The sequence below is a fragment of the Anastrepha obliqua genome, chromosome 3, assembly GCF_027943255.1.
Source record: "Anastrepha obliqua isolate idAnaObli1 chromosome 3, idAnaObli1_1.0, whole genome shotgun sequence".
Lineage (NCBI taxonomy): Eukaryota > Metazoa > Arthropoda > Insecta > Diptera > Tephritidae > Anastrepha > Anastrepha obliqua.
Window position 1 is genome coordinate 127,305,065 of NC_072894.1, and position 71,436 is coordinate 127,376,500.

General features: G+C 36.8%; 7 protein-coding genes across 9 annotated transcripts in view; 4 read left to right on the forward strand and 3 right to left on the reverse strand.

The window, feature by feature from the left end:
• Positions 1-2,653, forward strand: part of LOC129242213 (trypsin) — an 8,666-nt gene extending 6,013 nt beyond the window's left edge. The window contains exons 2-4 of the mRNA XM_054878766.1: positions 1,713-2,054; positions 2,118-2,416; positions 2,492-2,653. Coding sequence (XP_054734741.1) covers positions 1,713-2,054; positions 2,118-2,416; positions 2,492-2,653 — 803 coding nt within the window. The remainder of the gene's footprint in view (positions 1-1,712; positions 2,055-2,117; positions 2,417-2,491) is intronic.
• A 10,881-nt stretch (positions 2,654-13,534) lies between these two features.
• LOC129241458 (N-acetyltransferase eco) lies at positions 13,535-16,947 on the forward strand. 2 transcript variants are annotated; one of them, XM_054877788.1, is made up of 5 exons: positions 13,535-13,815; positions 13,888-14,991; positions 15,061-16,262; positions 16,335-16,459; positions 16,523-16,947. In XM_054877788.1, the coding sequence occupies exons 1-5, from the start codon at positions 13,629-13,631 to the stop codon at positions 16,722-16,724; spliced, it is 2,820 nt and encodes a 939-aa protein (XP_054733763.1). In that variant the 5' UTR covers positions 13,535-13,628; the 3' UTR covers positions 16,725-16,947. The 2 variants fall into 2 exon arrangements, with proteins under 2 accessions (XP_054733763.1, XP_054733762.1); XM_054877787.1 differs by having other exon boundaries at positions 13,535-14,991.
• A 1,137-nt stretch (positions 16,948-18,084) lies between these two features.
• Positions 18,085-23,013, reverse strand: LOC129240864 (RNA-binding protein lark). The gene is made up of 4 exons (XM_054876898.1): positions 22,850-23,013; positions 21,575-22,473; positions 18,674-18,909; positions 18,085-18,616 (listed from the first exon to the last, which is right to left on the reverse strand). Exons 2-4 carry the CDS (start codon positions 22,253-22,255, stop codon positions 18,517-18,519), a joined length of 1,017 nt encoding a protein of 338 aa, XP_054732873.1. The 5' UTR covers positions 22,256-22,473; positions 22,850-23,013; the 3' UTR covers positions 18,085-18,516.
• A 7,215-nt stretch (positions 23,014-30,228) lies between these two features.
• LOC129242884 (uncharacterized) lies at positions 30,229-33,548 on the forward strand. The gene is made up of 3 exons (XM_054879785.1): positions 30,229-30,451; positions 30,508-30,612; positions 33,297-33,548. Exons 1-3 carry the CDS (start codon positions 30,299-30,301, stop codon positions 33,390-33,392), a joined length of 354 nt encoding a protein of 117 aa, XP_054735760.1. The 5' UTR covers positions 30,229-30,298; the 3' UTR covers positions 33,393-33,548.
• LOC129242883 (UDP-glucose:glycoprotein glucosyltransferase) lies at positions 33,517-38,571 on the reverse strand. The gene is made up of 2 exons (XM_054879784.1): positions 38,128-38,571; positions 33,517-38,068 (listed from the first exon to the last, which is right to left on the reverse strand). Exons 1-2 carry the CDS (start codon positions 38,378-38,380, stop codon positions 33,666-33,668), a joined length of 4,656 nt encoding a protein of 1,551 aa, XP_054735759.1. The 5' UTR covers positions 38,381-38,571; the 3' UTR covers positions 33,517-33,665.
• Positions 38,572-44,335: 5,764 nt separating this feature from the next.
• Positions 44,336-47,547, forward strand: LOC129242885 (cell cycle checkpoint control protein RAD9A). The gene is made up of 6 exons (XM_054879786.1): positions 44,336-44,567; positions 44,620-44,846; positions 46,069-46,220; positions 46,281-46,442; positions 46,514-46,648; positions 46,710-47,547. Exons 1-6 carry the CDS (start codon positions 44,534-44,536, stop codon positions 47,335-47,337), a joined length of 1,338 nt encoding a protein of 445 aa, XP_054735761.1. The 5' UTR covers positions 44,336-44,533; the 3' UTR covers positions 47,338-47,547.
• On the reverse strand, positions 47,345-49,837 carry LOC129242886 (biogenesis of lysosome-related organelles complex 1 subunit 3). 2 transcript variants are annotated; one of them, XM_054879788.1, is made up of 5 exons: positions 49,434-49,837; positions 49,309-49,363; positions 49,163-49,252; positions 48,994-49,103; positions 47,345-47,506 (listed from the first exon to the last, which is right to left on the reverse strand). In XM_054879788.1, the coding sequence occupies exons 1-5, from the start codon at positions 49,530-49,532 to the stop codon at positions 47,390-47,392; spliced, it is 471 nt and encodes a 156-aa protein (XP_054735763.1). In that variant the 5' UTR covers positions 49,533-49,837; the 3' UTR covers positions 47,345-47,389. The 2 variants fall into 2 exon arrangements, with proteins under 2 accessions (XP_054735763.1, XP_054735762.1); XM_054879787.1 differs by having other exon boundaries at positions 49,428-49,832.
• Between the last annotated feature and the right edge of the window lie 21,599 nt (positions 49,838-71,436).

Here is a 71,436-nt window from a genome sequence, read left to right on the forward strand (position 1 = left end):
CCAAAGCTAAAATTCTATGCCTAGCGACTACAAGAACAAAATGCATTAATAGGCGCAGGCGTAGCGGCCATCATCCTAGTTGCCATAGCGCTGAACAGTCGCGGCGGCGCCGAACAGTTTCAACTATTGTACTGTGCAACAAAACTCATCATCAAAAAATTGATTTATAAATTCGAGCTCATAGTTCTAAGAGCAAGTACTTTCATTCATAAAACGAGCCGCCCATATGCTAATTTTCTCGACAATTCGAAAATAGTCAATATTGGAATATTTCGCGTAGAATTATTTGCCAATATTCAATTTTTGTCAAGTCGAGTGCCCGCGGCTCCGTAAATATGTTTGCACCCTTATATGTATGTAAATATATGTTTCTAAATGCTCGACAATCGCAGCTGCCTGTTCAAGGTTACTGTACATTAGGCCGGGTCGATTTGTGGGAAGGCAAAAAAATCGCCCATTGCTCTGTGAAAATCATATTCTAGGGATCAGAATAAGAAATTTTGCCGAAGGAACCATACCTCTAAAACGATTTCTGATGTCCCCCAATATGGGTCGAACTTTTTAGTTTCTTTTCTATAACTCACATTCATTCATTTACATATGTTCTGACTAAATAAATTTCTTAAGAGAAAAAATAGATAATATTATAAATAAATAAAAATAAAGAAAAAACATAGCCATTTAGCTGATTTTTTCATGTAAAGGCCAAAAATGGTAATATTTTGAAATTGGGGGACATCAGAATTCGTTTTAGAGGTATGGTTCCTTCGGCAAAGTTTTTGTTATTTTGATCCCTAGAATACGATTTTCATAGAGCAATGAGCGATTTTTAAATCGACCCGCCCTACTGTACATGCAATGCTGTGCCTATGAATGCGCGCTGGATTTCTTGAGAAATTTTACCGTATGTTTTGCTGTGGCGAGGCACATATGTACATACACACAACATATATACATATATCCGCATATATACATACATATATAAATTCACAAATTTAAATTTGCTTATGCCATCCTTCTGTGTGCCTGGTAATGAAGCATTTTCTATACATACATATATATACGTATATCTCTTTTCTTCTTCTTTTTGGTGTCGCTTTTTCGTTTCACTTTTTCTCAAATCACTCCCAACGATTCTAAAGAAGTTTTCACTTCAAAAACGAACAATAAGGAAGGTTTCTTAACATTTTTTTATAAAATCGCTCTTTCAAAAGTTATTCGCAATTGTAGATGAAAAAAAAATTACATTATTGTTTTTTTCGTTGTTTAACCAATTTTTTATACTCAGTGGAGCAAATTGATATTTTATTTATTGTAATTAAAAATCATCATTCTATCAATGTTATCACTTCAAATATCTAAATTTTATAAGATATCCAAACCTATTTTCTGTTAATAGCTATTTATTATACGAAAACGTAATTTTACTATAAATAATAATAATCTCATCATCTCAAATCTTCACAATATTTTTTTTTATCACCTTGAACAAGATTTTCGATATAGTGAAGAAATAGTCGATTTTTTTGGCCCAGTCTATTATACATCTGCATACAAATATTTATATTTATATACTTAAATATATGTACACATATATACATATATCTGGACTTATGCATACACCCTATAATTTTCGGGGCTTAAGGAAATATTTAAATTATTTAACGAGTAATTAAATTAATTTATTTCTTGAAATTTTCCATTTTAAAAAGTTTCTTCAGTGCCTTGTAACCATCGCAGTCCGAAAATTGTTGGAGGTTCTGAAGCCGGGAAAAGTGAATTACCATTTATGGTAAGTCTAACAAGACGCGGAGGACACTTTTGCGGTGCTAGTATATTAAATGAACAATGGCTTGTGACGGCGGGACATTGCGTTTGCAATGGATTGAACAAGATATTTCAAACATCACAAATCCAAGGAGTTATTGGTCTTCATAGTATTTCGCAATATCTTAACGGTAACTCAGCGGAAAAATCTACTCCCATTCGAATTAACTTTAAAAACATAGTACCACATCCAAAATATGAATGTACGAACGTAAAAAATGATATTGGTATGGTAAAAATATGTTTTTGAAATTTTTATCATAGAATCATTAATATTCTAACTACTCTAGCCCTACTACAATTGGATGCACCTTTGGTATTTACGGAAAGAGTAAAGCCAATTTGCGTAACTGTTGAAAATCCTCTTATAGAGTATGAAAATCAGTTAGCAACGGTATCCGGTTGGGGATGGACAAATGAGAATCAAGAAGAAGGTCACAAAGCGGATGTTTTAAAAAAGGTAGCAGTCAAAATCTGGAACAACAATAGTTGCGAGAAGTCTTATAAATTAAATGGAAAACCTAACAGTTTGATCTCAGACACACAGTTATGTGCGGGATATAAAAATGGAGGAGCGGATTCGTGTTGGGCAAGTATTTGATACCTACTAATGCATTTATTTTTTTATGGTAAAATAAAACTAAAACATAAAAATTAACTTTAGGCTGATTCTGGAGGTCCACTGATTATGAAAAACCAAATATTAGTAGGCATTGTCTCTACGGGAATTGGTTGTGCCAGACCAGGACTTCCAGGAATATACACACGCGTCAGCAAGTATGTCAACTGGATTGAATCTGTTTTACGTAAAAACACTAATATATAAGAAATTCTGTGATATAAATTAGCATATAAGTGCAGCAGTATATTTCACAATTAGATTAAGTGAAAATATACGTAGTTTTTGTATTAAGGAACTGTACCTGAAAAATTTACATAGGAATTAGTAAAACAATTTGTAAAATTATAGACAAAAGGAAATTGTTATATAACGAAAATGTAACCTTTTTTCTTTTATAGTCACAATAGAAAATATTGTGAATTGCAATGATTTCGTGGGTTATGAAAGCTCGCGTTCCTGACAATGTTATTACAGACCAAAGCAGAGCAAAATAGGCAAAACTGTTAAAATAAGATGATTAAGAAGTCCATACGTCCGTTGTTTTCTGAATTGCTTTTTTTAATATAGTTGAATACAAACAGAAAGAAATAAGTTAGCTGTGCACCACAAGAGCTAATAAAGCAAATCTGCCTTTCCCCCGGTCCAAAGTTGTTAAGAAGGCTCAATATTTCTAAACCTTAAGCTTGATTTTCCTACAAGGGAGCAACGGAAAGATCCAAAAACTATCTTGGGAAACTCAGTAAGAGTTTTCTTCTACGACGGTTCCAAGACTGAAAATTGGCCCATCGATTACGGCCTTCAATCGGAAGTCTTTACAATAGTTAAAATAGCTGACTGGATAATAGGCCACAGGTGGCGAGGAATTAAAATCGTGGTTTTCAGTGACAGCCAAGTTGCTTCAAAAGTTATATAGTAATGTAAGTTGAGGCTTAACCCTGTTGCAATCATGGGCTTTTTACGTTAATTTTCCGTCAAGGTCTAACCCTGGGTACTTCAACCTATCAGACAGCACCAATGGGACGTGCCCCGTTAAACTTTGGGTATTTTATATCTCCTCGTGAACAAAACAATATTTATCTTAGGAAAATTCATCAACAAGCCGGAACCTGTTGCCCATTTGATAACATACAGAGTACCCAAAAAATTCCCTTTCGCCAAGGCAATCACCTTTTACCTGTCGGTGGAGTGAGGTGCCGCCCCAATGTTGCTGATTGTTGTTGAAAGGCCCCTCAATGCCAAGGAAAGCGCTTACTGTGAAGTATTTTTGGGGAATATACATCTCAATATCTTTAACAATAGTGTACAAGGCAGATGTTGGGCACATGGATCAATCGGCCTTTTAATGATCTTCAGCATGAACAATGAAGAACTGATTAACCTGAAATCTTTAGAGGATACATGTGATCTCGAATGTGGATGTAACCCTCACGCCCCTCCACGATCTGGGTATGTAACCCGTATCTACACATCTCGTAAAGATAAAGACCAGCCAACAACAAACGCCTTATCCAGCAAAACGCTACGGGTGCAAGAAAGGCTTGCTTCACTTTCCCAGTTGTAATTGATCGAATGCGACTTAGTCGGATAATGGGCGTCCTTGCCGCTTATAACCCCGGATTCGTCCCTCAGGTATCCTATGTGAGTGGAATTTCACGAAGGAATGCATCGGAACCTTGCGATCTCATGGCAATGTTCCACACTTTTACAGAAACCTCTACAAGACTTTCGCTTAGCTTTCTTAATTTCAGACCTGTAGACTCCTAGTCCTACTTTGTACACTTTCCATCCTAAGGGAAACTTAATGCTTCTTACTCTATTAAAAAACCGTTTAAACTGCCCCAAATTCAGAGAGTCCAGTTATCCACCAAGGTAACTGCTCTTTATTAGGGGCGGTCTTAATGAACAAGAGCTCTTGAGAGCCATGTTACACGCAGAGGTGTATATCTTCACCATTTCATTGATTGACCCTTCCTAAAGATCCAAATTTTCTCGTGTCTTTTCCGGGAGAAAATTCTAAAGATTTTTGTCATACAGAACTGTGACATGAAAGTGAACGAAAGTGAGCTTCTGAACTATGTTTAGAACAATCACATCTTTGCTAAGAACAAAATCAAATTTAATTCCTGTACTTCCCCAGCAGGCATGATGGGAGTTTGTGGCAGAACAATGATGACGTTGGTTTTCTGACACCTTACCTCAACTAGGGCATCCCTTAGAAGCATGGGTGATGACTTCACGTTATCGTCGTGTTTCATATAGGCTAACAGAGTAACAATGTCTTCCCCCTCCACTCGTTTGGGGCATCCATTTTTGCAACAACATCAAGGCGCACTCCATAAATTGGAGAAGAAACTCGACCAAGGAACCAACAAATGATCAAAGGGCCAATTATATAAATATATTGTATATATTGCTACGAATTTGCTACGTTTAAATTCAAAACAAACGTCTCACAATAATTCCTGGATTGCTAAATTAAAGTCACAAATTACTGGCAACGCAACTTGCCTGCTTTAGTGAATCACTTTATTGCTTTACTTTTCATTTACTTTTTCACACGTTTAACTTACGACGAATACCCTATGCGCATGCATCTCTGCTTATATATGTACATGTGCTTAATATATACTTATATACATATATAATTGTCGCGTACACCCTTCTTGGGTGTTTGGCCGAGCTCCTCCTCCTATTTGTGGTGTGCGTCTTGATGTTGTTCCACAAATGGAGAGACCTACAGTTTCAAGCCGACTCCGAACGGCAGATATTTTTTATGAGGATCTTTTTCATGGCAGAAATACACTCGGAGATTTGCCATTGCCTGCCGAGGGGCGACCGCTGTTAAAAAATAAACTTTTTCTTAATTTTGGTCTTTCACCGAGATTCGAACCTACGTTCTCTCTGAATTCCGAATGGTAGTCACGTACCAACCCATTCGGCTACGGCGGCCGCCATGTGCTTAATAACTTTCGTAATTTGTAGGCGCAACTCTTATCTTCTGGCGACTTCCGTCTCGCTATCTAGTGTCAAGGCAAATTCATGTTTTTGTTTCCGTATCTTATTCGCTTGGTTGTGTCGCAATTGCCAGTTGGTGCGTAAAATTTCATGTATTGTTACACGGCCTTCCGCTTAAGTCGGATAGTCCCGTTAGACCCAAATTCTTCTATCCAAATGAAGTCAATCTCTCCAGATGAACTACTTTGACCTTCCCCTGTCCAGTTTTGCATTGCTGTATAGATACACCACATCATTCAACCTTTTAATCACCTTGTATAAAACTTCCCTTCGGAATTCACAACACGATCAAATCTATCCTTCATCTTGTTACTGTTTCCTATGATGCATTGTTTTCCAATGACTACTTCGCCCAATGCAGGAGCGGCACCTCTTCCGAACGCTAAATCACCCGGAAGCCTTAAATCGTTTTCAAAAATGGTCCTTGCGGGGGACCGGCTAGTAGTTTCATGTAAAGCTAAAGATAGGCCAATAGGATCATTTCAACTACCATCGTGCAATTTGTTCTTCCGGATGCTTGAACTGAAGTAACCATCTCAAGGATGCATGGTCTGTTCTTAACTGGAATCGTTGACCGTATAAGTATTTTTCGAAGTGTTTTACGCACTCAGCGACAGCTAACAGTTCTCGTCTGGTCACGAAGTAAATCATTTCCGGCTTTTCGAGGACTCTTCTATAGTATGCGATCACTTTTTCTTGCCCATTGATGATCTGTGATAGCACTCCTCCTTTTCCGTATGCGCTGGTCTCAGTATCCACAACGAACTTTTTTCACGCAATCCAAAACGCTAATATAGGCGCAAAGAAGCTTTTTCAGCTGCTAGAACGCTTGCTCTTGTGCTTTGTGCCACTCAGGAGCGCAATTCTTCTTTGTAGGACTGTGAAGACTCCGAGCAACATTTGCGAAGCCTGAAACAAACGATGGTAATACGTCCTCAACTGTCTTGACGCACTCAGTTTTTACCTTATATCTAAGATACGTGACTGAAGGACTTCTTCCAAGTTTTTCAAATGGTAATTAAAATTTTTATCCATAATGATGGTGTCATCCAGATAGACCAAACACATTTTTCAGTGAAATCCCCTCAGCACATGCTCCATCAGGCGCTCAAAAGTTGTTGGCACGTTACATAATCCGAATAACATCACAGAAAACTGCCACAATACACCTCCTATGCTAAATGCTGTCTTCTCACTATCGCAATCCTCAATTTCCACCTGCCAGTAACCACTTTTTAAACGAAATGTGGAAAACTATGTCACACCGGATGAAGTGTTGAGAGTGTCGTCTAATCGTGGTAATGGGTAGCTGTCCTTTTTCGTTGACTTCATTCAGCTTTCTATAATCTACACAAAACCGGGTACTACCATCTTTCCTTTTAACCAGCACTACTGGTGAGCTGACGAGCTTATACACGACTCAATAACTCCACTTTGCTGCATATCTTGTCTAAAGAACGACTATTTTGTATCGGGAGCACCATTGTGAGTCTCAGCGCTTCGCTTCCTTCCATCAGAGTTCGGCTTAGGTTGGCTGTGTGGTATAATGCAACTGCGCGCCATATGTCCGGTTTTACCGCAGCTGTAACACATAAAATCTGAGCTTCTGAGTCGAGTTCAATGAGGAAAGGACTCCCTTATTACTTTGCTTCATCGAGGTAGGCTCTTTAACTTCAACTCGAAGGACGAAAAGGCACTGTCTCAGCAAACGTCCCATTCAGTGTGGAGTATGCTGCCCGTTTCGTGTCCGGATCTCGAGAACCTTTTATGAATGCTTGGCACTTCATCTTTTCCACGAAATTTGATTTTTCTTTGCATACGCCAAATGCACTAAACGCTCAATTTCTGTCGCGTATTCTTACAAGGTCTCATTTTTCCTCTGATAGCGATTCGTCAGTTCCGTCTGAAACATTTGCATATGCCCACTCCCATAAAGACTATCTGTTGCTGCCATCAGACTTTCATAGTTACTCCTGACGGATTCTAACTTCTGCGGCAGAACCCTTAAGCGAGACAACCAAAACAGCAACTTTGCCTGTAGTACTCTATTAATCAGTCACAAATTAATGGCAACACAATTTTCTTGCTTTAGTAAATCACTTTATTACTTTACTTTTCGTGTACTCTTTCACACGTTTAACTTACGACCTATGCGCATGCACCTTTGCTTATACACATGTGCCTAATAACTATCGAAATTTCTAGATTTGACAACTCTTATATTCTGACGACTTCTATCTCCCCATTTCGTACAAAGGCGAATTCATGTTTTTGTTTAGTATCTCATTCATCGGAATTGTGGCAATTGTTAGTCGGTTCGCGAAATTTCGTGTGTTGTGACAATATATAGATTTAAAGGCTTTTAGTTCCTTTCCAATAAGTATGCCGATTACTGGTTTGCCTGCATCTCTATGCACCATCAGTATATGACTTTTCTTCCCAATTCCGGAGATACTACTACTGCTTAGCCACGGCTCCTACATCTGTTCTATCTCAGCTCCAGCTTGTTCAAAGTGGAGTAGTAAATTGACGGGCACCGCCTTAGAGTGCTGAAGATTTATCTAAATGATAATCATCTTCAGCACCCCTCACTGTGCGAGGCCTGAAGTCTCTACTCCACCCTCCTGCTAACGAAGGTGCGCCGTCAGCACTGCCAACGTTCCACGTGACGAATTTCATGCCTGCAGGAGCTTCCTTTACCATGGGCCTATCTCCACCAAACTTCCCCCCTGTCCGCGTTTAGGTAGAACTTCAGATCTACCCTCTCGAAGCTATCGGTGATGACCCCTTTCGTATCAGCAAGAGACCCGAAAGAATCTGGATTTAGCACAATCAGCACTTGCCAAAACGGTTCCTCGGACTTTTCCACTTAATCACTTTCCAGTTGTGCGTTAGCAGTTTCGGGTCGCATTAGCGAGAGACTTCCTCCGTCTGCTATAGAGTATAAGGAGCCAGCAATACACCTCTCTTCCAGACCTCCCTTACAATGCCACTGCCACGCTATATATAGAAGCCAACTGTTTATCGGTGTAAAGTATTGAATTAATAGTATCAAAGCTGAATGAGCCGCTCCTTAGAAATGTTGTCATCTTCCCAAGGGTAATGTAGTGAAGTCGCTAAAAGATCCGTTATCAGTTTGGGTCTTTTGGCGAAAAAAACCTCCTCTTCTTGGTAGCATTGTCTCTTAACCCAATTCCTGTGACAGTACGTTCATATTCACAATCTTTCCTTTTCGAATATTACAGTTTTTAATCTAAACAAAATAACATAAATTAAATGACGCTCATTGAATCGTGAAAGCTCGAATAATAATAAAACCTTCGTAATACCACTCTGGTAAGCGTGTTGATTTCTACTAAGTGGACTTTTCGGCAATACCACTCGAATATATTTCTCCACCACTCGTTCTAGATTTTTCAACACGAACGATGTCAAACTGATTGGAATAAAACTTTTTGCTAGGGAATAGTCATCTTTTCGGAATAAATACTTCTCTTACGCGTAGCCATTGGGATGGTATATAACCAAATGCAAGACAGGCTGTGAAGATCCTTTTTAGGGCCTCAATCAGCCTGTCTCCTCCTTTTTTAAGCATTGCTGGATATATTCCGTCAGGTCCAAGGGACTTAAAGTTTTTAAAGGAAGGCAAGGAAACCCTTATCGATTCTTTTGTCACTATCCGACTAGCAATATACCAACTGTACCTAGAGGTTCCACCGTTGCTACGGTTATTGTTCATGGCACTCTCTAGATCAGAGAGAGTTCTACTACCTGGAAAATGGGTTTCGAGTAGAGCATTTAACGTTTCCGATTTGGCAATGGTGTACGAACCATCAGGTTTTCAAAAGGAATCCAGCCTTACTGAGCGGTCTAGATGAAGGACCTTACAAATCTCGCTGTTTCCTTCATTTTTTCGACGTTATTGCTGAAATTTCCATAGGATTCAAGTTTGGCTTTCCGTACTTTTTTCTTATATTCTCTATGTGTAAGTCGGTAATTAGACCAGTCCCCTTCTGTTTGGGTCTTTAAGGCCTTATTAAGAAGTTTTCTGGACGGTACACGAAGCTTCGACAATTCAGGGTTCCATCAAGGAACCGCTTTCCCCTGTCTCCTTTGCCTGAGTGGGCACAGTTCCTCAAAGCAATTGATTAAAGTACCTTCTAATTTCTTAGTAGCATCTTCATTACCAGTGTTTGTTACCAGTGTTTTGAATTACCAAATGGGATGGCAGGATAAAATCCAGTAACTTGAGACGTCTAGGGTTGCGTTTGTTGCTTCCTCAAACAATGTTGTGCGTATTTACATCACATCCCACTATTAGCCCCAGATTATTGGATTCTGCATACTTGACCACTTCTCTTAGCTCCCTCGTAGGAGGGAAACTATGATAGCTTCGGCACTGTTCCCACTCTTCAAGTACTTTATTTTTCCAACAACAACAACAACATCTCCGAAGCATGGCCCTTTTAACATCGTGTGTTCGATCAAATTCGGCATGATAACACATGCTCGCGGTCTCAAATTCCCTTCACAATGAGGAATTTGTCCCCACGACATAGCACCTAGACCACAGATATGCTTGTGACATACCCATGGTTCTTGTATTAGTATTATGTGTGGGTTTGTTTGCAGTTTTGCATGCCTACGGCACAGGAGAGCCGTAGACACTTTCCTATGCCGCACATTTATCTGTGTAAATATATCTCCACCTTAACCTGGACACGGAAATGGATTCGCTCCAGATAAAGGGAGGGCGGCACCCGTACTTCGACTTCAGCACCTTGAGCACCAAGATCGATACCCAGTACCAGGTGGGAACCCGCCTCCGAAGTGGTAGCGGATTTCTGCCTGGTGCACGAGTATACTCTCCAGAGAGTCGTGACAAGATCTTTGTTCTGAACACGGATGCGTGTGAGGAATTCTGCTGAACTACAGGAAGGACCCGGCATCCAGACACTCGCTCGTACCAGCCTTTCTTTGCTACTCTCAACTTGCAAATGAATGAATGAACTGGCTATTTTCGCAGGCTGAAATTTTTACTAACTCTTTTTCCAGCCATTCTCGGGAAAAATCATTGGAACAGTGCACCTTTACGATGCCGTCCACCACGCTTTTCCCCTCGAAAGTCGGAGCGTCTTTCAACTCACCGATAGCTTTCCTAAGATAGCTGTCAAGTCTTGTTGCCCTTTGGACAGTAGACCGTCTTGTTTGTCGGTATGTATCTCCAACGTCTCTCGACTTTCCTCTTCTTTGTCTTTCTTCTCTTCCCGGTAGTTGGCACAGACCCCGTTTCGTTTCCGGAAGAGTGCAACGTTACAGAGGAATACTCTGTTCTGCCACTCTTTCCCGTTTCCATTACAGGGGTCGAAGTTGACGCAGCTTCAGTAACTTACCTTAGCTAAAGCTTCGGCTTTCTTTGCCTTCTGATTTCTTCGTTTGATCTGCCTTGCGGATAGATCAACACCTGCGTTGAAATCTCCATTAACTTCAGTCTTTTTACCGGTACTTACCTGATTCGCACCAGGTTTGACAGTTGTCAAAGACTTACTCGGTACCAGAGATCCATCAGAGTCTACTGAGAGATTGTCCGCCATCTCCACATCCTCCACAACTTGTTCAGTTACTTCGGATCGTTTCGATGACGGTGTATCGCTCACACTCACTCGGCTCTCCATTGGCATAGCCAATGTGCCATGTTTCACCACTAGTAGTGCGCTTCCTCCGGAACCCTGGGTGACAGTTCCGGTCATAGGGGGGTGTGGGGCTCGGGCCTGCACATCCGATGCCCGAGCCGCCGATTGCTCGACGGGAGGATTTCCCGAAAGTGGGTTACCTCGTACAGAAATATCCTTTGTCAGCCTCCGCATTACGAAAAAGAAATGCATTTTATACCTACTGCCAGGTTGTCGGTACGGTACTCTCCACATAGTAATACCACCAATTCCGCCATTCTGCGGATGGGTGGATACCCAATTCATATACGGAGCTACCCTCTTAGTACGTGGTAAATTAATCTCCATAATATGGGGTTAAATCAACACTTAAGCCTCCCCACGCGGCAAGGAGACCGACATGACAGGGACAAAAAGCAGTTGCTTTACTCTGACGTCAACTCCTTTCGCAATACAAAACAAAAAAGGTAGGAGAAATTCCATGCTTGTGAAAGGTTAGTAAATGGCTTGGTAATATTGTGATTTGTTAGATTTAAACTAAACAAACGAATGGAAACAAAGTTCCGCGAGTTTTTTCCGTTTTTATGCGGAACACGCCGTGGCTAAAAAGTGTATGTGTGTGCGTATAATTCCTTGTGTTTGTTTTTTTCTTTTGCTTTCACCTACACTTACTCTTCAAACAAGTAATCCTCCATACTTTTGTTTATTTATTGAAAGACTCTTACGACACGGCGAAATCGGAAGGCGCAATCTCTTTCTCTACCATTCTTGATAATATGCATAATTAGCAATAACAAAATTAATCTACCCGTTCTCATATGGCAGAATACCGGCAAAATCGACAATCAGCTGTCAATACTGCTTTGAAAGGTTTTTCTTCATAGAAAATGCTTTGGTGGAATATTTTGGAGTTTTTAATTATTATTAACGATATGAAGAAAAGACAAGGAGAAGGAATACCTAATTTGTTTATTTTTTATTTATTAAAAGAGTAACAATTATAAATGGCTACTATGGCCGTCGGCTAATTTAATTGCGCAACAATTGGCTACTTAATACCCAGTTGAAGGAAATCCGTAAACGACGCTTACTGAGGTTTCAAAAAACTATGGCAACAATACGCAACATTAAGTAATAAGAGGACAATGCGTTTATGGACACAGGACTTTCCTGTTACATGAATGCATAGTTAATATTACCTCACAAAAATGTTATTAGAATTATGTCTATAAACCTGTTTTCTTTGACGACATCCATTTTATTTAGTTTTTACTCTGACGTTTCTCTTTACATTCGTAAAAATAATGATCTATTACACAGAAAACACAAAAAGTATGGTTATTATCTAGGATAATGTTATAATCTCAGATTTCGGAAGAGCAGTTTTGTATGGGTAATCTCGTTTTTTAATTCCAGATTGGGAGTTAAGCCCGAAAAAGTATATAATCTACTTATATGTGAACGTATTATAACACATATAGACTCGCCTTGAATACTACCTTATTAATACTCAAGGTGGATTTATTAAGGTGACAGCATTCACCCAGCTGAATTTTTCGCCGTAGGTATGGCTTACGTCAAAATGATATGCTTTGTTTGTATGTATTGGTATGTTTACATTCGTATGTTTACATTTGACTACTGATTTTGACGTGATGCTTGCACCAAACGCAACAACAAATACATGTAGGGTTTTACTTATATGTGTTTGCTGTCACCTGTAATAAATTCGCCTTGTTAATACTCGTACATTTTAAGCTACGGCGACACGCTCATGCATTTACTGTCCAGCAGCTTATATGTGTGCGTGTCGGGTGACACACGTACTTGTTTCGTGTCACACATACTTGTTGTCGGCTTTTGCATGTTGAAAATAAAAAATTTTAGATTTTTTCGCGGGCAAGCGTCATGCACCCGAGGGGCACACATATAAGCTGCTGGACAGCAAATGCATGAGCGTGTCGTAGCTTTAGAATATTATCATTACAACAAAAGAATATTATAGGAGAGAATTGCGCTCTGGGCTTTCCATTATCTCCGTTGGTTTGAGTTTGACGAGCAGCAGCTCTAGTCGAAACGTCAGAAACAATGATGGATAAGTACATAAATGTTTGTTTTATTCTTTTATACCACAGTTTTTCGACTATTTCTTTTGGCTGTAGGTTTTTCATATTAACAAAAGATGGTAATTATAAACTAAAATGTATAGTTTGCTTTACATCTTCACATAAATGTTTACGTGTTTCTTTAAGATTTGTATACGATTTTGACATTTCGTCCCTTTTTATCATTCTTGGTAACACCATGAAATAAAGGAATGAACATGTCTCGTTAGGTACGCATGTAATGAAAAGCCAGTAACTTCTGAGCAACCCTGTTGTTATTGTTTTTAAGATAATATACGCACGTCAGTTTCCAATTGGCGCGTCTTTGGATATTAATATTACTAATATTTAGTGAATATTCACATGTTTTCCGAATAATTTTTTTAAATGGAGACTCCGAAAAGTGTAAGAAAACCAAAACTTACTCGCAACCCAACACCTCGACTATCAGAACGAAAGAAAAGCTTATTCTCTGATAGAGAGACCAAAGAGGCGGGAAATGATATGTTGGAGGGAATCAAATTGCTGGAGTCATCCGATACTAATACGGAAAGAAAATCCTTCATGACAGGGAGTAGGCGCAGTATTGAGGGCCTATTGGAATCAAATTGTTCACGTGCCATTAGTTTTCTTAATGATGTTTCAGGAGATGTGAAGAACGCCGAATGTGCGACACCTCTACGAAGAAGTCCTCGTAACAAAGGAACCAAGAAGCTATTTCAGAATTGCCCTTTAAAATCCGTTAGTGGTAAAGAAAATACCCTAAACTCAGATGCTGATGAGCAATTACAAAAAATGTTCAGCAACTCAATGAGGATAACGTCAAATAATGGCCAAAATACAAAAAGTGAGTTACAAAAACGACACCATGGTGAAATAGGAGAAACCACAGGACTAAGTCCAAATAAAAAACACCCGAGATATATTTTAAATGATGATGTGCTTTCTACGATTTCAACAAAAAAATTTTATTCTGCATCGCGTTCAAGTCCTGAAATACAGAAAGTTTGCTCTAGCATTTGGAAGGAAACTAGTACTGCAACAACGAATAATAAAAATATATCGCCAAAAAGTCGTGGTCGCCTTGAACGTCGGGGTATTCGACGAGTAAATATTAACAAAGGCGTGAAGCATAAAATTCGACGACCTCCTAGACAAAATGTGTCTAAAGGAAATAATTACATAGATACACTTTCTTCTGTAAACATAGATCTGATATTAAAGAATGTGCGTAATGAAAACTTGAAAAATCGTATTGCATTGAAACGAGAACAGCGCCAAAACATAGAAAAGATACATAACATTTTTCGCTCATGTAAAAATCCTATAGAAATGGCCCGACCACTCACTGTTTTATCAGGCACAGATGACACGAACAATAACACATCGGATTATGTTTTGCCTTCGAGTGCAAATAATCATGATTTTAAAATTGTTGAGATTGATACAGATTTTTCGGATATAGAAAGTAATTTCGATGAATATGAAGAACTATCAAATGCAGAGGAAGTCATACCAATAATTTCTCATCAACCTACTACTATTGAAGCAACAATAACTGAAAGTGAAACTGAATCACGAGCAGCCACCTCTCCAATCAAGCGAAAATTTTTCAAATCTGGTCGTTCTAATCATACCCCAAAAGAAGTTCGTATTACAGATAATATAAAAGCTTCCATGTGTAATGGGAAATTATCATTGATACAAGAAGAAAAGAAGATAAAGAAAAAATTAAAACGACGACCCTCAAGTAAGTGCCAATGTGATATAGGTATAATCCTATAATTATAATTATAAATACTGAATATTACAATTTCAGCTACCTACGATATCACAGATGAACAAGCTACTGTTGAGGCGATTTTGAAAAATTTGGACGATACTGCATATGGTGATGTGGTAGAAGGCGATAATGAAAGCGGAGCCATCAATCAATCTAATTCTGAACAAGGCAAACAAAATCAGCCTGTAGAATCGCTTAGCATTCAACTTGAATCTGAGATCGACTATTCGCATTTTCGTAAACGATTACCGTACAATACGACTGATCCCTCAGTTATAGAACAGCAACATTTATTGCTTGACTTCCTAATCAACAATAACATGTGCACAGAAGAAAACTTCACTATATTCATAGCAGATCCCGACAATCATAAGGAGGAGGCTGCAAGAATCGTTGATCAGGTATTTGTGTTGGTCAAAGAGCAAGATTGCTTCCGACAACGGATACCGTATAACACGAGCGATCCAGAAATCGAGATGCAGCAACATCGAAAGCTTGACTTTCTTATTGAGCACAATATATGTACGGAAGAAAATTTTGATATTTTCATTGCAAACTACAACCAAAGACGTAAGGAGGCAGATGAAATAACTGCTGCTATTCGCAATCAAGGTGATGAATTAGCATCCTTAACCAGTTTGCAAGATGTGAGTGAACCCCCCACGATTCAGGACAGTGTCATTGATAATAATAACGGTTATAAAAATACGAGCAGCTTTGGAAATTCACAAATACTAGAGAAAGTAATTGAACCTACCAGACGTATTACAGACGAAACTTCACTGCCTTTGGCAACAGCTTATTCTGCTGCTGAGACTAGAGAAAAACTTTTCCCTATATTTTATAACCAATGGTGCAAACCTTTACAATTGAAATCTAAGCGAAACATACCCCGAACATGGAATTTAGGTCGGGGAAGTAATCAATACCAAATCGATGCAGGGCAAAAAAATTTTGGTGCCCATCAGTGTAAACAGTGCGGACTTGTTTACAGCATTCACGAGCCAGAAGAAGAGAAATTGCATCGCGACTTTCATGCTTCTTTGCATTTGCTGCGTTTTAAAGGATGGATTGATGAAGATATTGTGGCTATATATCCCGAATGGGGTGCGGATGGTCGTATATTACGTATCACTGAAACATCACACAATCGACGACATGAACGTTTAGCTGACATATTAAAGATTGTCGATAAGGAGCTGGGATTCGCCTCCTTTGTTATTCCACAAACCTTTGTTGTAAGTTTTTCACTAGGAAAGTTCTACCAACTAAAACTTTCTTAATGAGTTTATACTTTATATGTATTGCAGGCATATTTGGCGGTACGAAAATTTCAAATTGTAGGAGTATGTTTAGTTGTGCCCCTCGAGAAAGCAAATAAGTATATTAATGTTAATGGAACTGATTGTTGTACCGAAGAAGAGTATCCTGCAAAGTAAGTATGAAGCAAAACATAAAGGTGTAAGACGAGGTAAAACTATGAATTTTATGATTACAGGTGTGGCATATCTCGTATATGGGTCTCCCCCCTACACAGACGTCTGCATATAGCATCAAAACTTATTCACGCGGTTCAACAAAATACCATATTTGGAGAGGAGATCTCTCTGGATAAGATAGCTTTCAGTGCCCCAACAGAAAATGGGCGTATGTTTGCTCAAAAAGTAACACATTTAGATAATTTCTTAGTGTACCAGTGAGGCAAGACATGGTAAATCAGATGCAAGCAATCAATGCAAATGCATGAAAATAATTTGTTAATATATTTCAAATTGTAGTTTTTGTTTACTGTACAAAAGAAAAATTTGTCTTCAATTGCCTGAAATAATTTTTTAAATATTTTTATTTGGTGTTTAGCTTATGTACATTAAAACAAAAAATTCTTTATAAATCAAAATAAAAGTGAAATGATTGCAAAGCTCAGATATACTGCAAACTTAATGTAAATTTGCTATCCTAAGCTGAATTTATTTAAATTATTAAACGATATTTTAAAAGTATACTGTATTACAAGCCCAATTCTGCATTAATGAACCTCTCTCTTTAGAAGAAAATGACATTTTGAGCGACTGCAAGTACATCTGCACAACGATCGGCGGACCCTGTAAACTTGTAGTATGCCAATGTGGAGTGACCACTCTTGGCATTGATATCAAAAATAATTTAAGGAGCACCTCGTTTAAGAAACGTGCAAAAATATGTACGAAATGTTGAATGAATTATAGGTTCCATGAATAAACCACCAAGAGGAAGGGGAATTACTTGTTTGTGAAGAGGAAGAGTAGGCAACGCAATAGAAACTACCAACACACATTCTTGTCACGGCGTCATACGCATAAATCACAATATTACCAAGCCATTTCAAACAAATTCTCTACCTTTTGTTTGTTTTGCATTGGAAAGGAACCTGTGGTCACGTCTTGTCAAAATCGCGAAAAATTAAGTAGGCGCCAATTAGCATTCAATTAGGCCAATTCGCCTGGGCCTTGAGTGTAGGATTACGTATGAAATGAGCAGGCAGAACCCGATGACGTGGCAACCGAAGTTACTCTCGCGATTTTACGTCGAATGGCCAGACCCGGTAATCTATCATCCTTAGGTTAAGCACTTAAAGGCCAAAAACTTTATCTCTGGTTTCCCCTTTTTCTTTTAACGGGCTCGAAGCTCTCTGCTTTTTCTTTACACTCTTCACACAAGAAAAAATTATTTTTCATAAAAGCCTACTCCGCCATACTCAATAATTACTGCAATATTGCGGCCCTGTTACGTTTCTTTATGGCGTGTTTCCGATAAACTCCTTAGCTGCTGCATTATTGCAGAACTTGTTTAGCAGAAACCTAGGCCAATAACATTGTCTCAGATTATCGCATTGCTTCAAACTTTTTGGCAACAATTTTAATATCGTTCCTTGGCAGAATAAGACATACATCGTGATAACTTTTCTCTGGCTCCATCTATTTTTAAAGCTAAAAAAACAATTATTTTTCCTAATAACGTGAGATAAAATGTTTTGCAAATTTTGTCGAAAACACTTTATTCTACTATAAAAATGCTAGAATATTTCAATTTCATTGTCTTTATTTTTGTAACCACAAATTGTTGCATCAGTATGAATGAAATATTGGTGAATTTGATCTATTATTATACTGATAGATTATAATTTAAACTTCTTGGTAGGTGGTCCATATAAATATTAGTCATCGAAACTTAATGGAACATTACGAGTATATGTTAAGGAAATAACATAATTATGTTTTTTAAGATTGTAAATTTATACAATTTTTCAAAATTCTACGCTACCGATGAACATAGTAAATGTAAACAAACCTTATGGGGGAAAAGCCCAACGGAATCCGTTATTATACATATTAAATAAGTGATTAAAAATAAAAGTACATCTAATTGAATTGTCATTTGACTGTGAGCTGTGTTCATTTATTCCTCACATAAACTACCGCTCATATAAGTCGTGCGGCCAAAGTAAAGTTCATCTCAGTATGGTGCATAGCGACGACCTGGCGGCGATGGGCCACGCATTCCTCTGGATGAAATCATCCTATCATCAAATGAATCTCGGCTAAAATCCTCATAGCTGAAAATGGAAGATTTCTTAAGAAATCATGCATATTAAAATCTATTTTTACAATACCCATAGCGGCTAAGTCCATTGCTGCTTCGAGGGGGTGGTGAACGACGACTGAACATAGAATCATAGCCTCGTGAAAGACTGCTACCTCTTATACTGCCGCTTAGCGGTGGGGGAAGGGGCATTGGCTCCCGACGAGATAGCGGAGGAGGAGGGAAATCCCGCATCCTGGAGCTTTGATAGCGCCTTTCAAATAGGTCGCGGGTATCATCAAATCTACGATCGTAATAATCATAGTCCTGAAATAAAAAGCAAACTTTAGTAAAAATAACTATCATCGGATATACATTGTAATCTCTAATATTCTCAAACACATCTATTGTTATTCATACAATTATATTTAGTAACTTTTCTGGTGAGGATATTACCTTGAAATCGGAAGTTTTCAACTTGCTTGATAGCGTAATCTAAAAAGTGATAGCATAATCGGAAACCGAAAGTAATGACACTTTGCGCAGGCTTCATTTTATTAATTTTTATCCTTATCAAATTTTTTTTATTTTTTTTAGTTGAATGTTATTGCATTTTAATGAACAAATAAGTTATATGCTAAGTTCATCTTAAAAATGTTCGATATTTTTTATTTAGATAAAAATTTTAGATTTATAGTATAATATGAATATCGAAAAATTAATAGCAGTGTGCTATAAGGTCGGCTTGGGACTAACGTTAAATTGCATAGAAGGCAACAACCCAAAACATATTTGAGGGAAAATTAGTTTATGAATATTTGTGTATTCCAGGCCTTAATTTTTTGAAATATGTATATGATGCATACATAAGTATTATTTTACGGCTGCTAGCCTACGAATTGAAGAATTAAGACTTTAGATAAAAAAAATCAATTCCCCATTCAACAATCCGGTAAAAAATATATGTACATAAGTCACAAAAATTGTGTATTTTTCCAGAATCCAAATTTTTGGTACGAATCTGAAACTTTGCAAAATGTTAAAAAACTTGGTTAAAATTGGAAATATTGCAACTTTTTAGATCTTTCTATTTATAAGTTTTTCAATGTTTAGCCGAGGAAAATTTGCATATCAAATTATATGTAACGGGTGATTTTTTAGCTATTATCTTTTTAAACAGTTGGTTTAAACAGCTGAGGCACGTTTCGTGTTTTGTTTCACTCTCAAGCATCTTCAGTTTGCTCTATAATTTAACCATGAATCGTCTTACAACGAAATACAAATTGCAAATCATTGAATTTTATTATAAAAATGCGTGTTCTGTTAAGAAAGTTTAAAGTCGAAAAATTGTGTTCAGCGACGAAGCTCATTTTTGGATCAATGGGGTACGTAAATAAGCAGAATTGTCGATTTTGGAGTGAAAATCAGCCAGAAGAATTGCAAGAGCTACCAATGCACCCAGAAAAGGTCACAGTTTGGTGCGGTTTATGGGCTGGAGGTATCATTGGACCGTACATCTTCAAAGATGCTGCGAATCGTAACCTAACTGTGAATGGTGAGCGTGAAATGATATCCAACTTTTTTCTGCCCAAAATGCAAAAGCTTGACTTGCATGACATGTGGTTTCAGAAAGACGGTGCCACATGCCACACAGGACGCGTAACAATGGACTTGTTGAGGGGCGAGTTCGGTGAACATTTTATTTCACGTTCGGGACCTGTCAATTGGCCACCCAGATCGTGCGACATAACGCCTTTAAATTTTATTTTGTGGGACTATGTTAAAGCTCATGTCTATTCAGACAAGCCTGCTTCAATTAACACATTGGAGGACAACATTAAAACATTTATATGTGACATACCGGCCGAAACATTGGAAAGAGTATGCCAAAATTGGACTAAGCGGATGGGCCATTTGAAGCCCAACCGCGGTGAACATTTGCATGAAATAATCTTCAAACATTCAATTATATGGACTGTACTATCGATTTAAATCAAAATTTCATACATTTTTCTGAATTTTACGTGTTTTTTACGGAAGTACAAGAACTGATAAATTGAAAATGTTAACATTACTTAATCTTTTGTAGCTGGCATTTTCTATTTCATTTTCCTTTATGTAATGATTAACCCTGGACGTCACCATTATTTTTTGTTCTAACGTCATCCATGACAACGTCATTGTAACAATGACCTATTTAAAAATAGTACTAAATGAATAATACCCACAATACATATAATTTTATCGCTTTTATTACTTAAGAAATAGAGCAAAACGTACATGAGAAAACTTGAAAATAATATTGCGCGTCGTCTTGATCCGTGACCCAGAATAAAGATTTGAAAAAGTTATATTCAAAACATCTCTCAAAAATGTTTCCCCTAATCTAAATAGATGGAGCAGTGGTGAATAAGTCTCCACTAATTGTGACTAAGCTCGAATTAGCCAATTACGAAAAAAAAAAAATTTTAGTAAAGGCATGGTCCCCGTTCCATTTGCATATCAACCGTTGATTTCTTACTATTTTGTAAGAAATAATTAAGATTACAACCAATTCTATGGAGAAGTTTATAGTTAAGATTTGCTCTTATTGAAGATTATATAAGAATTGAATGTAGAAAGGTGTGTTCTCATAATTTACAACTACAAGATACTCATAGCATTTGCAATTGCGTTGAACTGACGGTTTTTTTTTGATGTCCAGAGTGGTAAATGAAGTCAAAAGAGTAGGGACATCTGATTTATTTTCTTTCAACTCAAAAACTCAACACAAAGTCGAGATAAGGTTAATAACTACCTTCTTTAATATTTTATATTATTGGAACGCTGTGTTCTGTTACAACAAAAAATACAAAGTTGCCAAAATTAATTATATCTTTGCCACTAATTAATTATATCTTGTCGGTGAATATCTGAAAAGCTGCTAGATAGGCACTGCACATACATACATAAAATAAAACAATGTTAAAGGAACTGTAAATACAAAATTTACCCTAAAGCCATCCATGATCCTGTCACGTAAGAACGGTGGTGGTGGTGGTGGTGGAGGATATGGATCACGACCATACATTCGGTCTCTATAGCCGCCGGCACTTAAACCGCGTTCACCGCCGTACAAGCGTGGACATTCTTTCGACCAATGGCCGGAACGACCGCAACGATAACACTGCTCCGGATCACCCATGCCAGGTTTTGGACGCACACGGCTAGTAGAAACTTGCACTTTTAGTGGTTGACCGTCGACGACGCGACCATTCAACTCCTTGATGACATCTTGTACGTCACCGATGCAATCCAAATGAACGAAGCCGTAGTTACGAACGATGTCGCACTCGACGACGGTTCCATACTTTTGGAACAATTCGCGCACCTCGGGTGCTCGCGTTTTATCCGTCAAATTTCCCACGAAGATTTTCGTTGTTGGCGTATTAGGAGCGCGCCGACTTTTTGCCGCTTCCACTTTAATAGCATTGTCGTTCAACACGTAACCGTTTAAATTTTGGATGGCGTCGCGACCCTGCTGTTCTGTTTCCATATGAACAAAGCCATAATTTTTCACGACATCGCATTCCACAACGGTACCGTATTTCTCAAATAGTGGTCGCAGTTCCGTAGCCTGCGTCTTCTCGTCAAGATTCCCGATGAAAAGTTTGAAAGTGCCTGCTCCAGGCATTTCAAAACTCGTCCGTATATGCTTTCAAGCTAAGTGCTGATAATTCTAGAGCCCTCAAGCAGAGGACGAAAAAGAAACGTTATGGCGAAAATTTGTCTAAATAGTTCGGTTCGAAGGGGCCGGACGCGACGAAACGATCAGCTTACGGTATTACAGCACAATCTGGCGGCCGACGGTGAATGACGAACCGGGTGCGGCTTTGATTTTTCCCCGAAGCTCTACATTATTAAATTAAATATGTTTAAAAAAATTTGTCAAAACCGGTACTATTAGTGATAAATAATAATTGTTGAATATACGAAAATATCGATACCAAGCCGAAATGGCGTTTGGCGAGAAGCCCGATCGTAACACGAAGCATTGGGACCAAGAGTCGAATCCCATCCGCAAATGTTCCATATAACCCGTAATTGACGGCATTATAAAAACTAGCAAGCACCTTTTTACAGACCTGCTACTATCAAAACACGAATCTTCTATACAAATTTTAGCCCGATTTAATGTATAGCTATAGGCACGTTGAATTTTCAAAGATGGCGGCTAGACAATATAAGTACATACGTGGAACATAACTACAAATGTACGTTTACTTACCTCAAACTAAGTTTTTTTATAATTATATCTCAAATTACTTAAATTGGTATTTTATCACCCATTTACTTAATTATATGTACACAAAACGCTATAAAAATGGAGAAACTTATCGACGAACAGTTTTCACAATGAACAATTTATACGAAGACGACGCTAGCAAACCACTCGTTTTTAGGCAAGGCCTACACGATTCAACTTGACGTTCGATTGGTTGAATCAACTAATTGGCTGGTCTATTCACACCTATGAGCTTTGAGTTCAATTGATGAAAGTCAGTAACAAAAATAGAATCTGATTCAATTCGTATTATTATTGAAATAATAGAAAAAATGAGATAAAAGAACAAAAAAAAAACAATAATAAAAAGCAAAAATGATTAAAAGAATAGGGCTTACTTTTTCGGACTTAACTCCTTATCCGTAATTAAAGAGCAAGATTACTCATACCCAAATTCTTTACCGAAATCCAAGATTATAAAATAATCTGATATTAAGAAGATAATCATTTCCATACAACCCTGCGTTTCATATGTTATCGATAATTATCATTACGAATGTAAGAAGAATCATCAAAGTAAAAACTAAATAAAGTGGACGCCGATAAAGAAAAGAAGTTTGTAGACTTAAATCTAACAAAATTTGTGTTCGATATTATTAATTATTCTGTCAATTTATAGAAACAAGCGGATGCCCATAGACGTTTTGGTCTGTTATTGCTTCTTATAAAATGTAATATCAAATTTCACATGTGGATTGCTACCATAATAAAGGGTGCTTTTTTAGAGGTTAGGTTTTCAAGTTGGCACTACTTTTTTCGTAGATGGTCTTTTTGACAGCTGTCACTTGATTTATGCTCAGTTTGGTTTGCCATTTCATAATGAATAGACTTACACCTGAACAACGTTTGCAAATCGTGCAAATTTATTACGAAAATAATGGTTCGGTTCGCGCGACGCATCGAAGAAAATTTTGTTCAGCGATGAAGCTCACTTTTGGTTGAATGGGTATGTCAATAAGCAAAATTGTCGCATTTGGAGTGAACATAATCCACAAGCCATTGCTGAGACGCCGTTACATCCTCAAAAAGTCACTGTTTGGTGTGCTCTATGGGCAGAGGGAATCATTGGTCCATATTTCTTTAAAAATGAAGCCGGCCATAATGTTACAGTCAATGGAGAGCGCTATAGAGCCATGATTAATAACTTTTTCGTACCTGAATTGGACGATGTTGATGTGGACGACCTTTGGTTCCAACAAGACGGCGCTACATGCCATACGGCCAACGCAACAATCGATTTATTGAAGAAAACTTTTGGTGAGCGCATTATCTCGCGCCGTGGACCTGTGGCGTGGCCTCCAAGATCGTGCGATATAACACCGCTGGACTATTTCTTGTGGGGCTATGTGAAGTCGCTTGTCTACGCAGATAAGCCCGAGACGATTGACGTCTTGGAAGAGAATATTCGGCGCGTTATTACTGACATACGGCCCCAATTGCTGCAAAAAGTGGTCGAAAATTGGGCCTCTCGGCTGGAATTTATTCGAGCCAGCCGCGGCGGCCACTTGCCCGAAATCATTTTTAAAACATAATGGCAAATCCTTATCTTTATAATAAAGCTAAATTCTTGGCCATAACATTAAATTATATACGCTTTATTTCATCTTGAAAACCTAACCTCTAAAAAAAAACACCCTTTATTTTGGGACCCCAGTAGCCGTCGTTTCCTCCAACTGTCTATTACTAGCAGAAAATTGGGCAATTAAAATTACTATTACTGCTCTTTCCCCTTTTCTTCATATTGCTAATAATAATTAAACAAACGAAAAACATTGAAATATTCCACCAAACCATTTTCTATGAAGAAAAACATTTCAAAACAGGCGTGACAGCTGATGGTCAATTTTGCAGCTACTCTGCCATATGTGAACAGATAGATTAATTTTTCTGGGTTTATTGCTACTCGCTACATGTGTGAACTTAACTTAACTTATGGGTGGATTTTCTAATGTGAAGTTTTAAAAGAAAACTAGCTGAATGAGGACAACAATTATTTACGATTAAATGCTAACCTTTTTGAACTACTTTTAGAAACTTGTTTTATTATAGTAGTATTTATTTATATTCAGCCAGTAACTTTTGATAAGCTCTGCAACTAACATTTCCATTTACGAATATGCACAGATTCCATAGGCCCATGAGTTCAGTGCTGGTAAATTTTTATGCTCGTCAATATAATTTCAAATTTTGTTATCTAAACATTTTACTAGGTGTTTTAGTACATAGGTACATTTAAAACAAAGCGACATAAGCGAAGAATACAATAAACGAAATAAATGAAACGAGAGATTGCGACTTTAATTTTTTTTTTCTATGCAAATCATTTTTTGTAATCAAGCCTTTGCTTTTCATTTTTTTAGTTTCCTTACGGAGCTATCTGCCTATCTTTAAGGTGCTGATCCAAGCAGCCTGGCTTCGCTTGCTTGCCTTCGATAACTGTCAAAAATGAATAGAATAATAGTAAAATATATGGAATAAGAGCAAATGACAGCTTTGCTTGAAACGCTTGAAGTACAGCGAAGTTCCCAATATCACAATGTTCTATTTTACAGTGCTTTTGACATTATTAATTGAACACCCTAGTCGTTCAATTATTTGGACTCTGTTTAGTTTCATTTGTGAATCTTATAATCTGCGTAACAACCGTCTGTCATACTAAAATTTTCATTAGAATTTACTGCCCCGGAAACCCATAACGGCGCAGGCTGTCTAAGCTAATAGATTACGCGATTTTGGCCGAGTTTAACAAATCGTGCCAATAGTTTCTTTCTCGTGCTAACCGGCGTCAGTTGGAAATACTGAGGCCAAGTCCTTCTACACCTGATCTTTCCATCGCAGAGGAGGCCTTCCCCCTCCTCTACTACCAAAAGCTAGTACCGCATCGAATACTTTCAGAGCCGGAGCGTTTATACCCATTCGAACATCATGACCCAGCCGCGTAGCTGCTGGATCTTTATTCGCTGCGCTATGTCTATGTCGTCGTAAATCTCATACAGCTCATCGTGCCACAGAATCTTTCTCTCAAACACTCCAAGTGACGTCTAATCGGATGTTCCCACCATTCAAGTTTCTGCACCATACATTAGGACGGGCATGACGAGACGAGAGCGTTACAGAGTGTTAGTTTTGTTCCTCGAGAGAGGACTTTACTGCTCAGTTGCCTACTTAGTCCAAAGTAGCACTTGTTAGCAAGAGAGATTCTCCGTTGGATTTCAAGGCTGACATTGTTATCGAGGATACCAAATTCACACAGCATATGGGCAACTCGTTTTCGTCCTTTGAACGTAGCTTTAAATTCGACAAAAATATGGTATGTATGTGTCAAAGACACATTGTTTTCCAAAACTTGACGTATTGTGAATATCTGATCAATGGTAGACCTTCCAGGTCTAAGCCACACTGATAGCGTTCAATCAGTTGGTTGATGGTGGACTTCAGCCTTTCACACAATATGCTCCTTAGGACCCTATACACGATATTTAGAAGACTAATCCCCCGATAATTAGCACAGATTGCAGTATCACCCTTCTTGTTGTTCTTTACGCGCGTTGTCGCTATTCTCAGCTCTTCATGATCGGAAAGTGGAACTACAGTCCCGTCGTCAACGATTGGGGTATCGGTATCTTCACATTCTCTGTGACATGCGCAGTTATCACCATTCAGCAAGTTTGGGAAGTGTTTCCTCCAGTGGTAAGAAAGCACCCTGGTCTTAAAACCCTCTGTAAGCTGCCGAACTTTCTGATAGAATTTTCGGGCGTTTTTCCTGTTGACCGTCATCTCAAGCTCTTCGCATTGACGTATTTCGGCCTTTCGTTTCTTCATTCTGATAATATGTCTCTCTTCCTTTCTTAGCTCTCGGTAGCGATCCCACATGGCTCGTGCTGCGCCCGATCGAAGGCTCTATAGGCAGCATCATTTCTTTCTGCGGCAGCATGACATTCCTCGTCGTATCAACTGTTTTTTGGAGCTCGCCAAAATCCGATTTCATCTTCTATCCAGCTATCCTAGATTGCTTCGCCTTCTCATATTAATTCGCTCCCGAACGAGTGTTCGGAAGCTACCCAGAAGATACTTGGGCTAGTCCAGGAAGTTGTAAGCTGCTTGGACCATATGTAGAAGAATCGTCCTGGCTGCTCCCAAGTGAATGGCGATCAGTGACTTTCCTCACGTGGATTTCTACATATAGAACCACTGCTGAAATAGCTGCAAATAGCCAGATACCAGACGGTTATTGCAAGAGGCTAATCAGCGGACACAACATCTCTCATAATTGTATCTTTTTTTCTATTTCCTTAGTTTTTGTAATCAGCTGGGTCGCTTGGTTTGATTTTTTTTATTTGATTTCTTCTCATTTCGTTCTAAACACCACTCCTTGCACCATACTCTCGTGGTTTTCTTCTTCTCCTCATTAATTAAATTTCATCAATTATTATTATTGTACGAATTTTACTTAATTCCTGCATTCTGCAAAATGATCAACACCATGAATACTAATATAATAAACTTGCCCAACGCATTGAATACCGTGTTGGAACGTGTATACTGAAAGCCATCCAACCTATTGTGCACCTGTTCATAAAACGGTTTCAGTGTATTTACATCAGACCTAATCGTTAATAAGTGGAATAGTAAGAGAAATGGTATGTCAATTGACAAGGAATGTGTGAAATCGAATCAACGATTTTGTCTGGCAACATTGGGCAGAGACGTAAATTCATTCCCACTCACTTTCTTGCCACGGCGTTTTCCGCATAAAAACGCAAACAAACTGCATTGGAGGCAGAGAACGTAAATTTTGTTAATGCATTTAATATCAATACAATTTAGTTAATTAGATACTTACAATTTCACATTCATGCATGCATATACTTAGAATTAATTTATTCATCTCACAAGAAATAATCCATTTGCGCATGCAAAATGCCGACGGCAAATAAGAATGAAAGAAAAATGTACAAGTCTTCTGTTATTTTCTTTTCCCTAACACCAAATCATGGCATTTTACATTTCAATGCAAACGCTATATTTATTTCTGGTGACTACGCTCCGCTATGTTAACTCTCTTCTGTTAACTTCCTACCCTCGTTTTAATGTGTTTTGACATTTAACCTGCCCATTCGTTCCTGAGCCTTCTCTATGAATTTACGTTCTCTGTTGGAGGCTTTATATTAATTTGTGCTATCACAATTTAACATATGGCATTTCATTTTTTTCGTTCGTTTCACAAACATGTAATTTCCCCTCTTTTTATTGGTTTTGTTCGTTTGTTTTGTATTCGAAATTTACCTGACGTCAGGCTTGTAAAAATCCATAGAAACAAAGTAATTCTTGTAAGAGGGCGCCACCTATGGGACTCAATTCGCCTTGAGCTTACGTACGTTAAACATAATTTAAAAAAATTAATATTTTTGACGTGATAACGTCTTATAATTCGATTTAACAGGCTGCACGCACGAAAAAATGTGTCGTTACCTTGCTCTTTAGTGTTACCTTGCTCATTGCCGTTACCTTGCTCATTTGTCGTTACCTTGCTCATTGCCGTTACCTTTAATGAACTGCAAGCGTAAGCGCGGAGCGAACGACAGAGCAAACAAAGCAAACGAAAGGCAACGTTCGACATCTTGCTCTCTCCTACTTAAGTGAGCGTATATGTGTATATATATGCGCATATGTACATATATAAATTGACGTATTTGTATTTGCATATGCCTTCTTATTGATTATTATTAATTTGATTTACTTGAAGAATTTAAAATAAAACCAAGTTTGTTAATAATACCTGTTGTTTTAATGTTATTATTATTTTTTGACGTGATAACGTCTTATAATTCTATGTAGCCGGCTGCACGCACCAAAATATGAGCAGCATGTTATATTATGTTATGATATGTTATGTTATGTTATGTTATGTTATGTTATGTTATGTTATGTTATGTTATGTTATGTTATATTATGTTATGTTATGTCATGTTAATGTTAACTTATTCTCTATATCCATACAAAATATCTATCAAACAAATAAAATTAAAATTTTCTTTTGAAAAATGCAACCATTCAATCAGTATTTTCTTATGACGTTATCACGTTAAACTATCGTCAGTAAACCGACTTTACAGACAACCTCTTTTTTTTCTGTTTGGTAGCATGCCATTTTAGAATTTTCAAATATATATGTATATATAATTGCTGCGTAAACCCTTTTTGGGTGTTTGGCCGAACTCCTCCTCCTATTTGTGGCGTGTGTCTTGATGTTGTTCCACAAATGGAGAGACCTACAGTTTCAAGCCGACTCCGAACGACAGATATTTTTGTTATGAGGGTCTTTTTCATGGCCGAAATACACTCGGAGGTTTACCATTGCTTGCCTAGGGTGACCGCTATTAGAAAAAACTTTTTCTTCATATTGGTGTTTTACTGAGATTCGAACCTACGAACTTAACCTCTCTGATTTCCAAATGGTATTCACCCACCAAACGAATTGCTGCTTAGAATTTTCAAATACGTAGCATTACTTTGACAAGTGGTACTCTTTGGCCTTTGAGACCATTAATAGCTGAGCTAGCCGTACCACTGATACGATTAAATATTCAACAGAAAAGGTGAGAAAACTATTACTATTCAAAAGTGCTCCTTTAATATGACTGAAAGAAATACAAGACGTGTTTCCTTACCTTCCGACAATAGTACGAAACATTAAATTATCCATTAAAGGAAGTTTTTCGGTTGTATTAATTTACTATGGAGTTTAAAAAACTTAAAGTTAGTATATCTCGTAAAACTGAGTTTTTTAATTACGAAATCCAATTTAAAATCATTTTATTACGTCCTAGAACTCTAAAATTGCTTCACAAACCCCATTCCAGCCTTATTTGGGCTAGCACCTCCACTTAAGCGAACACCATTGCACAACTCGCCCGCCAGAAAAATGAGAAGAATAAGAGTATTCTACACCTAATATTTTAACTACAATATTATACTTTTAAACGCAAGTTATCTTAAGCTACTAATCTCTTTTTTAATTTTTTGATATCTTAAATACGTTTCTTTTAATGTAAATACTTCTTAAGTTTTTGAGAAAATGTGTGAAATTGGTGTCTGACCTTCGATATTTCCTCTATTCTTAATTGCCGAATAAATTTTAGTGCTACTGTAATCAGCATCAATAATTCTTCCGAACCTCATTTTTCGTTGTTTCAAGCGAAACGATAAATATCTTTATTGGTTATCCAGAACGGCCCTGTAGAAATAATGTGCTGCTGATTTTTGTGTCTGGCACCACTTACTTTTTGACACAATGTGTGGTGAAAAATTGATGGTGTTTTCGTTTCACTGGAAATTAGTAATCGTTTAGAAATTTTCCAATTTATTGACGTGGGTAAAAGGGGCTCATGTATGGGTTCAGTCATTTCTGCTTTACCGAAAAAACCCCTCATAGGTGTTAATATGAGTAGTCCTCAGGCAGATATGGTTCGCGATGTAATAGCAAATAATAAGGTCGTAATTTTTTCTAAAAGCTACTGCCCTTTCTGTACAATGGCCAAGGAGGTGAGTAAAAACAAAAATATTCATATCATCAAAACATTTGGTTATTTTCTTTTAAGCAATTTCGGAAACTTTCTGTGCCCGCTTATGTTGTTGAACTGGATAGTCGCAGTGATGCTGATGAAATCCAAAATATTCTTGGCGAGATAACAGGTGGTAGAACGGTAAGCTAAATATGTAGGTTACGAGGTATAAATGAAAACCAATCCCAAGTCCAAGATACATATATATGTATATTGAAAATATATTAATTATTTGCTTTGTCTTGCGGTGTATATGCAGATTATTTAACGCCAAATTTATCGGAAGACTCTTGTCCTGCATGTAAAATATTATTTATTATATAAAGGAGTCCACGTTATTTTTTCTTCTCTTCAGTGCTTTCCCTGTTGGTGGCAGTAGTTTTCTTATTAAAATACCTTCTATTGCCATATTATCATCCGTCAGATATTCGCGATTGAAGCTAAGTAGAATAAATTTCACAAATTGTTCAAATTTAATGTTACATTAGCTGCTCTTTGAGAAGAGGGTCCTTGCATATTAAACATCGCGTACAAGAAGCAAAAAGAATATGTACATGGCCTTTCAATTAATTTGTTTACTTATGCAACAAGATGTGAGTAAAGGATTAAACATGGCTATAAAAATTTCCCTCATTATTAAGTGATACAAACTGGTTGAATCCTGCCTAAACTTCTAAGATATTCCCTGCAATAACTGTGACCTGGAATAAGCCTCTTTTTTAATTTGTATTTCGTTCATGTTCTTTTTTTTTGGGTTGGTGTAGTGCTTTCCCTTATGCTGATAAATTTTTCTATACCCTTAATTCCATTAATTTTTGAACATCAGCAATCAAGAGCTTTAGCAAGCTCCAGCACTGTATAAAAATGCTAAACTTCTTTACTTTGATTTCCATATCGATACCAATAGCTTGTTGTTGCTGTAGCAGCATAAACATTCCCCATGCATGTATGAGACATTTTGCTGGAGTGGCAGTCCTTAGTCGGATATAAATCCGGATCGTTCCAGATATTATGGCACAGTTTTAACCTTTTATTTAGTTGATATAAATGGAATACATTGCTCTATAACTCATGTATCACAAAACCAGCTCACTTTTCATTAATGGAATTATCTGTAGGCGATAGAAAAAATACATCTCTTTTATCCTAACTCTTTTTAGTCATAAAGCGATTTGAGTTGGCTTTAATGGCTGTTTCTCCATGCCTGCATAATGGGTTAATCGCAACATGGACGGCAAATGGCTAAAACTAAAGAAATAGTTGACTTGTGATAAAGTTTACCGGAAGATGAGGTGACGCTTAACTGCCAACTAAAGCAAAAATTAAATATTTTTATTTTAATAATTATAATAAAACATTTGGTCTTGACATACTCAAGATATGTTCCGCATATGATGGTACCCTACGCGACACCAACCACCTCTGAATTAGATAATATAGTTGACGGGACCTTTGTTAGATGTTTGGCCAAGTTCCTCCTCTAAACGGAGGGACCTGCAGTTTTGTGCCGCCTCCAAAAGTATTTCTGACAGAAATACACTCGGAGGTTTGCCAATTGCTTACCGACGTTAATAGATAAAATCATTCCTATCATTTGATGTGGGTTGTGTGATGAACCCGGGCACTACCGAATGGTAGTCACTCACAAACTCTTGGGCTACGGCGGCGGTATTTTCCAGTAAACTATATTTTCTGTATCGCTGTGCTACTTTCTAAATAAAAATACGGGAGTATTGTTTATTCTGCAATTTGTTCACAACTGACTTAACTAAAATATGCCATCCTAACAAGCTGCTTTGCTTGCTTCAGTCCCATTGTTATTATTGTTGTATATGCTGCTGTAGTGTCACTAGGACATTACGTCGTTTTTGTCACGCATTGTCCAAATTTGAAGCGTGAGAAGATCTTGCAATAACTTGTATTCACATTTAGTTTTTATGAGACCTTTAGCAAATTAGAACTGACCTGATGTCAGCTATATATATATATATAATTGACGTGTACATCCTTTCTGGGTGTTTGGCTGAACTTCTCTTCCTCTTTGTGGTGTGCGCCTTGATGTTGTTCCACAAATGGAGGGACCTACAGCTTGAAGCCGACTCCGAACGGCAGATATTTATTATGACGAGCTTTTTCATGGCAGAAATGCACTCGAAGGTTTGCCATTGCCTGCCGAGTGGCGACCGCTATTAGAAAGAACTTTTTCTTAATTTTGGTGTTTCACCGAGATTTGAACCAACGTGCTCTCTAAATTCCGAATGGTAGTCACGCACCAACCCATTCTGCTACGGCGGCCGCTAACCTTGGTAAAATTGAAATTATCAATATAACTATTAACAAGCCATTGAGAAAAAGGTCCCAAGAGACGTTCTTTTTGCCCTGCACCTTCTGTGCCTATAACTAGTTCTGTACAATAACGAATGTATGCCCATAGAATGCTTGTTACTAGTGTTTGTGGAATCTATAAAACTTAAAAGGCAGAGGAAACTAAAAATGAGAATTTTAAGTAAAAATAACGAAGTATGCAAGGTATTACTAAATATTACTTTTCTCCGAGTTATTTTGATAATTTTCCAAGAAAAGAACTGAATCCCCCTCATTATGAGTTTATTTTAATGTTCTGAGTTCAAATAATAAAAAATATTAATATCAAAGCTCGCACATTTTTGCAAATTTTGTATTCGGTAAAATTTTCTACGATTCGCTCTACTAGAGAATGCTGCTTAGTACATTTTTATTTACATATGTGTAGATAATTCCACGATTAAATTAGTTGAATAGCCATACTTTTATCTAAGCATTAAAATTCGGTTTCTTATTTTCAGGTGCCAAGATGTTTCATCAACGGAAAATTTATTGGCGGCGGCACTGATGTTAAAAAAATGTACGAGCAAGGGACTCTTCAAAAGTACTTCAAATAATTATTTTCAATGGTTTTACAAATTTTAAGTTTTAGTTAGCACTTGTTGTTTTTGAGAGTAGGTAAAAAAATGTACGCAATGCTATTTTTTTATATGAAATGTTATTAAATTAGACATTTAGATCTAAACTTAATAACAAATTTTATTTAAAACATTTTCATATTTGTTTGGTTTACACTAATCGCGGTAAAGAAATGTAAATAAAAAATTATTTTGAACAAATATGCTTATAATTATATCTAATCCAATCACAAGGCGGAGCGGGAATGAAAATTATAATTCTTCATGTTGGATGCTCTCGTCATTACTTGAATTTTTTGGGAGAACGCTTGTAGTATTGACTTGGGAGTAGTGATCACTATTTTCATGATCCTCTACCTTTGTCATTAATCTCTTAATTTCTAGATCGTAGTCTTTCCACTCTGGTACTATTCGTTGAGCAGCTGTTAGTTTCGCTTCTTTTGTCATTGGATTGTTGCACAAGTCAATCACTTTAGCTTTTTTGAAAGAGTTATCACTACACCACGTTTGACACCACAGCCACTCCTCCGGTAATGACTTGATGGCAACCTGATGAATCATGTTGTTTGGCAAGTCCTGATCTAAGTTTGATAAACTATTTGGATCCTGACTTAAAGCTTGATATTGTCCACGTAAACGATCACCAGCGGCAATTTTACGGAATCGCTTAAGGTCCACAACATACAAAGCGGATATATGATATCGTCGCCCCATTAGATGACTACGCCAATAGCCCTGTTTCCAAAAACGAAATCCTTCCATTTCTTTTCGAGAGTCACAAAAAGGTGTGTATGCGTATGGTGCACCACCCAGATCCATTTCGTAGAGTTCTTTGATGTCAGTGCGCACAATGGCATCTGCATCTACAAAAATGATCTTGCGTACATTGAGAGGGAAAAGAACGTCCAGAAAGAGAATTTTATAGCCCCAAATCGTACGCTGCTTCTCCGTTTGCTGATGCAGCCAGCGTGGCCACTTATATTGCACGAGCTCATATTGAAAACCATACTCCCTCGCCATATGGGGTAAGAAATCCGTAAATTGTGGCGATAAGTAATTTTTTAGGAACCAAAATTTTACTGGAGATTTTGTATGCTTCAAAACGGACAGCATCATAATTCGCATCAGTCGTTCATATAAATGTCCAGAAGCAACAGAAAATATGTTTATCGTTTCGGAATCATCGGCGCCATTTTCGCTGTTTGTTGAGACTGTAGGGCCAGCACCAAATGAACTAGCAATGGAATTCCAAATACCTGAATTTGCTTCTTCTTCGTCATCTCCTAGCAAGTCTGCGTTCTGTTTACCAGGTTTCTTTGTGACTCGCAATTTTATCACATGAGATCGCAAAGAACTAATTACCACTTTCGTTAAGTGGTTTTGATGAATGGTGTTCGGACCTTCGGCGTGGGTAATATCATAAATGTCTGCAGATTTTCCTTCACGCAGGCGCAATTCCCAAACACCAGGATTCGCTTTGAGTTGGAAATAACCCAGGTTTGCCATGACTATTGTGTCAACAATAGCGGCTGTCTTTTGTGTTCCCAATGTTACTTGGAGTCCACGGGGTGGAGCTCCAGAATTTGAATCGAAACAATGACCTTCGAGTAACAAATACTCTAATTCATACTCGCTATGAACAGGGCCACCAATTTCACTTAATTTTATGTTATCTAAGTCGTAAACAGAATGAACAGCCTCTACTAGCCAATTTTCCGGCACTTGGAGATTTTGTGTAAGTAACGAGTTAACAGGGAGACCAGTAAACTTCGCAAACGGGCCTTCTGCTAATTTACCGTTAGATTGAAATTGAACTTCCGGTTCCAGCACATATCGATAAAAGTTCTTTACTGGCATGTCACTATGTTGGCCGACTGGTGTCAAGTATATATGCATTTCACAGTTGAGAATGTTTCGCAATAAAATCAGAATGGGTGCTAGCTTTTGCGCACTGCGTGAAGCTGGATCAATGACAGCAGAAATATCAAAATGTGGCATAAGGGGTTGTTTCGGTGCTAGCCTTACGACAGAATTAGATTTCTTAATATCGTCTGGTATCTTGAATCGAGTTTTTTGTTGCTTGGGTACCAGGCTAGCGTAGAGTTTGAGCAAAGTATCGCTGGTTATTACAAGGTCATCACTCTCTTCATAATTTCCGATGCTCTGTTGTATCACTCTCCGGATTTTATCTCCATATTGAAATGCATTGAAACGATCAATTAATCCAAAATCTTCCATAGTAAACTGTTCCCCAGGAGACAATGGCCCGAATATCTTGCCGTTTCCAACTACTAAGCGGCCAGACTTATTCACTCCAAGCACACGCTGCACATATGTCCTCAACATTTTTATATGTAGTTCAGTTGAAGATAATATGTCGTTGATTGCTTCTGGAATTTCCCTTATCAAATCTGGATTCTTAAGCCATTTCAAAACCACATCTGTTGCTTCTATGGGCGGAAGAGTTTGTGAAGCGGCCCAAGCTAAGCGATTTAAATTGTGCTTATCGGAAAGATGTGAGCCTTCTGTATTCGGTAGAAATGCTACACGGACACTGCTTCCAGATTTAAGGTAACGAAGAGCATTTATTAACAAATCGCGCCCGTCAGCTTGCTCAATATCAGCAACAACCCAAATAGTTAGGAAGTTCAATTTAACCGCACCAATGCTTTCCGTGGCATGCTTACTACTAAAATACTTTATATTAGCTAATAGAGTCGCCGTCATGTCTCTATTGGAGAGCTGGGCTAGATCGCGTACATTGGTTAAGTCTTTATATTCATTTCCCGTAAAATCAAGAAATTTTGAAGAATCAGTGTTGAGAATACGTTGGTTCAAACGTGGCATAACATGGTCTTGATTCATTAAATAATCAATAACCGAATCAGAGTCGGTTAGATCTCCTTTGTATACTGCCTTCTGAAAAGTGCTAGTCTGTTGTATAATTTCTGAAAATATTGCCTCTTCGAATTCACTATCTGAATATAATAAATTTTGCTGCATAGGCACACCATTCAGCAACGCCTGAGGAGAATTAGCAAAACCCAAACGGTCAATAAATTCCTGCGACAACTGCTGCCCATAGTCATAGTCAGAATCTTCTCCTAGAATATCATCAACTTTGTTACCCGATAAGTTGCTAAACGTCTTCTTCAGCTGACTTCGTATATGTTTGTGACGTACATTCTCCGTGGTGTCGACAGTCGCAAATACATCTGTTAAAAAACTAAGAGCTGAGCGGCCATCCTTATTTTGCGTTACAAAGTTATATGCACAGATGATTGAATTATAGTCCTTAGCAGTATCTTTTTCGGAATTGCGGGTGTCAAATACAAGCCCCAGTCTCACAGGAGCTTGATGGATAACAAAGCTCTCTGCTAATTTAATGAGATTACGGCTACTTGGATTCAAAGGATCCACCACCAAAACTAAATTGAAAATGTTTTTACGTATGTTCCGCAACATTCCTGGGAAAGCAGGCCTCAACAAGTCCATGACGCTTGACGGCCAGCGGCGGTACTGCGAATCAGTCTCAATATCATTTATCCACATTACTGCTGTGTCTCTGATATCTATTGCAAACTCTTTACTTGCTCCTCCAGAAAGATCCAAAGCGAGCAGTGCTGATGCTATTGAACCTCGTATATTGTTTCTGTGCAGACTCTCAAGAACATGAACTTCACTGCGCAATGTTTCCACTAAAGCACCAAGATCCATAGTATCTGCATCAAAAAATAGGCCATTAACGAATACCGCACCATCTGGTGGGACAATGTTTAAACTGCGTCCAAACACATCAATATTATGCTTAATTTCGGCACGTAACGCTTCAGATACTTTATGACTAAGAAGGGTGCGCGCTTGCATAGGGAAATTGTGAGCGATGAATTGTAGAATTTGCAAAGCCTCATCTCCCTGCACCTCTGATATCGCAGCGGCTGCCTGCAACCCAAGATCTTGGAATTCCCATGCTTTAAGTTGCGAGATTTCTTCATTACCCTTTAAGAGATTATAGCGCAGTTGATCTAAAGAATGGGTCAAACTTGGAAAACGCTCCTTAAGTATTTTGAAGTCAAACCCTTGAATCTCTACATCATCGCCCGTATTATTCTGAACGCTGTCGTCATTTGCTTTAGGCGCATCGTCCTGACTTTTGTATTCAGTTGATTTTAGATGAAGCTCTACACCGTATCCAGACAACCGAACAGGTCGATTATGAGGGTTGAATGCAATATGATGTCGGACGATGTATCGTATATTTCCAGCAAGTGCCTCCTTTGATAGGATTTTGTGATATGTCACAAATAAATGCGACGCAAAATCACCATACAGCACCACAGTTCGGGAATTGTTTTCCGCACCCGGGTAAATGTGATCGAAACTGTATATAGTAATGTTTTCCGACGACTCCTTATTTGAATTAAGTTTGTTCTTAAGTTCTTCGATGCTGCAAACAACGTCTTCTCCTATTTGTACAAAAGTATTTGAATCGCAATTTGAGCTGGCGTATATCTTATTAGATATTTGTAAATGTGTTTGAATTCGAGGCGTTAGACTATGCAAAGATACGACTAATTTAAGCAATGGCAATTGAAGTACACTTAACCGATTGCGGGCAACATTAATTGCTGCTAAATACTGATTTGATTCCGAGGCTAAAAAGATTAAAAAACGAGAATTACGTGGTTTAACGGTAGTTCAAAGTTTCATTTACCATATTCCTTAAGCAACTTTTGCTCGCTTTGCACCTCATTCACATAGTCCCAGAAGAGAGCGGGATTTTCGTCAGACAAATATTCCGCAATTTCTAAATATAATGGGGTCTGTTGCCACTTTGCATTGATAAGCGTTGTAACAGAATAACTTTGGGTGTAAGCACCTGATAATTCTGAAGCAACATTTCCATCAAAACACGTAGAAAGCAGAACAAATAAAACCAGTACCCGTACAAACATTTCTTGAAACATCTCTTTATGTTTTTTTTTACTTCATATCTTTTTATATGTCGAATGATCTAGTTTTATACAATGCTTTTATTTATGTGTTATTCTCAAATTCGTAATATTAAAATAAATTACTAACTGTATATAAAAAGCCGGGACAAATATTTTATCTGTTAATTAGAAAACTGATGTGGCATTGAAAAACGTTGCCATTGTCTAAGGATCTGCTAAAATAAATTTAGTCACAATTCGCCGCGTTATTGTTTGGCGGAGTTGCCCTTATAGGAAAAAAATGCATTACATCGCATGCGGAATAATAATCGTATTTGTATTCTTTACGTGGGTAAAAAAAAAAGTATACAAAAACACATAATTAATTAACACCCAAACAATAACATATTTTTTTAAAGTATGTTCATATATGCAGTAATTAGATATAAATAAATCCACAAAAATTAATCTACCCATTCACATATAGCAGATTACCTGCAAAATTGACAATCAGCTGTCAATAATGCTTAGAAAGGTTTTTCTTCAAGGAAATTGGTTTGGTGGAATATTTTATTGTTTTTGGTATGCTTAATTATTATTAATGAAATGAAGAAAATACAAGGAGAAGGGAATGATAATTTAATTGCGCAATTGGCTGTTAATAACAACAGTTGGAGGAAAACCGTAAACGACTTTTACTGAGATTTCAAAATATGATGGCAGCAATACGCATGCGAGATTTGATATTACATTTTATAATAATTAATAAGAGTGTAGGGCAAGAAACCAGATGAGCGAAAAGAAAGAAGATGTTCGTTTCAACATTTGATTACACACTAATTTAAATCTATACAAGTAAAAGGAACTGACGTAAGAAAAGAAATTAAGTAGGAATTCGAGTTGTTATCTATAATAGCTACAATTTCATTATTTTCCAATAAAGAGAACAAAGCTTTTATGGGCACATACTTTTTTCTGTAATATGAAAGCATAATTAATAATACCTACCAAAAATTTTGTTAGAAACTAGCTGCACCCGGCACGCGTTGCTACGCCAACAACTAAAATAAATTTAAGAAAAATAAGTACACAAATATTCAATTCATTCTAAACCATTGGTTTATTTCGTAAAAATCGGTTGAACGGGGCAGAAGTTGCTACTCTGCGAGCGGCGAGTGGCAGCAATGAGCATATTCTACAAACCTTCTCCGTGGAAAAATACATATATATACCAAATTTTATAATAAATGGTCAAGGAACAAATGGGAAGAGCATCTGAAGTCCTGCAACTTCACCTCTGGTGTGAGCAAGCTCTGGTCCACCGTAAGGTCCCTGTCGAATGAACCCGACGAAGCATAATGACAAGGTTGATATCACCTTCAACGGTCGTGCTTCGTCGGATCCAAAGAGATGCGCGTGCTACTTTAGCCGTCAATTTATTCTGCATCCTCCGGCCGACAGATCCAAACGCAGTGCCACCAGACGGCTGCACAAGCTGACATACAACAGTGCGCCACTTGCTTTCTCCAGCGACAAGGTTCGGGGGGCCATCAAACACATGAAACCATCAAAAGCCATTGGCCCTGACGGACTTAACATGCTGATGTTGAAAAAGTTGGGTCCTTTGGGAGTAGAATATCTCACCAGGGTCTTCAACCTGTCTATGGCCACTCTTATCATTCCTGAAAAGTGGAAATTAGGGAGAGTGGTCCTACTACTGAAGCCTGGGAAACCCACCAACCAAGGGAAGTCTTATCGTCCGATAACTCTCCTTTCTCCAGTAGTGAAGACTCTTGAGGCCCTTCTACTCCCACTCTGTACGACACACTTGACTCCAACCTCGCACCAGCATGATTTCCGAAGAGTGCACAGCACCACCACGGCCCTCACCGTCATTAACACCCAGGTAAACCGCGGGCTCAACCAAAACCACCCCTGCGAGAGGACTGTCCTAGTAGCGTTGGACCTAAAAAAGGCTTTCGATAAAGTCAGCCATGCCACGCTACTAGATGACATTTAACAGTCGACACTCCCGCCATGGCTGAAGAGATGGATCGCGAACTATCTGAGTGATCGTCATTCGTCTCATTCGTCGGTGATATTCCGAGACCAAACATCTAAACAGAGGAAAATAAAGCAAGGTGTACCGCAGGGTTGTGTCTTTTCACCCTTGCTTTTCAACTTCTATATCTCGAAACTCCCCCAGCCACCAAAGGGAGTCTCCCTGGTCTCATACGCCGACGACCGCACGACCGGGCAATGACATTGATGGCTTTTGCTCCAAGGTAAACGACTACCTCGCCAGCCTTTCTCGCTGTTTCACTGCGAGGAATTTACAATTCTCCCCCACTAAATCCACGGCAACCCTTTTCACCACCTGGACAAAAGAGGTCAAGCTCAATTCAAAGTGAAAGTCGATGATACACAAATTCCGATGGTTAACAACCCCAAAATATTGGGAGTTACCTTTGACAGCTTGCTCTCCTTCTCAGCGCACACAACCGCTATTGCAACGAGAGTACAGAATCGCAACAAGGTACTCAAGTCGCTCGACGGCAGCACTTGGGGCAAAGACAAGGAAATGTTGCTGTCGACTTTCAAAGCACTGGCACCAGTGATTCGCAGTGGACGAAGCTTCAGACCTGCCAAAACATTGCTTTAAGGACCGTGACCGGATGTCTTCTGATGTCACCTATACAACATCTACATAATGAGGCCCAAATACTGTCTGTTAAGGAGCATAACAAATTGTTGAGTAAACAGTTTCTGCTAGGGTGCTACCGCAGGTCTCACCCATGCAGACACCTGCTCGAGCCTGAGCCCCCTCCTAGGCATATTAGGAGGCATTTCCTGAACTACGCGGACGAGATCTCAGACACAACAAACAGACAGTTACTGGATCGGACAGTGTACAGACATGCCATAAATAACATTCATCGGGAGACTCTCACCACCTTCTTAAGCTCCCGACCCCCGAATGCCGTTATCGGAGTCCAACCACCACCAATTGCAGACGAAGAGCTCCAACTTCCCCGAGAGTCCCGCGTAACACTGGCACAATTACGTTCTGGATATTGTAGCAGGTTAAACTCCTACTTATTCAGAATCGACCCCGACATACTAAACATATGTACAGCATGTGAAGGCACCCCGCACGACACTAACCACCTTCTCACATACCCCTTAAAACCTACTCATCTAACACCCTCTCCCTCTCCCTCTGGACCCAACCTGTCGAAACAGTATGTTTCTTGGGCATACTTTCGATGAGCCAGACGAAGGCGACCCTTAGATGAGCCACTGACGGGGTTTGTATTACTGCTACAACAACAACAATAACAGATCTCGGCAGAAGATACGAGCTGCCAGGTTTAGAAACAACGAACAAAATGAAGGGGAATTACTTGTTTGTGAAGAGGAAGAGTTGGCGAAAGCAGTGAAAAACCAAAAAACCAGAAGAAGTCTAACGTCCGACTAATCAAAATCGTGAAATATAAAGTAACTGTTCTGGGAAAGTGGCACCTATAAATAAGAGAGTTTATTTTATTTTTTTGTAATATTTTATCTACAAAACTATAAGTTAATATACAAATTAAATCGATTCTTGACTATTTGTAGCAAATTCTAAATCCATAATTTAGAAGACAGCTCGATTTGAAATTTCCTCAACCTCGAAAAAACAAAATTTCGATAGAATTTAGATTCTGGGATTTGCCAAAAATAAATTCACTCGTTGCGAAAAACCGATAATTGTAATTGCTAATATATATGTAAATATATTCTCACTATTTTGACTTCATGGAAGGTTGTAAACGCATAATGGTGCGCACACTCACCGACGTAAGCGCAAGATCGTGTCAGCTGTTTTGATGGAACTAATGAGAGCCCCACGTAAATGAAAAGTTACCATCCTTCCGTATCATAGTATCGTAGATTTTTAGTGCGCCCACTGACCAACGCATCGTAGTCCCTTACCGCAGCTCGTAGAGAATACAAAATTGATCAAAACTCATCCCGTAGAAAACAACTACGTTATTTTAGTTACATATTTACACAATACATCCGTTTGTGTGTGTTTGTGTTTGGTGGTATCTACACAATGTTGCCATTGATGTTTTTGCTTACATACTTTTTCACACATCCGCGTTATCAGTTACAATTTTTCATTGTATAATAAACTGAAGCCAAAAACCACCAAATGCAAATAGTTCATTTATCTATAATTAACATTGTTCAACATTGTTTTTAAGTTATTTTAACAAAAATTTAAATTTTTCCAAGTTTATTTTGTAAATGATTTCGAAATATACAGTTTGGGAACACTGTGTGGTGAGAGAGCAATCAGCTGAGACGATTCTACGGAGTTTTCCAAAACCCTACGATAAAATCTACGATACGGAAGAGTGGTCATTTTTCATTCACATGGGGCTCTCATTAGTTTGATCGTAACAGCTGACAAGTTTACGTCGGTGATGCTGCATACAGTAAATGCTTGTAAATGAAAAATTACTTCCCTTCCGTATCGTAATACCGTAGATTTTATCGCAGGATTTTTGAAAATACCTCTCAGCATTGCTCTAGGGGATGCGGTAAGGGACTACGTACGTCGGTAACTGTTTCCAGCATGAGTGTGCACAGTATTTACCGATGTATTGTGTATATATATAACTAAAAGAACGCAGTTGCTTTCTACGAGATAAGTTTTGCTCAATTTTGTGTTCTTTACGTGCAGCGGTAAGGGACTACGAAACGTTGGTCAGTTTACGCACCATAATTCATCGAATTTGTCTCGTAGTCTCTAGCAACGAGTACCATAGATGACTAGATGGGAAACTCCTTTTCTCGTGAGAGCGCTGAAAAATGTGCATTTTTTATAACATTTTCCAATATTGCCACACCAGTAGAAACATGAATTGGGTATTTTTGAAACAAAAATTGGGAAGTTTTAGTTTCCACACCACCATTGAGATAGTATTTAGTGTGCGGTTGCCCAATAGTATATTACTCGTAAACACCTGCATATACAAAAAATAACCACAATCCGTATGAAATATGTACATTAATAACCAAAAAAATTTAAAATGTATATGTAAATGAAATTATTTAAAACTGATATACAAAAGTAATTTAATAATAATAAAGCAATGAACCCGACAAACATAAGATATAATTAAAAACATGGCATATTGCGATTTTTTAATATAACACAGAAAGTGGGTAACAAAAAAAAAAAAATTCTCAAACCACGAACAGAATAAGTTAAAGCAGATTACCTTTAATTTTTGTAAAATATCTCAAACTCAAATTCAATTCCCTTACCTACGCTTTTCAACCATAGAATACTTACGTATATACAAATTTACATAAACCAACACACAGTTTTCAATAAAATTACAATATGTACATAAGACTAATTAAAAGTAGAAGTCGAAAAGGATATAACGAGCTTTGGATTCTACAAACTCACTTCTATTCAAATTATTACATTTCAATTGATTTAATTTTAAGACAAATAATTATAAACATTTCAACAGGTCATTTCTCCATTAAGCAAAAACAAATTGCTTTCGTCAGTTATTTTTGGCGCGTTTCTTCTGGCAGCCTGCCATTTCGCCTATCAGCTGTTCAAAATCCCATAATGTGTGAGTGCTGCCAAGTTTTGAAACGTCCTCATGGGCGCGCTCTCTCTCAAAATGAAAGAGTTTCCCATCTTATTTCTTATCTATGCTGCCAGGGTCATCTATGCTGCCAGGACTTCAGAAATAACCTAAGTATAATGTTTTGACTTTTATCAAAACTGTCAATTAAATTGTTATATAATATTTAATACTTCTCAACTTTCCATATAACTATCAGAGTTGATATTATTATGTTCGAGTAATTCGAAGTGAAATTTATTTCAGACGAAATTCGCAATACGTACTTTCATTTCGGGCGAATAGAAAAAATCCTCGTGAATTATTTTCCGCGCGAAATTCATATAAGATAAGGGATTGAATATAAAATTTCGTGACATCTTGAAAAGTATCAAATTAAGGACGATTGCTGAACTATCGAATAATTTGACAGGAGAATGAACAGCTATTGGCTGGTTATCGGAAATTACAAAAAAGTATCGACTTTTTACTCTTATTTACTTAAGCATTATTACTTTCCTGCAGAACGGTTTGGCAATTTTGTTAACAAATGAAATGCACATTAGATGATGGAAGCACAAAAGGTTATAAGATTAAATTTAGTATTCCTATTTTAATATCGAATATTTCCCACAGTCTTTGCTAAAGCGGTGCAATCACTTTCAAAGTTTGGCGGCGATTTGTTCGTGGAGGCCAATAAAGATGGAATGCAATTACGTACTTTGAATTCAACGAAATCTGCAGTTGGGACATACCGTTTCAGTAGAAGCTTCTTCGACTGCTACGAGGTTATCCTAAATGAAGAAAGCTATTGTAAACTTGACATGAGGGCTTGCCTTACTGTGTTCCGCAGCACGAAGCAGGTATGTAACTCTGTGTATGTACGTGCGTTTTTTTAATATAAATTCTCCATAAGCATCGAGGGTAATTTTTTTAGGAATGTTTTATGGATTTCCAACGAGCTGAGTTGATTTGTACCTTGTAACAAATTGGTTTGTTCCGAGTTCGATGTCGATGCCCAATGTGGGCATGAGTCATATACGCAAAAAGAGTTTTCTAATCAAATCCAATCCTAAGCAGGCAATAACGAACCACCGAGTGCACTTCTGTCACGAAGCTTGTACACCGTAGAAGCTGATGATACTAGGCACACAGTCAATCAATTCCGAACTGTCACAATTGTTGTACTTCGACCATCAAGACCTCGACATTTCAAATGCATGTCTATATGTGCAGAGTCTTCGAGAGGTACTAACCAACTTTTCACATATCCACTCAAACCAACTCACCTAACACCCCTCTCACTATGGCCCGTTACCGTATGTTGGACTCGATGACAAATATTTGCTGTCCAACCACTACCTATTGCAGATGAAGAGCTCCAGCTTCCCCGTGAGACTCGTGTAACACTGGCACAATTACGTTCTGGATACTGTAGCAGGTTAAACTCCTACATATCCAGAATCGACCCCGACATACATACAAACACATGTCCGGCATGTGAAGGTACCCCGCACGACACTAATCACCTCTTCACATGCACCCTCAAACCGACTCATCTAACCCCCCTCTCCCTCTGGACCCAACCTGTCGAAACAGCATGTTTCCTGGGCCTACCCCTAGATGAGCTAGACGAAGACGACCGATGATATGCCTACACAGACAGGTCTACCTATGCTGTTAAAACAACAAATATTTGCTCAAGCATTTATGGGGGAATATTTACGTTACAACACAGCAGTGCACCGACAATAACAAATATGTCAATTGGAAGGAATAATAATAGCCTTCAATTCATGCTGGAAAAACTCTTACCTTATAAAATCCAAATTACTCCTTAAGAGTAGAAAAGATTAGAATAATTGTTTGGCCTTATTCTGAGGGTATCCTAATTATTTCCAACTGCTCCATGCTCCCACTGTAATGGGCTATTATTGTTTGCTCGTACCGACGTTAGCAAATTGAAAATTAAAACTGTTTTTATGCTGTATATGCTAATTCCTTCTTCAGTTAAGCATTTTTGTTACCATATTTAGATTTTCAGATTTGCAACCCAAGTTCTATAACTAACATTTTATATTCTAGGTAGAACGTTGTGATATGACGTATTTAAGCGACAATGCAAAGTTTCAAATACAGCTAAAGTGCCAACATGAAACACTTAAGAATACTTTTATATCGGTCGATGAGGAGGAGAATATAACAGCTGAAATGGCACCTGAAAGCACATGCAACAAGTATGTTAAGTTAATTGAACCATTCTGAAAATATGCTGTGATTACAATTTCGTATTTTAGTATTCGTGGGTCACATAAGATATTCACTGAAATATCAAATAACTTCAATCCAGCAGAGGAAGAGATCACGCTAGAAGCACAAATTAAAAAAATCAGTATCAAAAACTATGTGGAGGGATCAAGAGTTAATGAGAAATTTATGCGATCTCAGTTACAATTAAAGTAAATATTTTCAAAATTTACTTACCACACAGTAAATAATTTGCTCTATTAAACGATAATTTTTTATATAGTGCCGAAGAGTTCGAAGACTACAAGATAGGAAAGGAAACATCTATAACATTTTGCTTGAAAGAATTTAGAGCTTTTTTAATATTTGCTGAGGCATTAAACGAAAATGTATGTCTTCAATTCACCGAGGCCGGTAGGTAAGTTTATTTCCTTTTTTGTAGATGCCGATTCATTATATGTAATATATGTTTATAACAGTCCCGTGTTTATGGGCATAACATCCAGAGATGAAATTCACTGCCTACTTATCATGTCTACTTTGTCACCAGAAGAAATAAGCTTTACTGATAGTTGTCAAGAAACAGACGTCCAAGATAGCACAATGAAAAAAGTTCACAAGCGGAAAATGGTAAACAACAAGGCAATTAGTCAATCTAAAAGTCTTAAACAAGATTTAGAGAAGTGCATTGCAGAAGAATCAACACTAAGCAATAGCTCATCCTTATTTAATTTCGAAAGACACAGTAATAAGGATAGTTTTCCTTCCATTGTGGCTATTCCTCGAAACCAAGGTCAACCGATAACGGCCATATCCGGGTCCGATGCGAGTATGGTTTTACTGCCATCAGTATCTGGGGAATCAGACAGATCGCCGACAACACATCGCCAACAAAATTATGCTTCAACTGGATGTGAAACGGATATAACTAATATGCTGAGGCCAATAAGCGGTGACGATGTAGATTGCATTCCAGAGTCTCCAAAGCGCCAAGAAAGGGCGAATTTGCGTACTATATTTTCTCGTTGTTTTCATTCCACTTACGTACCAGTGGAACCTTCAATAGGTAGTCAGATATATGCTCCAGCTTCAGACACAGAAGATTGAAAATAAATTCACATACAAATTAATAATTTTATTTTTATTTTTCTGTACAAAATTAGAGGTTAATATTCGTTAAAAAGTTTGTAGTGAAAACATTCGAATTTTTTTCATGCAGCTGCTTTATATTCACCTGAGAGTTTTTTAACGAACTTAATACTGACTGCAAGGTTACCTGAAATAAAAATATATAAATTACTCAAACATATGTAACTATGTAAAATCTTTGGCCCAGAGATTCACTACGGCCGATAATGGTTTTTAACATGGTGAGCAGAATTCAGCGCATTCTGAAAAGCATTACTTTGTATCGATGGCTTAATATAGAAAAGACGTATCTACACTTTTCGTTACTTTTCAGGAGAAGGAAAAAACTGAATAAAACCTTAAAAACTTAAGATGCAAAAAACATTTCTATTGCAATTTTTATTCAAAACAGGTAACAAATTCAATTCTGGTATAGTTTTGTTATTATTTTTAATTTCTTTGAAGTTATTTGAGATAGGGCTTTTTGTTATTATTTTTCTTGAAAATAAATTTAAGTTAGGGCTTTTTGTTGTAAGTTAAAATTCGGACAAACTATTATAATAATTCATGTTTGAAGTAAAATAAATAAATAATTAAAACTAAAATACATATTTCAAGGTAGATGTTATTATACTGAAAACAAATTAGGTTTTATAAGGTAAATTATCATAAAAATGGTGGCAATCTGCTGAAAGAAATTTTTTTAGATCTTGCAAATGGTCCCACTTGTTTTAGATATGGCTATTTTCTCTTTATAAAGACAATCGGGGGACACATTTTTAATCGGAAACTTCGATCTCTGTGGGAGTAACTGATATTCATCTGTTACATTTGTTTTAAAATAAATTGATCCTGACGAGTCATACGCCAAGGCTCGAAGCATGCTTACTGCATGATCTCCAATGCCCCTGCCTGTAATTTAAGAAAAGCTTAGTATATATATCTAAAGAGTTGTTCAACAAGGCGTTAGACAAAACAGTATTACGGTTTTGGTGAAAGCAACCATTCGAGTAAATAATAATGTGATGGGTTTCAGGCGATGGAGCATGGAAATTCCTAAGTGCTTAATAATACATGTAGCAAAAACGGAAGAGATTAAATTTGGTTTGAGATTATCTGTAACAGAAAATACAAATAAGTTTATTTGCAATGTTGATTCTCTTGAGTACCTTCAATGTTGAATCAAAGTATACCAAATGAACAAAAGTTGATTAACAACTTGAAAGAGGTTGTGAACAAAAATCTATCATTTAATATTTAATGCCCACAGACGAACATGGACATTTCCGAATGCATTAATCCATTCGGTTTGGATTGCTTTACGTCTTACTGCAATATATTTATGAATATCAATTTTCTATGCCGCAACGTTAATCATTTACTAAACACTTACTCTATATCCACTGTTAAATGAGAGAATATTTAACTTGAATGTCAGGCCACAATTTTACATGCCCCTGCTTTAAAAACGAGAAATGAACAGTTGTCCAAAATACAAAGCTTTTTAAGCCTTCTACACAATTATAAAGCTGTGCTTCATTTTTAAATATCATCGCTATATGCACAAAGTTGTCGAGGCTTACATTTTGTTCGAGGAAATTGTGTTCTAATACCGCCCGATCAAAAACTTTTTACCTGTGACTTCATAAGCAGTTGCTCCGTACTTAGTAGTTGTTTAGATGCAGTCGTTACAAAGCCTTTCACGAACGTTGACATATTTTTGTATATTGCTATGTTATTTTCAACTAGAATAGAAGATTGTAAATGAAATCAAAGCGGAACAAGTATTAGAGAAGGCACACACTTAATTTCCGTTGCAATAAATTATTCTTATAACGTGATTCAGCCAGGATATTTTCGCTGTAAAGTGCTGGGATCTTTTTCTCATATAGATCTGCGGGAAATTCATATCAAATTGTATGTACTTGCAAAATTTAGACTTTAATTTACCTTCATCTGACTCAGTTGCTTCGCCAGCAACTTCTGAAGCAAATATATTTGTTCTCTACCAACAAAGAAAAAAAAAACAATGAGCAATAAAATATAAATATCCAGGTACACATCATTACTTTTACATGTGTTTCTTCATCCGATTCAGACGCTTCACCTCGAACTAATTCAGTCATGTTTGAAATTGTGAACATTTGTTTACAGCCTCTATTTTGTGTCCCCATTATGGTTTATTAGAGCTGGTAAGAAATCGATGGCACTAGCGATGTATCGAATTTTGTACTTGTTCACGCTACCATCGTTAGAAACATTTGCATGACTTGTTCTGGAGCAAAACTACTCGCTTGAGAACTAAAATTATGGTAAGCGAAATGCATAAAATTACGGGTAATACAATTTTAAAAAGTTCAGCTTTCATTGGTGCTGGCGGTGCTTGGCACGGGTTAGTTCTTGATCGATCGCAACAAATGCGAGAAAAAACTATCTTTGTATCTCGGCACCGTCCATGGAATAATCAGCAAAACTAGCCCAATCATAAGTGGTGTGTTTAAGTAAATATTAGTTTTAAGTTTTTTTAGTATTAAGATTTCTGTAAAACTCTTCTTTTTATATTTGAACCAATTTGAAAAGAAACATGGAAGTATAAAAATTTCAAAGATTCTATCGGTAATATGAATTTCTTTCTTTTTATACATCGATGGAGCCACATCGATATTTTGGCACCTTATATTTTATGGTGCTCATAGTGCTCATGGTGCTCACAGTCACTAACGTAAACGCAGGCCCGTGTCAGCTGACACGATGAAACTAATGAGAGCCCCATGCAAAATAAGTTCTTACCACCCTTCCGTTTCGTAGTATCGTAGATTTTATCATAGGATTTCGGACAGTTTTCGCAGAATTGTGTCAGCTGATTTCTCTCTCACCACACATTGTTGTCAAACAGTACATTTCGAAATCATTTATAAAATAAACTTAGAAAAATTTTAATTTTTATTAAAATAACTTAAAAACAAGGTTGAATAATGTTAATTATAGATAAATGAACTATTTGCATTTGTTGGTTTTCGGCTTCGGTTTATTATACAATGAAACATTGTAACTGATAACGCGGATGTGTGAATGCAAAAATATCAATGGCAACATTGTGTCGGTACAACCAAACACAAACATACACAAACCGATGTAGTGTGTAAATATGTAACTAAAAGAACGTAGTTGTTTTCTACGAGATAAGTTTCGCTCAATTTTGTATGTCCTACGGGCAGCGGAAAGGGATTACGATACGTTGGTAAGTGTCAGCACTATATGCCCTACGGTGGCCGTCGTAACCGAATGGCTTGGTGTGTGACTACCATTCGGAATTCAGAGAGAAACTAGGTTCGAATCTCGGTGAAAGACCAAAAAAGAAGAAAACGTTTTTTCTAGCGGTCGCTCCTCGGCAGGCAATGGCAAACCTACGAGTGTATTTCTGCCATGAAAAAGATGCTCATAAAAAATATTTGCCGTTCGGAGTCGGCTTGAAATTGTAGGTGCCTCCATTTGTGGAACACCCAAAAAAGGTGTATTAATCAAACCGATATTTATGTTATCAATTATTGGTGCCATGGCCATAAACAGCTGATATTTACATATCCTATCTCATTTGTGCAGTTCGAAATGCAGAAACCAAAGAAAAGATAACAAGTATACCACAATCAAGGTGGATTTAATAAGGTGACAGCATTCACCCAGCTGAATTTTTCGCCGTAGGTATGGCTTACGTCAAAATGATATGCTTTGTTTGTATGTATTGGTATGTTTACATTCGTATGTTTACATTTGCTTGCTGATTTTGACGTGATGCTTGCACCAAACGCAACAACAAATAAATGTAGGGTTTTACTTATATGTGTTTGCTGTCACCTGTAATAAATTCGCCTTGACCACAATGCAACACAAGCCAACACTATGCAACTGGTTATGGTTACGGCGAAAAACTAAAATTCAATTGGTCTCTATGGTTATTATTATGACTACGGAATTACCGTTGCTTGCAAATTGTTGTAGTTTTTATCAAAGCAAATTCAATAAATGGTGACACTAGACCAATAACAACGTTTTGTACATTAGAATGTCACGATGGCTACTGAATGATTTTATTTATTTATTGAAGTAAAAATTAGTCAACTAAAACAAATTGGTTCACAGATTAATACAGTCTCATGACGGGCGCACACCTTGCATACAGAGTTCTTATAAAACCATTATGGGGAAAATCTAAATTATAAATTGGAGTATTCGCCCCAGAGGAGCAATCCACGAAACCTTGAATAATATTAAAAACGAAAAATATAGACAAAATAGATCGTAGAGACGGCATAGATTTCAAATTGATAAGCAGGTATCTAGAATAGTATGAGTGTATGGGCTAATGAAAATGAAGGGAACGTGGAGGTCCCCCGATGAAGGATGCATATTCCATTTTAGAACGAACAAATGATGTGCCAAAATCTCGAAAAATAAAGCAACTGTTTTCAGAAGGTGCCACCTTCTGTACTCAATTATACAAGGAGAAGGAATAGCTAATTTAAATGCGCAATTGGCTGCTAATAATAAACAGTTGGAGGAAATCTGTAAACGACGTTTACTGAGGTTTCAAAAAATTGTGGCAGTAATACGTATTCGAAATTCGATATTACATTTTATAATTAATAAGAGAAACGCTTTTTTTCTGTTATATACCTAACAAAAATTTTATTAGAATTATGTCTACAAAGTTTTCTTTGCCGGTATCTATTTTATTAAGTTTTTACTTTGACGTTTTTCATTACACGCGTAAAAATAATGATCTATTACACAGAAACACACAGGGTTGTAAGCCCAAAAGTATGATTATTATCTAGGATTATTTTATAATCTCAGATTTTAGGAGAGAAATTTTGTGTGGGAAATCTGGCTTTTTAATTACGGATTGGGAGTTACGCACGAAAAGGTAGATCATCTACTTATATGTGAACGTATTATTACTTAAACGTTCTGCTTTTTCAATTGTATTCGAGATCTTTATACCAGAGTGTTCACAGCAAATACGAAAATAAATAAATATGATTTTAAACTACATTTTGAATTGACTGCTCACCGTTTGTTACAGGTGGCGCAAAAGTAACCTTGCGATGTTTTTAGGCTATAATTTAAAAAAAAAAAGAAAACCTTTGATTCTTCTTGTGGATTATTTTTATTTGGTCTTTTAATTTTTTTTACATCAAGCCGAGAATATGATGTCATGTAAATGGCCGCCGCCACAGTTGATTGCCATTTGAGCCCTTTTTATGGCATTTTCCATCATATAGGTCCTCACATCGATAGGTCCTCACATTCTTGACGGATATTGTCTTTAAGAGCTGCAAGAGTCTGAGGCTTGTTGACATAAGCCCGCGACTTCAAAAAGCCCCACAAAAAGAAGTCTGGAGCGGTCAAATCAGGCGATCTTGCTACGCCTGGCAGCATCTCGTGTTGTGCCAGTCTCTGGGAGCGGCTAAACGTCGCAGTGTTTCTCCAGTAGGCGTTGGACGGCGAGGAAATTTGCGACGAAATTCACGTTGTGCCAAAGTCACCGACCGATTATTGGTCAAATAAATAGACAGCAATTTTCCGCGTTCTGGAGCAGTGTAGCGTAACATTGTTTATTAACGTGTATTTCGCATGTGTTTACTACACAAATGTCAAAACAGAACTGACATTAGGGGCCAATCGGAAAATTTATAGCATTTTCTGATAGGAGGATTACTTTAGCGCCACCTGTTATATAAATATTTTTTGAATAAAAAATATACAATTCTCGAATGCTTACATAGAACATTCGTAATGAAAACAAAATTGTAAAACAACAAACAGAATAAATAAAAACAAATAGAAATATAAAATAAATAAAAAACAAACAGAATAAGTTAAAGCCAAATAAAAACAAGACTTTGCTCGTAAAGAATGTTACATTCCTGATTAATTGCTGCAAAACTGTTATTAAATTGTACATGGAAAACAAGTATTTGCGCGAAATCGACAAACAATTGGCAAATCGCATAATACGGTGCAAAGTGTTATTGCTAATTACGTTAATACTGCTGCTAAAATATTGACTTCACGTGCGGAACGCAACATAGAAGCATAAGTCGCGCAAAGTCTCAAAATAACTTCCACAATACTAAGCCGAAATATTATAGAGTCTTTGCATAAAAAAGTTTTGTGAAAAGAAAATACAGAACATAATGAAAAAAACCGTATTCCTATCGTTAAGCATGGAGAGGGAAATGCAATGGTTTGGAGGTACATAGGTGCATCTGGAGTAGGAAAAATAGTTTTTATTAATGATAAAATGGGCAAACATCTGTAGTTAAACATTTTGAGGAATAATTTGCATGATAGTACCGTTAAACTTGGACTGCATGCTAAAGGGTTCTTGTCATAGATAACTAGATGTGAAACTTATTCATTTTGAGAGAGAGCGCGCCCATGAGGACGTTTCAAAACTTGGCAGCACTCACACATTATGGGATTTTGAGCAGCTGATAGGCGAAATGGCAGGCTGACAGAAGAAACGCACCAAAAATAACTGACGAAAACAGTTCCTTTTTGCTTAATGGAGAAATAACGCGTTGAAATGTTTATAATTATTTGTCTTAAAATTAATTCAATTGAAATGTAATAATTGAAGTGAGTTTATAGAATCCAAAGCTCGTTATATCCTTTTCGACTTCTACTTTTAATTAGTCTTATGTACATAATGTAATTTTATTGAAAACTGTGTGTTGGTTTATGTAAATTTGTATATACGTAAATATTCTATGGTTGAAAAGCGTAGGTAAGGGAACTGAATTTGTGTTTGAGATATTTTACAAAAATTAAAGGTAATCTGTTTTAACTTATTCTGTTCGTTGTTTGAGAATTTTTTTTTTTGTTACCCAATTTCTGTGTTATATTAAAAAATTGCAATAAGTCATGTTTTTAATTATAACTTATGTTTTTCGCGTTCATTACTTTATTATTATTAAATTACTTTTGTATTTCAGTTTTAAATAATTTCATTTACATATAAATTTTTTGCTTATTTATGTACATATTTCATACGGATTGTGCTTATTTTTAGTATATGTAGGTGTTTACGAGTGATATAAGGCTATTGGGCAACCGCACACTAAATACTAACCTCAGTGGTGGTGTGGAAACTAAAAATTCCAGACCTTTGGTTCAAAAATACCCAATTCATGTTTCTACCGGTGTGGCAATATTGGAAAATGTTATAAAAAATGCACATTTTTCAGCGCTCTCACGAGAAAAAGAGTTTCACATCTAGTCATCTATGGTTCTTGTTCCAACAAGACAATGACCCAAAATATTCATCTCATCTCGTGTAATGCTGAAAACAGTGAACACGGCACGGAATCCCTTACCGCAGCCCCTTACCGTGCACAAAAACTCACCCCCGAGAACAACTGCGTTCTTTTAATTACATATTTACACAATACATCGGTTTGTGTGTGTATGTGTTTAGCTGTATCTACACAATGTTGCCATTGATATTTTAGCTTATACACTTTTTCACACATCCGCGTTATCAGTTACAATTTTATATTGTTTAATAAACCAAAGCCAAAAACCAACAAATGCAAATAGTTCATTTAACTATAATTAACATTATTCAAAAGTATTTTTAAGCTATTTTAACAAAAATTATTATTTTTCTAACTTTATTTTGTAAATGATTTCGAAATGTACTGCTGGGCAACACTGTGTGGTGAGAGAGTAATCAGCTGAGTCGGTATTAGGGGATTTTTTTAACAATCGTGAAATAAAATCTACGGTACTACGATACGGAAGGAAGGAACTTTTCATTTACATGGGGTTCTCATTAGTTTGATCGGAACAGCTGAGTCGGGATTGCGTTTACGGTGTTCACTGTTTTCAGCATAAGAATGGCTTATTTACCCCTGTAAGCAGCTTAAATATTCACTTCAATTATCGAATCTGAACCCAATTGAGCATGTCTGGAAGCTCTTAGAAAAGAGAATCACAAAACACAAAATAATGCCAACGGCATCTTAAAGACAGCTTTAAGTGTTGAGGAGAAAATTGCAGCTAGGTATTGATAAAAAGTATGCAACGACGATTTTCATTATTTTTTAATAAAATATTCCTTATATGGCTATGTACGATAATATTTTTGCATAAAATTGTGCCTTATTTCGTTATTGCCTTAAGTTCTCTAATTCCAGAAATGAAATTGAAAGTTATTGCTCCTTAAATGGAGCATTCCATGGTTCGTACGGGACAGATCGTACGAATTTTTACTGTTTACAACCTTAATTATAGACACCCCATAACTTTTTAAAACGAGTTCTTTAGTGCACTAATACTGTGTGGTAGTTTCCTAAACGAAACCTATAAACGTGCTTTAAAATATTCGCATATCTTTGCAAAATCAAAAAAAAAGTATATGTTCGTACGGGACAGCTCCAGTCTACCACTACTCTGAGTTATAGTGAATTAAGTGAAATCTCAGCGAAACTAATAATATTAACAAGAAAACGAAAATGACATTTGATTGTGATTGTATTAGAGTTTATTAACGCAACAAACACATTTAAAACATATTTAGTTTAAATGACTTATAGTGTAAAAATGAAAATGTTCGTACGGGACGCGTACGAAATTCAGCTCAGATGAGTGGGTTTATTGGGGCATGTGAAAAGGTGGTTAGTGTCGTGCGGGGTGCCTTCACATGCTGGACATATGTTTAGTATGTCGGGGTCGATTCTGGATAGGTAGGAGTTTAACCTGCTACAGTATCCAGAACGTAATTGTGCCAAGATTACGCGGGACTCTCGGGGAAGCTGGAGCTCTTCATCTGCGATGGGTGGTGGTTGGACTCCGATAACGGCATTCGGTGGTCGGGAGCTTAGGAAGGTGGTAAGGGTCTCCCGATGGATGTCGTTAATGGTCTGTCTGTATACTGTCTGATCCTGGAGTGGTCTGTCTGTTTTGTCCAGGATCTCGTCCACGTAGTTGAGGAAGTGTCTCCTGATGTGCCTGGGAGGTGGCTCGGGCTCGAGCAGGTGTCTGCATGGGTGAGGCCTGCGGTGACACCCTAGCAGAAACTGCTTGCCGAGCATTTTGTTGTGCTCCTTAACTGGGAGCATGTTAGCCTCATCGTGTAGGTGTTGAATTGGGGACATCAGGAGACATCCTGTCGCGGTCCTAATGGCAGTATTCTGGCAGGTCTGTAGCTTCGTCCACTGCGTATCACTGGTTCCAGGCGACCAGACAGGTCTTTTTATATTGCCACCGACTCCGTCTACAACTCCTTTACCATGGGAAGTGGCAAAATACTTCCATTCAAATTGTTTGCTATATCTTTCAGAGAGATATACCAATAACGAGACCATATAACGATTTTTGAATTCAGAAGAAGGAACATCACACCATATAACTTCTTTAATTCTTTCGCCATGATCTGCTGCAAAAATTTTATCATACAAATATGTCACGAAGGCGAATATACTGTCTTTATCTTTTTGCTTTGTATCAAAGCATATCACAAAAGTTTTACATTGCATTGCATTTTACACTTTCCCTGCTCCATAAAGCTGACTGCACCTCGTTTTGATATGCGCAAGAATAAGACATATCAAAATCAATTTGAAGTATTCTTGCATGTTCATTATTTTTATCGCTTTGGAATGCTTGTGCTTGTACTTTTTAATATTCATGTGATACATGACATATGGTAAGTCCGATATAAGGTTTTCGTGTAACTCTCCACAACTGATTTCTTCTGTCTTCAGTTTTACTCGTTGATCGTCTCCTTTTTTCCATTGCTTATAAATTATATTTTTTCCTGGCTCATAAAGTATTACTATTTTACTTCCATTTTTACATGTATCGCACACATTTCTCCAACAGCTTGAATTAAGGGCCGTATCACAGACAATGTTGCTCCAGTAGGAGCTATTGTAGCTCACTTTCAAACACTTCAATTTTAGAATAAAATTCTCGTGAATCATAAATTTGCACTGTTCTGATGGCGTGTCTTTTAATAACAAAACATTTTTCGGTCGTAGTGCACAAAATCTGGAAAACTCTATTTTTATGTTCGGAAACTCTTCATTAAATATATAAAAAGCTTCTTTTAAAAATAAGGTGAGGTAGTGCTTTTGTAATGTTAGTTTTTTACCGTTAGTCCAACAGACCATTGTGTCGTTCATGCCCTGGCATGTATAAACAATGTCTGGACGAAAGTAAAAATCTTTCACCATTTTGGTGGTTTCGTCATCGTTAATTGGTTCATTTATAGATTTATTCCTAACGTTATCAATACTAATTCCAAGTTTTTTTGCCACACCCGCTACAACAGCCTTTTTTATAGTGGGTGAACTGGGTAGACTTCGCATACATTTCAGCCTCAGCATTCGTTTGCTTACATTTGAATGGAAAACATTCAGATGCGCAATCACCAACAATATTTGAACCAGCCTCCCTGTCTTGGGTTTGGATCAACTTTTTGGCTCTTTGGACTCTCTTTTTTTCTTTTTCGTACTTCTTCCTCTTCTGCATTTCTTGCCGGGTCATGGCTTCAGTTTTTCTTTTCCTCCACTGTTTCACTCTTTCTTTTTCGTTGTTTTTGAAATCTGGACCTTTTTTTCGTTTCTCGTCTCTCCATTTTTTATAACGTGACAACGCTATGGTTGTTATTATTTTCACTAATTTTCTCAATTTTTTAGTTAAAAGAAAAACTTATATGCCGTGTTCGTACGGGACAAAATTTAATGACTGAATATTGAACTTATTTGCGATGCAAACTGAAATCAATGCTTTACAAGTAAAAAGAGCACCAGTAGTTTGCTTTAAATGTAAAGTAATCGAAACAAATAAGTTACTCGGATGAGCACAAAAATAACTGTACAGTGTTAAGTGCGTTCGGACGGGACATCATCGAACCATTTTTTTAAAAGAGCATATCTGCGTTGTTCATTAATAAACTTTTTTTTTAATATTACGTTTCAAAACGTAAAAGTTTGTTCTCTTAACACCAATTATCAGTTTTACGCTATATGTCACACATAATGAGAACTAAGCGCTTAAACTTTACCAAATTTCGATAGAAGAAAATAAAATTTTTATGAGTTGTTGTTGTTGTAAAAAAAGATACTTCAAACTGAGGTCAAGTAAAAGGTCGATGTTTATAATGAAGATTGATATATTTTAAATACATTAACACTAATATAATCATCCGGAAATGCAATTTGTTCGGCGGTCGAAATTTACCATTTTCCATGGAATGCTCCAAATATTGAATAAATATGTTATTCGTTACGAATATATCAAAATTTTGTTCGTTTGTATACATCGTGCTAAGGATCAGGTGTATCTGTTTATAAACTGTGAGTGTACGGATAAATTGTGTGACTACTGTATTAACTCGAATATGGCCCGAATTTTGATTTTTTGTGATTAGTCTATATGATTGCTTACCAATTTTGTTTACTATTGGCATACATTTTGTTTAAAAATAAAATATTATTAAAGCAAGAACTACCAATTGTAATATTTATTAATTGAGTTTCTACATGGTAATTTGGGTTCAATTGCTTAAATTTCTTAATGGTGCATGTAATAAAATGTTAATATAAAATTTGCACTTTTCAAAAAGCAAAAACTGTCTATTTCAGTGGTAGCCAGTTGAAAGCGAAAATGAGTTTGTGTTTGAAAATTGGAGTTATGCTATTGAATTTATCCGTTAAGAACTAACTGAAACTGCGTTTTGCTGGTCACTCAATAAAGCAATACGTTTTGAAATCAAAACCAATTCTGAAAATATTTTATTTGCTACGTCTGACTGTACCATTAAACTACCTTTTCTACTACCGAAATGAAAGAAATGTGTTTCATTATTATGAAACGCGTAAGTATGTAAGCTTTGTAGCAAATACAAAATATAAATTAAATATGAAATTCCTTGGCCTTATCATTTATCATGTCTGCAAATATTGATTCCCTTATCAGTAAAATGATTCGATATCATCAGTTTTTGATATTATCAATACATCTGGTAAAAATTGATGGAGAACCAATGAATCACTAGTTTTAAATTGTATGTGGAAAGTGAAAGACGATTTTTAGTAAACAATTTATATCAAGTAAAAAGAATTAAACGAGGCTGTGTGTAATTATGGATGGTCATACCGTAGAGTCCAATGAAGATGATTTTATTAAAAATCGGTATAAATATGAATAAAAATAAATCATCAGCATCAGCGATTTAAATTATTCCCTGTTTAAATAGCAAATCTAAGGAAAAGCCTCCTCTATGGGACAGTTTTCAAGACCCGCCATCAAGAAGAGCCACAGGATCGGCTGCGAATTGGGCGAAGCTGGGCTGTCTTTTGAAGTTATTTAAATTGCTAACATATATGTTTGCTTTTATTGTGATTCTGGGAACTGCTATTATATCGAAACTCTCATTTCTATTAATGGTGGCTCACATCCGTCCAAATGCGAACGTGAAGATTTGCAATATTTTGGGTATGTAAATAATAAATTAAAATAAAAAAGAACACAAAGTTCGTTTCAATTTCTTAACCCTCTACTTCCTCTGGTGTTCATGCGGTATAATTTGCATGAAATGACCAACATCATAGTAGCCTTTTCAAATTAATTTAAAATATTTAATTTAAAAAAATTAAAAACGTGTGTTAAAAAAATGAGGTGAATTTTCATATGTCTCAAAAAACTGTTTACTTATTCATCAATTTCTAGTTTATGTCCCCCTCAGATGTAATACACTTGTGCCAGCGTTTTTTCCAATACTCGAAGCAGTTCTGATATGCACTTTTTGTTATGTCCTTGAGCTCTCTGAGCGATTCAGTTTTTATCTCATTAATCGTCGCAATACGCCGTTCTTTCAAGAGTCTCTTTAATCTTGGGAACAGGAAAAAGTCGCAGGGAGTCAAATCTGTTGAATACAATGGCTGAGGCATCAACGGTGTTGTATTTGTCCAAATAATCTCTCACAAGCAAAGATGAGTGGGCAGGTGCATTATCATGATGCAGAAGCCAGGCATTTTTTCCCCGGGCTTTTTTTTCGTATTGTTTACGCAAACGGCGCATAACTTCAAGGAAATACTATTTATTTACCGTACGACTTTGCGGTGGGAACTCCTGATGGACTACGCCCTGGTAATCCAAGTAAAAAGTGAGCAAAACCCTGACATTTGATCGAACTTGGCGTGCTTTTTTTGGTCTTGGCTCTCCTGGACTCTTCCATTAGAACGATTGGGCTTTGGTTTCGATGTCATAACTTCTCTAATTGTGATTCGACGATTCTCTATAAGAATTTTCTTCACTCTCTCAACATTTTCATCGGTTGTTGATGTGCTGGGGCGTCCAGAGCGAGCGGTGTCATTCCCGTCTTCTCGACCTCCTGTGAAAAGCTTGTACCACTTGTAAAAATTTTCGTGACTCACAGTACTCTCACCGTATACCACTGTCAACATTTCAAGTGCTTTTGAGCACTTAATTCCATTTTTTACATAAAATTTGATGCAACTTCTTTTATCGATTTTTTTCGATAGCAGAAAATTGCCGAACACTTGTCTTATTTATGCCTCTCACAAAAAACTAAAAATGCTATATTGCTAAAATCGTGAACATATCTTCAAGACGAGTGTTGGTTGGTTACCGCCTGACTATATCCAGTCTGTGCAGTTTAGGAACCTTATGAGGTGGTTGACGTCTAAGCCAGACAGTTGTTCGAGACTCTGGAACAGTGGCTTGCCCAGGGTTGACATTCTCTTCTTCCATAGGGCAGATCATTCACAGAGGAAATGGAAAATCTTTTTCTCCTCCCTATCTCCCCAATTGCGTGTACTTCAGACACTGCAGGCGTTAGGGAGACGCACCGATTTTTCAGTTTTAAGTTTATGAGAATATATCTCAACTCCAACCCCACAATCCATTTTAGAGCCATCCGTTTCGATGACTGGGAATCAGTGTTCGGACCAGTGAAACTAAAACAATTGGAGAAAACGGATATTTTCGTTCTTGATTTTATTATAATTTTTGCGAATTATTTAGTACCAAAAAATACGTATTTAGATATTTATTCAGGCCATTACCATTAATAATATGGGTTGGAAGTCAAACTAACGCATATGCAGAGAGAGTTATTGCTTGTAACATCAGATTGACGGACGAAATTTTATTCTTAATTTGTAAAAAGTCAAGTCAAAAAGTGTTTTTTTATCCGATCTTAAAATATTTATGTTGAATCGAAATGAGTTGTGGAGCGAGACGTGTACCAATTTGGGCGAGTTTTATAATATTATTTTCGACATACAAAATTTACCCTTTTTCACTCAAATTTAGCCTTTTTCAAAATTTTACTTGCATTGTATTTCTTGTTTATGGGCTCTTTATCTGTACTAAATTTGTGTAGTTTTGCTTTACTTCTGTCAACTAAGAAGTTTTGTGACCTCCGAGCTATTCAATGTTCAAAGAAATTAGAAAATATTCTAAGGAAGGGGGAAAAAGGCGTTGTAACAAATTTTGGAAATCCGGTTTTTAAATAATGTAATCGGGGAATATGGGAATAATTACGAAATCTTTTTAAAATTTGTATTCTCTTTGTAGTGCGAGACGACGCTACAATACTCATATAAGATATTGCCACAATGAAAGATGCTACGAAATGAGAAAATGGCAGTTGAAACCAAGTATCATACTTATATACTTCCTGCTTTTAGTGGCCTTCACGAGCGATATCTTGCTACCATCATCAGAAAACAAGAAGAAAATATAAATATTTTTCAACAAAAAGCAAACATTAGAATGCAATATGAGAAAAAACACGCCGCACAGTGCGGCCGATTCCCGAAAAGCTGGCCAAAACTCAAAAAATTAAGTAATTGATTCAAAATTTCTTACTCGGGGCTTGTCGGGGTCGCTGATTACGAATTTGATTTTAAAATTATGAAAATCCACCCCCTTCCACCCCTATTGGCCACCCCCTCACGTGAAATAGCGTATATTCAAGAACATAATCAAGATGCATGTAAATTTATATGTTTTCGGGGTCGCAAGGTAGCAAGTGGTAGCAGCTGAATCTTGTTTTATTCAGCAACCCAGTGGCGGATCCACGGGGGGGGGGGGGGGGGGGGGTTCGGGTCCGGACCCCCCCATTGGAATCATGCTCTAAAATTTTATGTTTCAATTCTGTATGAGTCAAGTTAAAAAAAACAATATTTTTTTATATGCATTAGCAGTTTATTAGATTTTTCTTCCAGTTTTAATTTATTTTATAATAAAAACAATTATAATACGACGGACGCAATTCAAAATTTTGAATAATTACACAGGCCTGCGTAATTTCATTTTTGTCCAATTTCTAAAACGGCTACGAGTGTCTCTTGAAGTTTTTTTTTGTGCTGAAAACGAATTTGATCTTGAAAATGCTCCAGCACGTCAGGACTTTTGGCAATTTGTGGCTAAATAGTCAAGAAATGCCGATTTTGGACATCTTTATGAATTTTTTTTGAGTAAGGTAAATTTTTTTTTTTATTTTCCACAACGGAATCGCAAAGTAATACTCTGTAGCTTTAAAATCCATTTTTAAAAGACTTCTAGGATGAATGAAAAAAAAGTTATACTATTTTGAATTTAAGACTTTTAGACATGCAAATTCATTTTCTTAACGCCCTCTTTAATGGCGCAACAGATGCTTAAAAAACTATGTATGTTCGACATTGGTGTCGCCGATTACGAATCTGATGTTAGTTTTTTAAAATTAAGCATACCCAAAAGGATTCCGGTTTTAATTGCTGCACGAGGTGCTCACGCAAAATATTGATTTTTTGATTTTTTTGGATATTCTTTTAATAAAAGACTGGTTTGAATATTGTTTTTGTCGTATTATAGAAATTTAATAAACAACATATTAAAAATAGACTATTCTTTGATTACACTGTGGAACAAATTCAGGTTAGCAAAAGTTAGGTCCATTCTGAGAGTGGCGGGTGAAAATAGAGGCGAAATTAGAAGACTCGTATCGCGGCGTTTGTTTATGTTAGTTCGAATTTTTTTTTAATCGGCCTTCGAAGTTTGCAGTCAAATGCCGATTTTCAGTATATTGTTTATATGGTTTTTTGGCTATAACTCGTCGACTAATTGATATTTTTTCAATCTGTAAAAGCCAAATTATTGCTAGAGACCTGTGCAATAATTACAATTTTTGAAAAAATTGATTTCGAAAATTTTTATGGTACTTATGAGGCAAAATGTTGGAAAAATTATTTTTTTTTCATGTTTTTTGAAAATATTTTCAACAAAACTAAGTCTTTTTTACATTTTGTGTGGTCTATAATATGCTTCTCAGTTTCTTAAATAAATGTAATTTGAAAAGAGAATTACGGGATTAAATACTTTGGCAGCTACTTTGACGAAAGTCACAAAATGTTCGAAAAATTAACGTTTTCCTTATTATTTCTTAATATCTGGCAAGCAACTCATTCTTTTCGCTTTTTTTCTTATCTAAAATATAGTTTTCAATCCATGACATAAATATCATGGAAAAAAATATAGTATCAGTCGAAAATTTGTGCGATATACACACATTCATTACATAAAACTAATGTAAAAAACCCAAAATTCCTAGTAAACACATAGTAATTAAAAATCCCCAAAACCATTAAATAAATATCGATTTCGGTAGAAGTAATTAAAAAGAGAAGTTTCAAGAATTAGGAACATTCCAAAAACAATTAAAGAAAAGGAAATGCTAAGTATGGATTAAAAAAGGGATTTTCCGAGAAGAAAGCATGCTCCAAAAATAATTAAGGAAAAGGAAATTCCCAGAATACAATTAAGAAAGGGAATTTCCAGGAACAATCAATAGCTATTAAAATAATATTTGTAAACATTTGTGTTGCATGCGAACTAATTTTAAAAATAAAGATTCAGTTAAGACTCGAAACTCAGCCGAAGCTGATGTCTTTTAATTTTCGCTCGGTCGTGATAAAATTTGCTATTCATTCTTTTGGAACCTATTTCATTTATTGAGTGATTTAAGTTAAGTGTATCAGTTTCATAAAATTAACAAAAAAAAACATTCTATAATATATATTGTATTAAAAATGTCGGAACCAACATGTAAAATGAACCATTTTTGTAATATTTGTGGACGTTTCATAGTAAGCGATGAAAAATGCGGCAATGTGACTGATTCTTTTTTGGAAATCTATAGACAATATTTCTCGCAAGAGTTTATCAATGACGTAAACTATGCCCCTAAAAAAGTTTGCTTTAATTGCTATTCAATTCTTATGCAATGGAAAAGTGAAAAGAAGAAGGCAATGCCTTTTGGTGTACCAATGATTTGGTCAGATAATAGCCCACATCAAGAAGAAAATTGCTATGGATGTACCAACTACAATAAAACTTTGAATAGAAGGAAAACAAAGAATAAAACTTATGTAGCAGTGTCAAGTGTCCAATTACCATTACCGCACTCAGAATTCGTTCCAGTACCAACATACCGAAGTACTGATCTTCAAACAGGTATCAGTACTACAACCACCCCTGCCACACCCATGGATTTCTCCTCAGAATTCAACCCTGGTGAAGGTACATCAAATAAAACATCAAAGGACCCAATCCTAATAACACAAAACCAATTGGATGGAATTGTTGCAAATTTGTGTTTGACTCAGAAAAAATCAGAACGACTGGCGTCATTTTTGAAAGGAAATAATTTGCTGACGAAAGGTACAAAAGTAACAGCATATCGAAAACGCCAAAAAGAGTTACAAAAGTTCTTCAATGTCAATGATGCAAAAAATTTCGCTTATTGCAACGATATTGAAAAGTTAATGGAGGCGATAGGGTTAACCTATAAAAAAGATGATTGGCGTCTCTTTATCGATAGTTCACTAATCAGCTTAAAAGTTGTGCTTTTGCACAAGACAAATAGAATGCCTTCTGTTCCGATTGCGTATAGCACTGACACTAGTGAAACTTTCGATAAATTGAAAGACATTCTGGAAGTAGTCGAATATAACGAACACCAATGGCGCATTTGCTGCGACCTCAAAGTAGTTTCCTTGATTACAGGCTTAACAGCATCTGGCCGTCCAAAATATCCGTGTTTTTTGTGCGATTGGGATTCACGATACGGAGAAGGTATTAAAGGAAGAAACCAGTACAAACAACATAACTGGAGTAGTCGAATTGGGCGAAAATGGCCTAATGACAATAGGCTACACGAAAGTCTTGTTCCTGAAATGAAAATTTTGTTGCCGTTGCTCCACATTAAACTTGGCATTGCTACAAATTTTTTGAAATGTATCGCAAAAAGACCAGCAGTATTCAACCGCTTGAAAGATATTTTCCCAAGACTAAGTAAGGCCAAAATTCAGGAAGGGGTTGTTAATGGTCCCGACATACGGAAACTAATGAGTCGTCAAGATTTTGAGCAAGTTCTGACAGACCGAGAATTAAATGGATGGCTCGCATTGAAAGCAGTCATCAAAGGACTTTTGGGTAAAGAACGTGAAGAAAACTACAGGCAATCTGTTGCAAACATGTTGGCAGCTTTCGCTGAAATTGGGGTTAATATGTCATACAAAATTCATCTCTTGCATCAGCATCTTGAAAAACTCGCTCAACAGTTGCCAACTGAATCTGATGAGCAAGGCGAACGTCATCACCAAACTGCGCTTCCATTTGAAATAAGGTAACTATAGAGTGTGCATATTTTGAATTCCTAGATTTTTCTAATATCTTGGTCAGAGTGCACAATTTAAACATGTTAACGATTGAAAACTATTTTCGTTTCAGGTACAGAGGAAAGAAATCTCCAGATGCGATACTCGCTGAAATTTGTTGGTGGTATAAAAACACCTTTGAAGAAGAGGAAGACGAGGAAACAGAGGAAGAAGGGGAAGACACAGATGAAAATCCAGAATATCTGTTGGACGAAATAATCGATCTCTCTGATGATGATGACGATGACCAAGACATTAGAGAGAGCAGTGATGTTGATCCACAGCCGCCTGCTAAACGGCAGCTGGCCAAATTATTAATTTAATTTATTTTATTTTTCTACTTAAAACTTTTCATTATTAACATTTCAAAATTATATTTTTTTCCATATTTTTATATTTTCTTTTTCTATGTTTCTTCAAAACCAACACTGAACAAAATTGGTAAATAAAAAATGAGAAATAAATTAATATTAAGCTCAAAAAACGCAAGTTTTGTATTATGACTGTATGCCTAAAGCGCAAATTGTCGACTAAGACAATTTTTTTTCAAATTACATTTATTTAAGAAACTGAGAAGCATATTATAGACCACACAAAATGTAAAAAAGACTTAGTTTTGTTGAAAATATTTTCAAAAAACATGAAAAAAAAATAATTTTTCCAACATTTTGCCTCATAAGTACCATAAAAATTTTCGAAATCAATTTTTTCAAAAATTGTAATTATTGCACAGGTCTCTAGCAATAATTTGGCTTTTACAGATTGAAAAAATATCAATTAGTCGACGAGTTATAGCCAAAAAACCATATAAACAATATACTGAAAATCGGCATTTGACTGCAAACTTCGAAGGCCGATTAAAAAAAAATTCGAACTAACATAAACAAACGCCGCGATACGGGTCTTCTAATTTCGCCTCTATTTTCACCCGCCACTCTCAGAATGGACCTAACTTTTGCTAACCTGAATTTGTTCCACAGTGTTATTATCAGTTAAATGGCTAAAACTTGAATTTTTCATAGTGATTCTATTAATTTGAGCACCAACTGTACACTGACTGTTCTTGGATACAAATTTTTAACTTTACCTGTATTTCCTTCTTTTTTATTTTTGGTTCTGATTCTGGATCAAGGCGCTCGAAATAAGAAAATAATGTTCTCTTCATGTTAGGAGGCGTATTAACAATCACATTAACTACTTGTCAACAAATGCTCGACACAATGTATTCTGCTCGTTGAAAGAAACAAAAGAATAGAAGCATGTTCATGCATGTTTAAAGATAGCCTAGTTATTCACCAAAAAAACTTAGGGAAAAATCACTCGGCGCCGTCATCGCGATTTCGTTGGCGCGCTATTTAAAATTTCGAGTTAACAGTATACAGGGTGTCGCCGTTACGATAAGGAAAAGCTGCAACGGCTCTTTCATGGTAACTTTCTTGCCGTTATATAGCAACACATGTTGTTAGAGAAAAGCGCAATTAAATATATAATATTATATATAAACACGACCGTTTCGTTTGAAGAACTTTATTGGAGTGAATTGAGTCACAGTAAGCATTAATACAAGAAGAAGAAGTAAAGAAGTTACAAACAGGGTTGATATTTTTTTCGTACTTAAACTATACATGGTTGAATTGCAAGTTGGCTCCAACACATGTTATAATATATTGTATCTTAAATAGGCGTAATTATTTATGAAGGTGTCCCACGATGTATAAAAACCGCCAATTATTCTTGTAATTTTGAATCAAAGTCCTTTACTATTTTTAGAATTTTTTTTACAAGATATCTAGAGCTATTAGTTTTTTCATCGGCTAGTCACGACATGCAGCGCGAATAATGCCATATTTTATTCATGAAATTGATTTTTAATAAAAACACCCTTCTATGAAATCCTGGATCCCCCCCCCCCCCTTTATGAAATCCTGGATCCGCCACTGCAGCAACCATTACCTTTTTGAGTAACCTTTAATAGGTTTCAAAGCAGCATATGACGGCGTTGTATTACTATACAGTTTGAAAACTCAAATTTTATAAAAAAAATTGCAAAAAATGTATCTACGTATTGCTGCAGCTAAAAATTTTGTGTCGAGGTATTGATATGTACTAAAGATTTCTCGTATTTTACTAACCTTCCGAAGATGATTCCATTTGGTTTTGTTCAATTTACTCCATTACAAAATCTTTCAAATGTGTACAACTTTCACTATTCATCGACAGTAATACGATGCTCAAACGAAGGCCACGTTGTGACTGAAAATACAGAGGATACTTAGGGTACAGGACGTTGCTATGAACGGTTTTCACTACTCAAGGCATTACTGTAGCCAACCCAAAGACAAAAAAACTCTATCTAGAAACTTTTTTTTTCGACTTTTGGCCAGCTTTTTGGGAATCGGACGCACTGTGCATTTTGAAAAGTGGACGCGTTTTTAGATGTTATAATCGTGTGAAGTGAGGACCTCAGTGTGTTTTTTTTTTCAAATGCATTCCCTTAAAAATAGTTACTCATACGTCTGGTAGACCCAAAGTATGATACAAAGTTCAGAAAAAAGATCGTGGCAAATATTTTTTTTTTAAATAACTTAAAAATTCTATTAATTTTATTAAGTCTTTTTCTCCTAAGTATTGTTGTCAAACTTTACATATTGCCGTTTCCACATAATAAGGGTGTTGTTATTACTTAGCGCATACTTAATCCCATACGCATTAATTTTACCCACATAAGTCTGTCATATTTGAACGGAGAATACCGGAATATGATAATTATGATATCGCGTTTTATTTATTTCAGTTAGGTAGAGCCTGGGTTTGAAATCCACTGTTCTAATAGTGGTCATTCCTCGACAAGCAATGGCAAACCTCCGAGTATATTTCTGCATAAAAAAGCTCGTCATAAAAAGCTATCTGCAGTTCGGAGGCAGCGTGAAGGTGTAGGTTCTTCCACTTGCCAATTTCTATTATTATATGTATTGTATATTGATATAATACATAAATGCTTTTTTCGTTTGTAGCGGGCGGTGCAGTGTTTGTGGCAGATATATCATCATCATTTCCTTTATCTCTAATTGTAGTATAGGGGCTCAATAAAGCATTTTCAACTGGTTCTGTTTTTGACTAGCGATTTAAGAGCGTTTTCCGATTTCCCGCATTCATCGACTTCTTTTTGTAGCGATCTTCTTTATGTAGTCTTACTTTCAGTCTTCGCTTTCGTAATTTTATATGGTTGACCATATGCAAGTTGTACTTTTTATATAACACTTCGTTGCTGATGACGTTTGGCCACCACACCTTGAAAATACACCGGAGATATCAGTTTAAAAAACTTTGAATTTTTCTAGTTAGATGGTCGGTTTCAAGCCAGGTCTCCATAGAGCACTACTGAGATGATATTTGATGTAAATAGTCTCATTTTCGCTTTGAAAGATATTTCAGATGAGTTCCAGGTTTGGCGCAGCTGAGTAAAACCTTCGACTTGTTCCATTTTTTTTTCTTAAAGCATAAAATAGTTGTAATTTTTGGTGTTCATTTTTATTGATTTGTTGTTTGAGTTTTGTCAATGTTGATTTTAAGGCCAAATTTACTCGATTCGGCGTACAGGACGTCGAGTTTTTCTTGCTTGTCAGAGTGCTTTACTGATAATAAGCAAATGTCGAGGTCTTCTAGATGTTTGGTGAAGTTCCAGTAGATGCCTCTTCTCTTGTCATCTACAGAATTGTGTAGGATGTCGTCAATAACAATAAGAAAGAGGATCGGCGAAAGTAAATATCCTTTTCGAACACGGCACTAGTTGTGATGTAGTCTGAGAGCTCGCCGTTGTGGAGTATTCTGCTTGAAATCCACATATTGTGCTCTGATTAAAGCTGCCAGCTTCTAAGGAACACTTCCAGATCTGAGCGCCTCTCAAATACTTCCGTGGTGTACGCTGTTAAACGTCATGTTATAATCGACCAGCTTGCTGTTTTCTCAGAGATTGCTCAAGTTTTGGTTTAATGCGCGTTAAAAGTATTCATACAGTACTTTGGAAGCGATGGATAGAAGCATGATTAAGGGGTAGTTTTTGCACTGTGCAAGGACACCTTTCTTTGAGAGAACAACTAAAATACCCTGCAACCAATCCTCGGGGATCTTCTCTTCCACACACAGAGAGCTGAATATTGGATGCAGGAGTTTCGCCTTAGGGCACAATTTTGAAATTTCAGTCTGTATTTTACCGTAGCCCGACGATGTGGCTGTGAAATACGCATGTTAGCAAGGATAATAGATTACCAGGTTTGGCCATCAGTTATGGTGAAAAATATAATTGTACGAGTAACTTCGGCTGCCACATCACTGGGGACTCGGCAGCAGAATTCTGCTCGCTTGTTTCACACGTATTCAAACAGTCGTCCAACACAATTCTGTTCCATAGCCAATCAGCTGATCCTTTCTGAGATCCGGTAAGTGGTCTGATCTTGGTCACATCTTTAAAAATCCGTTCACCATGGCACGGTACTGAAATCACTTTTGGTATTGTATTTTTAGAGGTGGCAGTTCTTGTTTCCAAATCAATTTTGGTAGTTCTGTGAAAAATTTCATCAATATAAGAATAAAAGTGTAAATACAATAAGCATACAATGTAAAAGATCTGAAAGGAAAGCTCAAAAATTGGACGCATACGTCTCAGAGCAATAAAAAAAGTACCTCTAAAATCACACAGAAAACTTATTAGCTCGCCATTGTTCTCAGAAAGAACCTCTTAACCGCGCTCAATGTGGTAAAATTTCTCGCATCCTAAGTATAACCGCGGAAGAATATATCGGATATCGGCGCTATCTGCAGGATCAAACTATACTGAAATCAATCCCCCAATAATTCGATCGGATACTCACAACATACAATCTTGAAAAAAACGCACAAAAACAAAAAAGATTAACACGCCAGCACGGAAAGTATTTGCTATATGTCACGAAGACAAATTTACCATTACCATCACCCCTGTGAAACAATGCGTAAAACTATATCGAGCAACACCACTAACTCTATAAGACTTGGACATCTTCGCTCAATCACCATCTTTTGCAAAACATTTGTAAGGGATTATCTTTAAAAAATAAATGTCATGAATGGTTCTACACAAATATATTAAAGATTGCCCAATCAGTTAAACTGTAATTTTCGTTTTTTTATTTCAATTTAAAATCCGATATCTCTAAATTGATCACCCTTTATAATGCCATCTTCATCACATGAATCTAAGGAGCTTGAATGCATCTCGCTCCGGTCGACCTATCGTTGAAAAAGTCGATGAAACTATGGAAAAGATTGACCAGGACCGTCACATAAGCTGCCATGACAT

Bases quoted from the DNA above. Each gene is read 5' to 3' on its own strand.
- LOC129241458 (XM_054877787.1), top strand. From the start codon at position 13,629: ATGGAGACTCCGAAAAGTGTAAGAAAACCAAAACTTACTCGCAACCCA. The intron at 14,992-15,060 runs GTAAGTGCCAAT...TTACAATTTCAG, and splicing joins ATTAAAACGACGACCCTCAA to CTACCTACGATATCACAGAT. The intron at 16,263-16,334 runs GTAAGTTTTTCA...TATGTATTGCAG, and splicing joins TTATTCCACAAACCTTTGTT to GCATATTTGGCGGTACGAAA.
- LOC129240864 (XM_054876898.1), bottom strand. From the start codon at position 22,255: ATGCCTGGAGCAGGCACTTTCAAACTTTTCATCGGGAATCTTGACGAG. The intron at 18,910-21,574 runs GTAAATTTTGTA...TTTTTATTTCAG, and splicing joins GGATCATGGATGGCTTTAGG to GACTATGATTATTACGATCG. The intron at 18,617-18,673 runs GTATTGTAAAAA...TTCCATTTTCAG, and splicing joins AATGGACTTAGCCGCTATGG to CTATGAGGATTTTAGCCGAG.
- LOC129242884 (XM_054879785.1), top strand. From the start codon at position 30,299: ATGGGTTCAGTCATTTCTGCTTTACCGAAAAAACCCCTCATAGGTGTT. The intron at 30,452-30,507 runs GTGAGTAAAAAC...TTTTCTTTTAAG, and splicing joins TCTGTACAATGGCCAAGGAG to CAATTTCGGAAACTTTCTGT. The intron at 30,613-33,296 runs GTAAGCTAAATA...TCTTATTTTCAG, and splicing joins AGATAACAGGTGGTAGAACG to GTGCCAAGATGTTTCATCAA.
- LOC129242883 (XM_054879784.1), bottom strand. From the start codon at position 38,380: ATGTTTCAAGAAATGTTTGTACGGGTACTGGTTTTATTTGTTCTGCTT. The intron at 38,069-38,127 runs GTAAATGAAACT...TAATCTTTTTAG, and splicing joins AAAGTTGCTTAAGGAATATG to CCTCGGAATCAAATCAGTAT.
- LOC129242885 (XM_054879786.1), top strand. From the start codon at position 44,534: ATGAAATGCACATTAGATGATGGAAGCACAAAAG. The intron at 44,568-44,619 runs GTTATAAGATTA...TATTTCCCACAG, and splicing joins AGATGATGGAAGCACAAAAG to TCTTTGCTAAAGCGGTGCAA. The intron at 46,443-46,513 runs GTAAATATTTTC...TTTTTTATATAG, and splicing joins CGATCTCAGTTACAATTAAA to TGCCGAAGAGTTCGAAGACT.
- LOC129242886 (XM_054879787.1), bottom strand. From the start codon at position 49,532: ATGGGGACACAAAATAGAGGCTGTAAACAAATGTTCACAATTTCAAAC. The intron at 49,364-49,427 runs GTAATGATGTGT...CTTTGTTGGTAG, and splicing joins ATGAAGAAACACATGTAAAA to AGAACAAATATATTTGCTTC. The intron at 47,507-48,993 runs GTAAAAAGTTTT...TTTTTATTTCAG, and splicing joins AACTGCTTATGAAGTCACAG to GTAACCTTGCAGTCAGTATT.